We start from the raw sequence: 60948 nt of genomic DNA, 5'->3' as shown, positions 1-60948 counted from the left end.
AGATGGCCCATTATATGGACTTTGATATAAATGGTAGTGCCGGGCAGGGAGTGTGGGTGGCCATGTTCGTACTGAAGCGGTGGGCAGCTCAAGGGTACTGGTGGTTAATGATGATGGCCACACACACACACACACACTGGATCCATGAGTTTCCACACTCAACATGAACAAATATAATGTAATATCTGCAACAATTTACGACTTGCACGCTGACCTTTATCTTATCAAATTTCACAGCACTTGATTTTATTTTCGGGCGGCAGGTGTTTTTTCTCTTTCCTTTTTCAAATGGTAAAGTGTGGTATCTCCACTTGAAACAAAAGTCAGTAAATGTGTGCCAGCAGCCAGTTGTAATGGCTGCATGTGTTCAGCGGAAAGAGCAGAGACCTACATGAAAGCACACACACACACTGCAAAGGCACAAACCACACACAAACCTCGATGACAGCTGCGACAAGCCAGACAATTCACCTACAATGACAAGGAACAAAACTAAAACTAAAATCACAATTACAGCCTCAACAAATCCACCATTGTGTTTGCTCCCCTCTGGCTTTTTTTTCTTCTTCTTCTCTCTTTTTTTTTTTTTTCAAAAAAAGGGGAGCGTCACAAATCCAGAGAGAGATCAGAGCGCTCTCAAACTAAGCCTCCATTTACTCTGATGGCAGGCCTATTAAATGCGTGCGTCCACAGTGGTCTCTTTCTAGTGGTGAGTGGGCGGCTCAGAGTCCTGCAGTTGACAGTTAGCAGCCGATTCTGGGATCAGTTTTTCCGCAGCAAAGGGACTGATGTGGCCCAGAGGAGGATGTGGATTCCTATGATGGATCATTGTTTAGGTTTGGGGAGTGGGTGTGTGTGTGTGTGTGTGAACTTTTGTGTGTCTGCGTGCATGTATTTGTGTGAGCGTTTCCATGCCACTCCATGCAGGAGATCAAGGACCTGCAGTTCATGCATGCATGTTCACTAACAAACATCCACAATGGAAGCAGTAAACATAGGCACTACACATCTGCACACACAGATGCACACACACACACACACAAAAAGGAAGCAGAAAAAGAACAATTTTAAGATCTGCAGTGCAAAAATCACCTGATATAAACTGTCATTTTCTCACTTGGCATTAATCTGTATGTGCTGACCAATTAAAACCACGTTGCCCCATTTTTATTGATATTCATATTACCATATAAAAAGGAGTTAATATCTTCATATTAATGTTCCTTTATGTAGCAAATACCAAAATAAAACAAGAATGGTAATCTGTATTACTTCTGTTTAATAGATTTATACATTGGCACGAGTGGCATAGCCTTGGCTTCTGTTATTTATTTATTCATTTATATATAACGTGGCACATGACCACATGCACCCTTTGAATGATTCCAGAAAATCTGCAGCTATCCTGGATGTTCAGGGTGAGCACGGCCGATGATTGAGAGAGGATGAAGGTCTCATGTCCTCTTCTTTCAATGGGCGAGGTGCATTATTTCCCGATATCCAAATAACGGGTTGACATCCCTGGTGAAGTTACATAAAAGGATGAAAATGTGGGTCAGGCTTAGTAAAAGTTGCATTTGCCTTTCATTAAAACATTGCTGCACAAGAATGCTTGAAAAAAATGCATTTTACATCCCTCTGAAAAAACTTGTATTTGGAGATGTGAAGGATTCTGCAGGACCGGGATCACAAGACTTACAACTTAAAGAAGCCAGAGGAGAAACCCGTCAAAGGATTGATGTCATGCTCCATGGCTGGGAGGTGAAGTGTCTTGTGTTTGTACGGTGGTTTAGAGACTTTAAAAAGAGAAGATAAAACAATAATTTTAATTTCATTTTAAAGATGGGTATAAAGAGGTTAAATATGCATACACATTTTCTTTCTTATAGACATCTTTCTTCTTCTTCTTCTCCTTCTTTTTTTGGTTTTTTGCAAACAGAGTTTTTACTGTTAGAGTTTCATTAGTGAAAGTAAAACTTTTCTTTTTCTTTTTAAAGTCCATCCCAGACTTTCTGCAATGTTGCTAAATTTCCTAAGTACTACAGTGTGCCCAAACAACCTCATCCAAAGCCAAGGTCAAATGAAGGGAGTGTCGTACAAGACAAAGAAAAACATCCTGGCATGTTTTCCCCCTTCAGCAAACTGGCAGCTGCCATGGAAACAAAAAGGAAACACTCAACGAAAAGACTTCTGCCAACTTGTTCGCCTTAAAGACGAGCAGCTTGTAGAGTCGTCTGAGCTTCTTTTAACTTTGTGCTTTTATCCATTTCTATCTCAGAGGAAACTTACTTTAACTTGTGAACAACTTCTTTAAGAGGAGAAGACAAAAGCTGAGCAAGGACTTGTGTCTGTGATGGAAAGAGAGAATCATATTTATTTTATTTTAAAAAAAGAAGTTTTAAAATTCCCAGAATACCCGAGGAGACCTTGAAGGAGTCTGATACTTGGAAATGCTAAAGTTGAAAAAAAAACTTTTCCTTTACTTCTTTATTTTGTTAAGTTGATTCTAAAATCGGTTTTCACAATTTATATTTTAGAATACTGAAAATGCTTTCTTAGGATCAGATTACCCAGAATATGTATGTGTTAATATTTTCTTAACTTCAGCTATGAAAACTCTGAAAATGCAACAAAGGAGTAAAGTTCTGGAAGAAAATACATTATATAGAAATTTTAAATATTTCAGTGAATGAATCACAGAATCAAAAAGTGTTATTATAAATGGGGAACTGTCTAGGGAACATTTTTAGGTGCCAGTTTGTCTAAGTGTGCACAAAGCTGGCCATCAAAGAAAGAGGGTTTATGTCTCCAGTTCGACCGTAACTTTCCTGGTGAAATCTGCAGCACCCAGCATTCCTTGGGGTTATTTAATGACCCTTGCTCACTTGGGGTTCCTCAAGAACCTCTGAGAGCTCAATGTAGAGTAAAAGGTTACTGGAAGAACCTGTAATTCAAGAATGGTTCCTGGAGGACCCTTTTTCAGGCCTGACTGACAGGTTGCACATGTGTTTAAACTTTTCTTTAAAAACGACTTTTGCTATGCACATTACGGTATAAGTGTAGTGGCACACACACACACACACACATATATATGTATATATATATAGCTATATCTATATATATATATATGTATATATATATAGAGAGAGATATATACACACACACACATACATATATATATGTATGTGCGTGTGTATCTATATATATATAAAAACCCATGTGAAAATGATGTGGCAAGTCAGTGGAAACTAAAATCAGCACTATATATAGAGAATATATTTATAAATGACCTGCAGTGACCAATGTTCTCAAAGACAAAGCAGGACATCAGTGTTGCTGCTGAGAACAATCGTTCTGAGAAGAGATCAAAGGAGATGCTGGACCGAGATCAGCGCGAGTACGTATAAGTGCATGTTTCTTCGTTTCACTCGTGGTGGATTGTGTGCTCCTCCTGCTCACCTGCCTGTAAATGCAACCAGACACACGTGTAGTTTGTGTGGACAGCCTGTTAACTTTTAGTATTTCCCGTTGCTCAGGACCAAACTGTGGTATTAAAAGTATCAGGAAATGTAACAATTTTCTAACAAACAAATACCAGCCAGCTCAACAAACCAGCTCCAAGAAATGAACAGTTGTGTGATTAAAAGAATAAAGAGAAACTCCAGTCTCTAATGGGGGAAATACCCAACTGTGAGTTTATCATCAGGATACGAGCTGAGCACAGCCAGTGAAAGCTGGTTTCTTCTACATTTATTTATTTTAGTCTGTTCTCTTTCGAGATAAACTCATATATATATTACAGTTCATCTGCCTCTGCAGTTAATCGAATGGACCAGTTAATATATTATAAAGTAAGAACTGGTACATTAATCCTAAATATCCTTCTTTCTCTCACCTCACTTCAACGTGTACAGTGAGATTTTGATCTGTGTGACTTTCAGGTTTCTCCAGCTTTTAAAAAATTACCTCTGTGCTGATATTCAGTGCTGGTCACGCTGCCAGCTGCTGCTGCTGCTGCTGGCACAGGGAGTTAGGCTGACCTCTTGAGGAACATAATGGAAATTAATGTGAACGAAGACCCACGCAAGGTATGAGAGATCGATCACAGCATTACAGAACAGAGCAAAGGCACATCTTTGCATTTTAACAGCAGTTCTGGTTTTATATTTTCAGTATATAACTGTATACCACTGATAAAAATGAATCATTTCTTTTCAGGGTCCTCAAAAGTATTTAACATTGAAGGAAAACATTGAAACTGGAGAGATCAAAAAATATTTATTCCCCCAAAGATTCTTTTCAGGTGTTTACATCATAATTTCTAACAAGACTGCATTTTTTTTCTTGTTTGAGCAGTTGTTGAAATGGCAAAACTATAACATGCATCCCTCAGCCTGAAGAAAAGCCTCTCATTATTCTAACATTCAAAATCAGAAAGCGTATTATTCACCGTGCCAGACTTTGAAAAATGATTTGGTCCCATCTGGGTTTGATCCCCGAATTTTCACAATGGTTTCAGATTTTTTTCATTTTTATGCTTCATCTGCCCATGAAGGGAGATTCAGTGTATGAAACAGAAAAGCCTCTGGATTTATGGGACATTTTACCATGGCTCAAACACTAATACACTACATACTCTTACACATAATTTTAACAGCGACTGTCACATGAAAAATTATTGACGCCAAAAGAGTTATGATTCTCGGTTTGCTAAAACCTGGTTTATACCCTGAATGAAGTTTTATTGACTGAGTAAGTTTTATTATACAAACTGAAGACCTTTAAATCAGACTGAATGAGTTCAGACTTTGCATTAGAACCACTGAGAAACCTTAGCAGGGGTTTCTTCACTTTTTAGATGTGCTATTTTTACATGACTCCGCGCTGCATGATGGACTGACGCAATACACGCTTGCCTGTCTTCACATGAAATCCTGAAAGAGATAAGTTGACCTCACATATAATGTCACAGCTTTTTGAATTTAAATGTGCAAATAAATAACTACTTAATGTTAAAGCTAGCATTTTGAGACATTTGGGAAAGCAGCTGAAATGTTTTAGACCCCTGTGAGCTGTAAAGTTTCCAAATATAACAATAAAAAATATATAAAATTCACGTATCTGTCAGAGACAAAGCAACAGTTTGTGTGGCCGTGCACAAAGAGACTCTAGGTTGGCTGAACGGACACACAGACACATCACACGTCTTCTTCCCTGCAGTATATCTTTTTTTACTGCACGGCTGTAAAGTGTTTGCTGATGTGTTCGTGAGAACTGTCAGTGGGCGATTTACATGTCAAGCTAAAGCAAAAATATAATTCTACTGATATGAAATCTCCGAGCCACTGTGCTGGGACTGCCGAGCTGCTTGTATGAGAAGCAGAGGACTTGTAATCTTTTCACTGTGACTCGCTTCTTCTGTGTGACACCAGGAAAGGGGGGTGGGGGGGTTAATTACATTAATCCAAAACAAATAAATGTTTGGCAGCCCTTGAAAGGCTGTGGGAAATGGTTGGAGATTGAACTGAGCCTCGAGTCCCCAAACCTCAAGCTTTGATGGTTTTTACTTGACTCACAGACTGAGAACACAGATTTGATATCCAACTGGAGCTGAACCATAGACTGTATGACTGGTCCTCACTGCTTCTCTCTTTCCTCTCACCATTTGTCTTCCCTTTCTTCCTCACCCTCTCGCTCGCTTTCTCCTTTCCTCTTCTTCTTTTTTATCTCCTGCTCTCTGGTATTAATCTTGCCTTCTCAGCCTTTGTCAAATCTTTCTATCAAAGTTCACATTTTTATTTTTCAAAATATTTGGAAGGAACAAATGATTGAAAACAGCACCAATTAAACGAAAATAAAACTTCCTTTTGTTTTTGTTGGGAGGCTTAATAAAATGTACTTAGCATTGCCATTATTAAAATCAGAAGCTTATGATATTAGTCCTTTTTTCTCCCTTGAACAGTGACTCACAGATGCATCGTTGTTCAAAACTACTCAAAATCGGTAATTTGCCTTAAGTGCCACAGATCTGCTTCATATTTGACCGCGCTGTAGCATCAGCCGAATCTATTTCTGCCAAGTTGGGTTTTGTTCATTGGTCCTCTACTTTGACTGAAATGTCTGTCGGGTGGATTACCACGTATCCAACTCTACATAAAGTCACCTACAGTGTTAAACAAAAAATGTGAATAGGTTCATGGTCCACAGACATCCTAATCATCACCTTTTCCGCTGGTGCCAAAAACTGTCCTGTACAGAAATTCATGGTGAATTCTTATAATGACTCATTTTTCCTCCAGTGTCACCATCAGGTTGATATTTGGGACTTTGCATTAACTCAATTAGCCAAATCACAGCAACAGTTGCCTCAAGGCACTTTAGGTAAAGACCCTACAATAATAAAGTGAAACACATAGACTGATTTGTGCCATCAACAGTTAATTAGTGTTAGAACTCGAACGGTGTTTCCCAGTTAAACATTTACAAAACTAGTGGCAGTTATTCATTCACTGGCCAGAGCTGTGATCCATCCACGCATCGTCTTAACTGTCTGTCTAACTATTTGAGTAGGCTGGACCCAGGTGAGGTGAGGCACACCCAGGGCTAAAACAGACAGACCGATGCCCATTCACATCCACGTTTACAGCCATATTTACCCCATATTGCCTCACATCCATGCCTTTGGATAGTGTAAAGAAATCAGAGCACCCACATGTACTGAGCGCATGAAAACTCCCAAACCAGCGATCAGGTTCAAACCCCAAACCTTCTTTCTGTGAGGCTTCAGTGCAAACCACTTGTTTTTTTTCTGTCAACTTCATGTACAGAAACACCCAGTAGTGTTTGTTGTTTACGTGACTTTGATTGCAAGGCCTTTGTTTTGATGTTTTTTTAATGCACTGTCTTTCCATTCATTCTCACAGTGACAGTAAACAATCATACTTTATTGCCTGGTGCTTGTTCACAGCCAGCAAAGCCCGTAATGAAAAAGAATGAGAGCCAAACCCAAACCCTGCCGACCCTGTAACCTATCGTTGGGAAATACTTTCACTGCACCGTACAATAAGCGTGTGAGAAATACATGTGAATGGGACTCTTCTCACAGTATATCACCCAATACTTGTGGACCAATCTTGGGAACAAACATTATTCTCCCAGGCCCTGTTGTTTTATGGCGTACTTATACATGCTCTGGGCCACGACGATGATTTATTGTGATGGCTCACTGGAAGCGCTGCATAACCTAATTTGTTCTGGTTTTCCTGATTGGGAAGATTATAGGGCCTTCATTGGGATGGCGACAAATGTGTCACCACACATATCTGCGCACTGGCTCTGTCTCCTGGTTGTTATAAACACACGGAGAAAACAATCAGAAACATTTCTCGGTGCATGACTTTTCTGGTGAGATGGAGAGATTCATCTGATACGGCACTAATTTGAACGCTGCGGTGATACTGCGAACATTTTGGAGTCAAACAAACCTTTATGTGGGGTTTGCTGCTTGTTTTGTGATTGACAAAATTTATTTGTCTGGGAAGAGTAACTGAGGTTTGAGGTTGCATCATCAGAAATAAAGTCGGATGGATCGTGGAAGCGAAGAGCCGGTCTTTTCTTATCCACCGAACTGCAAGATAATAACGTAGTACATCTCAGCTAACGAAGGCTGACTGAATGGAGATGTGACTTTGACTGTATGAATTACATTTGTCATAACACGCAATTAAAATAGCATTACACTGTGATATATGAAGCAGTCTTCAAAAAAAGATAAAAACAGAAACTGTTCTTTTTGCTCTGGGAAGACATCAAAAAGAATAATGTACTCGTCGACAACTTTGTTTGCATTTTCTAAACTTGTTCTTTAGCATTATTTTTTAAATTGCTTACTTTTTGAAGTTTTATTGTTTTAAGTTTTTTAGAGAGCTACTATGAACAACATATTTTAGACTTTTTTTTGTTAGTTTTATTAAAATTTGCCTTGAGGAGGTCTATATCTGGATGCAGTTAGGATGCTTGAGAGTAAAAATAAACAGAACGGAAAAGTTTAGAGAGACACCAAACCTCTGACTCCTGTGGTATGTAGGTCAGATTACCTGTTAAATAACAAAACACCAAAAAGTTAAGTCCTGGATAGGTTTATAGGTCGTTCACTACAATGAAAAGTGGAAACACAAACAATATATATATATATATGTATGTCAGTTTATATGTACATATATTGTTTATATAGTGCTTACGGTATGTTCTGTGCCTAGTGCACTCTCAAAACAGCTGAAGGTGTAAGAAATAGTTGATTTGATCAAGTAATTCTCAGAAACTTTGGAAAAAGACCAGGTGCTAACTGAAAGATGCAGGAATACTGGCTGTCTTTCTAAAAAATCTCAAAATATGTAATAAATTAAAATGTCTTTTAGTTGAGTCTGCATGTACTTAAGAACTGATTAAAAAGTCTCTAGGACCAGGAAAAGGGAGGATATGAGAATATGTAAGGGTCTTTAGCTGCTCCAGAGTGCAGGCTAACAGTGAAGCCGATAGCGTTGATATTTTCAAAGAAATGCATAAGACCGACCTCCTTAACTGGCTTTGAATGTGATCCTTTTCTTTTTTATTGTTAAGTATTGATGACTTTTATTGTTTTCTTTTCTCAGTTATATCACCTTCACTGCTTCTTTATACTGTTATTAACAGTTTTGCAGCTACTTCTGAATCACTTTGACTTGCACCAAATTGTTGGGAAGGTGATGAATAAATAAAAGCAGACAGATTCTATGTTAAATCTGAGATCTTTTGCTCTTTAATTTTCCTTTTATTTTTATGTTAACTGCATAAATGACATTTGATACAAAAAAACTGACTTTGTGAAACGATACTTAGTGGATTGCGGATTACACTGTGGTTCTTCTGGGCAGCTTCCAAGTGCAAATGGTGTGTAATTGTAATGTGAGTGTGAACAGGATGTTCCTGCAGATGATACTGTATCTGTTCCTGGTGGGCTGTTTCTTAGAAAAAATAAAATAAAATAAAAGGCTTCTGAAAAAAGACAACTTTTAGGAAACAAGGTTACAAGTACGCAAGTACACCTTTACCCAAGTGTATATATTAAAGTTGTGTAATATACTGGGATATTTATAATTAGAGCTATTTTGTTGTATCTTGTAAATTTGTAATTCATTGTGTTATCTTGTCTAGTTTAGTTACTTACTCAGGGATTAATAAAGTATTCTGATTCTGATGCCATAATGTAGCAAATTACACTATACATGTGTCACCCACACAGGTTTCTGACGATGAAACAATACCTTGCTCCACACGTTTCATTATTTTCCACACGTAACTGAAGAAGTTACTTTCTGAAAAGTGTATGCTTAAATTATCTTTCTGGAGAGATATTGAAAGAGGCAGACTACAGTTGGAGAGTGTATACGTGCCTTCACCTCTGTGTGTGTATGTGTGTGTGTGTCTGTGTGGGCTGTTCAAGAGTGGGCGAGTGATTGTATTTCTGTGTGGTTGTCTGTACGTTAGCTTGAGGTGTGCCTGGCATTTAGATTTAACCGTCAGCATCTTAACAAACAGCGTATTTACACGCAGACAACAGTTTGTCTGATTTCTTCACACCTCTTGTAGTTGAAAGAGCTCTTCACATCTACAGTAGATGGGTTGTCAAGGCACTATAGGGCGTGTTTCGTAGGGACATAGAGTATTACACAACCATCGAAAGATCTCAGCGCTGATCAGACACCCCTGTGGAAAGTTCTTTGTACTCCTCCAATATAACAACCTCTAACCTGCTCTTAGATAGCTGTGCTGTGTGAATGGAATTAACTTTGAGGTTCAAAGCAACGTTTTAAAATGTAGAATTACACAAGTGATTTACTGTAATGTAAGTTATTGCCTAAGCATAATCTGTTAAGGCTACAAACTGGTAAAGTGTAATCAACTGACTTCAAACTTTCGGCAACTCTTGCATGACACAAAAGTAAAAGTTCACAAAGCAACATAAAACTAAAGTGCACAAAACTACATTTCAAAATGTCAAATGGGCCTTAAAAAGGAGAAACTTGGGATTCGCTTTGGTCGCTCCAGCTGAAGGATTGTCGACATAATATCGAAAAGATTGCAACTCCTGGAAATTAGATTCTGCGACTGTTGATTTACAAAATGTTTAATGATAAGTCAAATCAAGTCTGTTGTTAATCATAAAATAATTAAAAAATAGTGTAAAACTGGGGATAAAAGTAGCATTAATAGTAGGGTAAGTCTGGCATCTCCTGAGCGAATTGCCAATTACAGAACATTAAAATGTAAAACTAAGGGGCAACCCATGAAACATCTGCTTTTGCTCTTTGCAGCTTTTGCAAAGCTTTCCTGAAAAGAAAAAAAATCATTACAGTAGTCAACTCTGTTGGTGATAAAAGCATTCATCTGCCTTTCAATATCTGGCCGCACTCCTGAGAAGATAAAAGCCAATTTTGTTGATTTTTATGATGTGAAACTCAAGACAGGATCAAAAAGCGCACCAAGGTTACTAGCTCGGGGCTTGAGGTTCAGTGCCAAGGATCTTCAGTTGGTGCACAGTTTCTCTCTCTGGGCCTTTGCTCCAGTAATTAACCACAGTAACTTTAATGTTTGAGCAAACTGCCAAAGAGCAACCAAGACCAAACGACACTGATGAGAAAACAATGCAAATCACCCAAAACCAAAAAGTACATCCTAAACTGAATTATTTCATGTTCATATCAAACTGATAAAGTGTATTTTCGAGTCATTAGAGCTACATCTTGATCTAATTCAGCAGCTGAATGATGTCACATACTTTTTGCGTGAGTGAATGAAACGAGGGCTGAACCGCGTTCTTTTTTTATTGTCACTTGTAAAGATTACATACTTCAGTGAGAAAACCAAATAACATAAAGTTGCAAAACAACCTTCAGAAGAAATACTGCGTTGCAATTAATGAGTTATAAATTTAAGAGCGTCTAAGCTCTCTTATGATGTGCAACGAGTGAAAATTTGCACTTTTTCCCCTCTAAAATTTCACTCAACCATGTCTGACTGGAGGGACCGTTATGCAGTGCAATGCATCTTTACATAAGACCTTCAAAAATGCATATTCCATTAGAAATGTAATCTCAAACTAAATTATTCCATTTGTTTTGTATGTTTGGCCCTCAAAACAGCTTAAATTAAAGTTAAAAATCCATTTTTTTAAATTAAAGGGTCACTCAGCAGTAACTACTTCTACTACAGTTTACCTGTTTTACTTCCTTCTGTAGTTAAATCCCTAAATTATTATTATTTTTCTCTCACTGTCTAACTGAGTGACAGTTTGAGGCTTTTCCCTCCGCTGCCGTGCAGAGAATCACAAAAACCTGGATCTTTGGCACAAGGATTTCCATATCTGATCCTGTGGTTTAAAGAGGCGTTTGGTGTGATCAGCTCATAACCAGGTGCAGGCAAAAGCTACAAAATACACGAACCACAGCCCTACCTGCCAGGTAGCAATGTGGTAGTCGTGAAATTAAATTTCCTCGGCAGCTCCCCGCCTGTGTCTTGGGGCTGAAAGCCGGGCTGTTTTATACATTGGAAGGCACAGGCACACAGAGATACCAAACCATCCTTTACCTCCTTTGATGTTGGCGGGGCACCTGAGGGGGAGAATATGGAGAATGTGTTGATTACAGATTCAAGTATTCAGTACACACACCGATGCTGCACACAGTATATAGCAGGAGGCTCGGCGTAGCAGTTTGATAGTTTGTGGTGAAAGTGCTGGCAGGGGCACAGCTCTCCTCATCCTGCCAAGTCTGTGGTTTCATATTGTGATTATCAGCTGCAGATGTGAATCAGAGTATAAGCTATATAGGCTGTTCTTTCTCACTTTGGTCAAAAATATGGGCTTTATGTGGGCTTTTTTTTGAGTATTGTATGTCAGTTGCTGAATGCCTTTATCCATGGTACCTTAAATAAGCATAGATGGTGCAGAGCCTTTAAGGCTTGGCTCCAAAGACCAAAATACCAGTGTTCAGTTAACACCATGAGCGTCACAATTAGCAGTATATCAGTCCCCCCCCCGAATATTACACATACCACACGTGGTTTTGAACAAAGCCAGAACAGGTGCACAAACTTTTAAAACAAAATCCGGTTGCAGAAGATGACAGAGTGGCATAAATTGCTTGCGTGTATATTAAGTGAGTTCTGCTGACCCTCTGCTGATTTCCTACTGGGCGTCTGTCTTGGCACAGAGCAGCTATGTAACATTTAAAAGTCAACCAATGAAGGAGCAGAGGGCACCACTACAACTATTGGGCAATGCTATAGCATTACCTCAGTTTCCACAAAACAAGACGGCAGGTGGCTGCATGAGCGACAAAGTAGTGATTATCAGCACATCTCTGGCAGGCAGGCAGATACCGAGAAAATGACTGTTAACCAGCTTACGCTACATTTCCTTGGACGCCATGAATGAGAGATAAAGATCGCTGCATCTGCTGCGCACATAGTGCCACATACAAACACTACATCTCTCTCACTCTCTCTCTCCCCTCACGCACACACAAACGTGCATAGACACACTCATGCTGAAAATGAGTCACCGCTCCACTTGCAGCACTCTGACCACAGTTGAGCCTTGACATTTTCTCATGCCTCCAATGTATTTACCAAAGTTCAGACAGGAAGGACACGTCTCTCACTTTTCCTATCATGTAACCCACTTGTAAACAAAGATGCTGATCAAAACAAAAAATAAAACAACAACAAGGCAAAAAAAAAAAGAGAAGACTATTTTCTTTTTTTCACGATGACAAACTGCTCAATTCCAGCTTGGTTTTTTTCTTCCTTTTTCCCGCCTTTGAGCCGCCACTTTTGTTTCCCTTCATGTCCGCGTTGTAAAGACAACTTTACAGTCTGATGGGTTTTCAGAGGAATGAAGTATCCGAAACAAACAGATTTTTCACGAGAGCACAATGTCTCGCTGATACCACACTCAACAATGAGAAGAGGAAGAAAAACTTTTATTGTTTCGGGAAATACGCTCACATTGTTCTCCTTTCTAGACGTTACGTCAGGGGGATTATTCCAGGACAAGCTGCAACTAGTTGAGCAAAAAAGTACATTCCTATCAGCTGATTGGCTAGTTTAATTAATTTAACAGATTAAAATACAATGTATAATCAAGGATGTTGAGAAAATGGAAGTTTAAACTTTAAATCCACTGGGTGGAAATGTGTTATTCATCAAGCTTTTAAAAAAACCATTAAGAATATCAGTTATTTAACATTTCTTTCATCGGCTGTCTCTGCCGCTGATGGCACTGCGGGGTATTTTTGACCTACACAAATATTTTCTCACAATGAAAGACCTCACTTGCTTTGCATCGCTAGTTTTAATGTTGATACTTTTGGATTTTATTCATCCGTTTTGAGCTGTCATCACTTTCACTGCCCCGTGTGATGACAGAAATCCGTCCAGAATCGAAGGAGTGGAAATTCGAACCATTAAATCTTTTACAAGAAGCTTTTAAGCGTGCCCAGTGATGTGCTTGATCCTGCAGAGACAAAGGTAAAAAGGTTACTGCTCTTGGACTGTAAACTGAACGCAGGAACACAGGCAGAGAGATTTATGCTTCTGTATTAACAGACCCGGTTGTGGACTTCCACCCCGGGCTGGAATAAGAAGCTGCGTGCAGTGAAGTCACTGGCTGAAAGTTTGGCATGGATGGGATAGAGGGAATTGAAAGAGACAGAGGAGACAGAGGAGTTTGGATCCTGCGTCAACCACTGAATTAAAAAATAAGAAGAAAGATGACATGCTGCCTTATTTATCCATATGTTGCATATTATGGCATCTGTTTACAATTTATTTTATTTACTTTGGTGATGCTTGGCCCGGGTTGATTAACATTTTCTGCAGTGTTTGTTGTCTTCTGGAGCAGGGTTTGACTGGCACTCGGTGATGGCTGTTTGAAGTGAACACAGCCTCGGCTTTGAAGCTTGGGGGATGAAAGCAGAGCATCCAGATATGACTAGCGGATAATCTAGAAATGAATTTTGGCTGCCTCTGAAGGCGACCGACAGGCGACAAACATGTTTCTAGTTGTTGATTAAATGTTACTTGAGATTCAGTGATGCAAGGACATAAAACAGAAATGGAAACTCCTAAATACACATCAGGAAATAAGTTAAATATGTTTGTTTAATGACAACAAGCTGCGGATGTTGGTGACCGAGCAAAGAACGGCCTATCTCTTCTCTGAGACAGCTCCTTTTATTTATGAGCAATGCTGTTTGCAATTGTGGCTGTAATTAACGTTATTAATCACTGTTTCCCAGCACGATCACAAATGTATCTCTTGAATCACTACATCTAAATGTTAAAAACCGCAGTCCTATTAAAAAACAAACAAAAAAACAAACCCAAAAAAATTTAAAGTTTGCAGAAAGACAAGCAGGCATCATTTGAAGAGCAATCTAAAAAGTTTTTTTTAAAGCTTTTAAAAAACAGATATGTCTGTCTGCCTGTCTGCTGCAGCTCATCACAGATAAGTTACTTAAGTCAATAGTTTCATGACAGGAGAAAAACACTAATCCACACAATATTCCCTAAAAAAAAACCCCCATCTCAAATATAAATCCTTCTGGCAAGCGATAAAGTGTGTTTGGCTTTGAATTTTCTCTCTAAGTTAATAAACTTAATGTTCTGCATGCTAATCCTTGCCCATAAAAAAATCGCATAAATGCAGGCTATTTGACAGAATATTCTAGTCACAGTTGCACCTTTAATCCAGGGGCGCCTTCAGAATTCATAGGGGTGCCCATATAGGGGCCACTAAAACGGTGGGGTGGCACACCAAAAAACAGAATTTTATTATGCTGTTGTCAAATATAGGTTACTTGAAAAATATGGCAAAAAAGAGAGAAAGAAAAGAATTATATGCCTAGTCAATTCCCTGCTATTAAAGTTGATATCACTGAAAATAGATACATATGAAAACCAAATAAGTCCCAGCCATTGTTTCAATGATTCTCAGCAAAGCTGAGCAGAAGCGGCTTAAGATTCACTCTCCCAGAATCGGGTGGGGAGCCACTGAGATGGGCAGCAAATTCTGGGGGGTGACCAGTGCCCCCCCTTAGTGGCGCCCCTGCTTTAATCAAATAAATTCTTAAGATGTAATTATTTAACTGAGGCTAACAATGTTTAAAACAGTGTGTGTGTGTGTCGTGTACAGTATACTATATGTGGAGGAAGAAGATTACACACACAAAAAAAATTAGACAAGCAATACAGTTTATGTTTTTTTGTTTTGTTTTGTTTTTTTAAGGAGAAACAACCAAAATGATTTTAGATTATTACAAGAAAAAACAACCCAAAGGAACCAAATCTGTTGAATCTGTTATTACGTTTATTGTAATTATAAAGAAAAGAATGAAATCCTTGCTTTGCAAATTAAACCCAATCAACTGGCTGATGAAGGTTCAGCAATTAAACTGCATTTCAACACTGCTGATGGACTGCACAGAAGGAAAAAAATGAAAGTGACTCTTAAAGCAGACAGAGGTGAGCAGATGTAGTCTGCTGAAAGCCACTGTGCATGTCTCTAAAATACTCACAACTTACTGAACACAGTAATTTAAAGTTTTGCAGATTGTTACCAACACTGACATCTACTGGCCAAATGTTTAAATGCAGACATGCGCTCAGGAGCTGGTGGAATCTGGTCCTAAACTTGTTTTGCTATCAGGGAATTTCAGTTATTACTTCCGTTCTTATTTTTCTTATTTATTTCTTTAAAATCTCAGTAATTAGAAATAAAAATAATAAAGAGAAATGTGTTGTTATATGCAGTGTAAGAAAAAAAACTTAGGTGAGGTGGGTACAAGATAAGATGTCTACTTGTTAGGGTTTTTTTTGGTTTTTTTTTTTTTTTTGGCAGCTGTACCCGGTGCAAAGGAAGCACCTTAAAGTTTGGGCAACGATCACTAAACCACACGGCTACGTTTCTGCGAAATCATACGCACTTAAACAAAACTACAGAAACGCTCACAGCACCGCTTTGCATTCAGAACCAAGTGGATAAAAGCAATGCAGAGTTTCTCAAGAAATTCTTTATCGTATGCATCATAACTGTAACGTAATTTCCACCTAAATGCAGACAAATCTTTAACAAGAATGTCTTTTTTTGAATGTGAAAAATAATGCGTAATTAACATAAAAATAACTAAACCACATCACTAAAATCCAGTTATAATGACATCGATGTAGATTTTATGGTATTGTTATGCATGCCACACTGTAAAACTGGCGTCATTATAAAAATGTTATTAAAAAGGCACAGGTAAAGAGGTAAAAAAAAAAAAAACAATAGAAAATTATACTCACTGTGTAGCAGAATAACCTCCTTTTGTTTGAATTATTTGGATTTATCTTATACTCGAAATACATTATTATTGCATAAAACACAAAACTCAAATTAAATACATTTTTTAAAAGCTAAGAAAAGCATTTAAAAAATTGTACTTGAGTGCCCCTGCATGCCTGAAGAAATGCACCTACCACTAAAATAATGTAATGTCTGGTTATAGGCGTTATAGTGAGGGATGAGACTATCCTGCAGAGTGAATCCTGCACAGAAAAGCCTTTGCTGTGGTCACAGGTGCTCAGTTTCAACGCACCATGGTAAAGGTGACTACTGTATGAGCCCTGAGAGCTCATTGGTCCTGCTATGAAGAGGATAAGCATGAGGTAACATTCCAGAGGTTGATAAGTCAACCCGAAAAAAAATCTGATCTCCAGTCAGCTGTGAACGGGGAGCTTCTTTTAGGTGATGCTGCCATGATGATGATGATGATAAATTGCGTGCCGCCAGGAGCAAACTGCGCATGCGTAGAGGTAATGTTCCCAGAGAGAATTCAGCAGGGCTAGATGTTCATTCTTTGCTATTTCCGTTTCGTGATTTTTTTCCTCTTTAGTGTCATTAAAAGAATCAAATCGAAAAGCACGAGAAATGAAAGACAATAGAAGCAAGACAGAATACGTGTGTGAATGAAGGGAGGCAGGTGTAACGATGAAGCTGCACCACCCCAAGCAAAGGGAGGTGAAGAAGAGAGTGCAGCAAGGGTAACGCGGTCGGGTGGCTTGGGTGAAGATGAGTCTCAGGGGTGATGTGGATACCACAAAAGTGAAAGGGAGGGTTTAAGAGAAGATAGTGAGACTTGCTATGATGTATGGCACTGATAAAATGAGAGGGTTAGCTGAAGATGTTCAGATTTTCATTAGGAGTGGACATGATGGACAGGATTAGAAACGGGTATTTCAGAGGGACAGCTCAGGTTGAGCAGTTTAGATACAAAGTTAGGGAGGTTAGGACGTGTGCAGAGGAGAGATAGTGGATAAAAGGGATAACAAATGAGGGCAGGATCCTGGAGGAAAAAAACACAGAGGAGGTTCACTGATGTAGTGAGAGGGTTGGCGTGATAGAGGATGCTGGGGATAGGGTGAAATGTTAGCAGTCTAAAGAATATTTCTTTTGCATGACCACTAATATAGTGAGTAAAAAGTGCAATGTTTCCATCAGAAATAAAGCGGCTTAGAATAATAATTTATTGTGGGCTACTTGAATAAATGTACCTAATGAAAAATAAGGCTACGCGTGAACTTTGAGGGAGTCTCCAGCTACACTTTTTCCCACTACTGCAGAACTCTAGTGAGCACCATCTTGCTGTGTGACTGTGTTGTATCTTTGGCTCCGACGGGCTTTTGCTGCTGCTGCTTACGTGTCTCCTACGTACGTGACGCCGCACCACCTCCCTTCTCTCTCTCCTCCCTTCGTGCGGTGGACAGGCTCTTCTCGGCTAGTACTGCAACACACTGAGGTACGTTATGTTTCTTCTTCTGAAACCGAGCACAACTTGCGTTTGAGGTATTTCACAGAAGCGATGATGCTGTCTGTCTGTGGATTCTTATACCCGTGGCCGGGGGACTGTCCGCCTCATCCATCCCTTTAACCGGAGCTGGATGCAGGTCGAAGTTCAGCAGAGATGCTAGGCCTGCTCATTTTAGCTTACTTGCTAATGTCTCGCGGTGCGGTCATTTGGCATTTCGCAGGAGACCCACGGTCAGCAGAGTTAATGAAGTTATTTTTCATTTAGGTAATTAAGCCAATTTGGCAGGCTGTGGGCTTCCTGACTGATAACCTTGCTGTAATATAGCTCACCTTGCCCGCTGCCCACCTTGTTAGCAAGCTAATGCTAATCGATTAGCAGGCGAGGGCAGGGAGATGCTCTCCTCTCTGCTTTTCTTTACAACCTCTTTTTTTTTAGTCCCAAGAGGCCACTGCTGGTGGTGACTCTAGTAGAAGACTAGAGATTTCAAATTGATTTGATTCATGTCTTTACTGATGTCTTCTTTTCTAAGGTAGACAGTGACTTAGGAGGTCCTGAAGGGCACTCATAAAGGAAGTGTGACATTTAATGAATGATCCTCCTCATGCTAATATTATGAAATCTGTGCGCTTTTATTCTGAAACTGTTTGTCTTATATATTAGCCTAAAGTTATTTAGTTTCCCACTTGACGTCTTTGTAAGAGAGCTCAGTAAGCTCTCCTACGTGCGGGTTTGTCCTACCTCCATGTCCTCTACGGCCTCTGCCATTGCTGCTCGTAGACACGCGTGGAAGCCATAAAACTACTCACAGGCTGTGTTTGTGCTGTAAGCATTGGCAGGATCAACTCCATGAGGGAACCTGGGCAAAAGAAAATAAGTGTGTGGGACACAATGATCTTCACTGTACTTGTCAGTTTCATAATTTCCACACTACACACGGAAACTCCCGGGTATACTAGTGCAGGAAATCCAAGCTAATCACTTTAGTAGTTAATAGCAGTCTGAGTCATTGATTCTCTGCTTTAGCATGGTTTTCTGTGAGTAGAGAAATAGATACGTGGGCTGGGCTCTTGTTCAGTTGGTAGTCCAGCCTTCGGGCCAGTGAATAACTTAACTATTCGTAAATGTACAATTGACATTAATATAATATTCCTGCTCCAGGTGCTTCTACTGACTGCCTTTAGAGAGGTATTTTGAATGATTTAATAGTGAGAACATGGTAGGGATACACATGTATGAGCTGATGTTCCAGTCTTTATTAGGGAAATCAGAGCCTTTGAGATAGAGAGGAACATGTTTGGGCTAAACAGATATAGAAAAAGCATGTTGATACAGTGTTTTTCTAACATGTGTTATAACTGGTACGAAGGTGCAGTTGTTGATAAAGGGTGAGGCCGCTCATTAAGTTGATTGAACAAGCCTGAGGGAAACAACGGATCAGAAAGGTTGAAACGAAAGAGTGATGTAGTGTTACAGTTCAGAGTTTATATTCTTATATAATACAGACCAGCTTTATTGCACTGGTACTCACTGTTCCTTTTTTATTGTTATTGTTATTGTTATTATTATTATTATTATTATTATTGTTATTAATATTAAATTTTAACTAAGAAATTGCGTGAGCTATAGTTGCTTTTCACCTGGCCAACATTTCTATCTACTATCAATATTAACATGTGTGTTATCAAGTCCCCGTGCAGCTATTTATGATTGTACGTGAATCTGTTCTAATGATGAAATAGACGCCATGCTTTGCACAACAGGCACTTCATGAAAATGAAGGACAGTCAGTCACTCACATGAATAAGAGTAGGCAGTCTAGACGGCTAACAAAGGGGTCACTTTGCATTTCAGTCTGAGCCCTCTTTGTTCTCACTCTCGCTTTTTAACGTGCCTTATTCCACTTTAAAAACTTAAAATTTCATTTAGAAAATCTGGCAGCGTGTTAGTGTCAGAATATCCCAAATTTGACCTTAAATCTGAAGTAGTTTCAAGCAGAGTGACTGAAAGAATCCACAGAAGCATTCATACAATATAAACTTTAAATATATCCAGTAGAGGAAATGAAAAGGTTATTATTAATGTGGCACCTGCATCCCATCTGACCAGTTTGCTCTGAAGTGTGCACGTTTAAAGGAATGTAGTGCATGTAAGACAACAATGCATCACATCTGATATGATTGTTCTTCTGCTGCAGTGTTGCCATTTCGAGCTCTACCTGTTTTAAAGCTGCAATACTCAAGGGGTTGGGGGCGGAAGGAGAGGTTAAATTAAAAAAGATATTTAAAGAGATAGTTGCACTTTTTTCTGTCTTTGTTGACAATCCTGTTTTCTCATTTCAGATAATGGCTGTACCTCCCACCTATGCTGACCTTGGAAAGTCTGCCAGGGATGTTTTTACCAAAGGATACGGTAAGCACCGCTGAGCATCACTTTATTCATAAGCTTTTAGTGTAGTCTACTTTGAAGGAAAAGGGTTTGAATCATAATAACACTCTGACAAGTGAATGCTGTGACTCAAAAGTCATTTGGAAACCTCCTTTGGGTCATCATGATACTGCATAACTGAAGTGGTCGCATATAGGTACAACAAATATTAAGTACTGGTACTTTGATGGAGGTGAAGAAGCCTGGAAAACCATGTTTTAAAAAATTGAAGTTGAGGATTTTTTAATACATGTTAGCCTCTGATTTTGAGGGGTTTTTTTCTGTGTTTTGCATTATAAAGGTCATTTGGAGTTCATTTTATTTCCACTTTTACTTAATAGTCATTTATTAAACTGTTATTGTGTAAATCTTCTGTCACTGGAAGAATATTTTGATGGGTTTTTACACTGAACAATTTCTTTTGTTCTGTGAATAAATGAGAAGATTTCTTGGAAGCTATGATAAAACACTTCCCCTCAGAGATTGCGCAAAATCCAGCCACTGCACACAATGCAATATCAAATGAAAGTGATTGATTCAAACCAGTCACAGTACTGTGTATAGCTTACCAGTAGAGGAACACATGTTGCGCACTGGGCCTACAGTTACACTGGATGTCCTTGGATTGTGTTTGTGTAAATGCGCCGCTGTTCACGGCTGATTGCCAAACGATGTCAGCTGAGAATCCGGGGAATTCACAGTTCTTGAAGCTACTGATTTGTATGTGGCATCAATACTGAATTAATGCAAATATAACACTGATCGTAAATGGATGGGGGGAAAAAAAAAGCAGGCTCAAGTGTTTGGTTTAAGGAAAAAAAGCCTCCCTTTTTTTCTGGCAAGTGGGACTAACTGGTCAATGATTTTTTTTTAAACCAGCTGTCTGTGTAAATAAAACTTATCTCAGTTATTTTGAGTGTTATAATATTTTATGTGTTACTTTTAAGTGTGTCATAAGTTTTTACTGGTCCCATAAACTTAAGAAAAAAAAGTATAGTCTCGAGGACTTTAACCGCTGTATATATATACTGCAAGTTGCAGTTTGATTAAGGTGGACTGCAAAATCAGTTGAGAATTTAAGTTATGCTATGTTACGTATGGCTGGTGAATCGACTGACAGCTGTAATGCCAAACAGTGCCATGAATTGGGTCAGTGCGGCCCACCTTCTGGCTATTATTCATAACTAACAGCAACTAATGCTTTCAGAGGATTGACATCGAATCAATTCACGTTAAGTCAGTGGCATATAAATCACTTAAAAAGTACTCTGTCGGCTAATAAATGGGTATTTCACAGACCAGAATCAGTATCTTGATTTAATGTGTACTGAATTTTCAGAAAACACTCTTTAAATGATTATTAGTCAAAAGTTTGCTAGAGGATCACTAATAGTATAGTGATTAAAGCAGTTCTTATCCTGAGAGCTTTCCAATTCTTGTAAGTCTTTAAGAAACTTGTTCCATAGGCAAGACTGTTTCAGTGTTGTTTTTTCCCCCGTATGGTGGTATAGTTACATTGTTGTACATACATCATGTTGATCTTTTGAACCATTTTCTGTTTCAGGCTTCGGGCTCATCAAGCTGGACTTGAAAACAAAGTCTGAGAATGGACTGGTAAGTCGTCATTGGTCATTATCAGATTAGCAGGGCTGCCAGTTGATGCCACAGCAGTACTATCATAGCTTAAGACCATCCTGGCTGTTAAGTAGCTCATTATCTGATCTTTAAAGTGTTGCCAGGATTCATTGACTTCTTACCTCAGAGTTGAGGGAAATGGATTTCTTGACCTTGTAAATGCACCTTCAGCATTTTTGGATCTAGTTTCTTATCCAGAGTGCTGTCACTGCAAATATAGTTTGGACCAGGACCACAGAACAGCATTTTATTGATAGATTTTACTAGTATTAGATTTGGTGTTCCACATTAACAGTGTTGTGGGTTTTATCTATCATCTGCAGGAGTTCACCAGCACTGGCTCTGCCAACACCGAGACCAGTAAGGTAGCTGGATCTTTGGAAACCAAATACAAGTGGGCAGAGCACGGACTGACCTTCACAGAGAAGTGGAACACGGACAACACTCTGGGGACTGAGATCACCATCGAGGATCAGGTGATGTGCTGTGATGGCAGAAGAATGAGACATAGATTTCTGCTGGCAAAAGAATCTGTGATTTATAATCAATCTTTAAAATTGAGGCTAAAAGCTTATAGACCAAAATCTCAAGATGTGCAATTTAAAATCCACTAAGATTTAAAATGCTTTTAAACCATAGCACATTTTGTTTATTTTTCTTCCTGTCATTCTTTTAAATGTGATTCTTGCCTTTTTCACAGTTGGCTAAGGGCCTGAAACTTACATTGGATTCCTCCTTCTCGCCAAACACCGGGTAAGAACAGCTGCATTTTTGTTTGTTGGCTTTTTTGCTCTAGTAAAGCTAAAGCAAATGGATGCAAAAACTACATTGCAGGAATGCCAACTGTACAATCAGTGAATTAATATATGTAATGTCTATCATATGAATAAAAACATCTACAGGCTAATGTATGGGTGCCCAACTGATTGGTGCATTTTAATTTGCAACAATAAAAGAGGTTGATGGGAAGTAAAAGGGCACAAAGAAATGTCAATATCATGGGGCACTGCATAAGTAAACTGCAACTGGCATATGGGTAATTTCTGCAGGAGTGCCTGTGACGGTGCAGTCTACTCAGCTACAATAATTTAATAAGGGACATGTTGTAAAAACCACTAGTTCACCTGGTTTGTGATAAACCAGTTTTTTTTCTTTTCACTGTCAGAGCAGTTTTATGTTTCATGCTGTGAGACAACAATGTCAACCTGTATTTTTTTTTTTCCTGCAATCTCCTGGCAGCAAGAAGGGCGGAAAGCTCAAGACAGGCTACAAGTGCGACCACATCAACGTTGGCTGTGACGTTAACTACGACATCAACGGCACAGCCATCCACGGCGCAGCTGTGGTGGGCTACGAGGGCTGGCTGGCTGGCTACCAGATGACCTTTGAGGCCGGCAGGAACAGGATTACCCAGAGCAACTTCGCAGTTGGATACAAGACTGATGAGTTCCAGCTCCACACGAATGTGTAAGAGATGCTGATATGGCCTCCTCTCCTCATCTGTGTGCAGTTTTAGTTATCTTATGAAGCTTGGATTATTGCAGCTACATTGCCTTTGATTTGAATTGGCATCAAGCAGTATACAACCTTACTGTGCAGGCATGCAATGTGTATGTGTGGGATTTTATTTGAGTACTCGTGGATAAAATGCTCGGACGTTAGGTGAATGCTTGTGTCCTGTGGTAGTGGACATTGTAAGTCAAAGGCTAAACGTTTAAGTTATTAGTGACTCCAGACCAGTGTATGGCTAGACAAGAACTTCCAAAGCCCTCTTTTTTGTCCTTGTCTGGATGATTGACTTGTTGCCTGTTTGGCACTTTGCCTGACACCCAGGTGCCTTGTGGTTATTTTTATACACAGGTGATGGGATTTACTACCTTGCAAGTGAGATGGAGTGAGTGTTTGGCAGGCTTCAGTGAAAATGTAGCACGAAGTGGTGTCAGACGGTGAGCAAGAGGGAGGGACAGGGCACGGTGTTAGTCATGTTTCCTGCTGTGCCTCTGACCGAGCCTGTCTGAGTCTGCTTGTAAAGTGGTTAATATGAAGTCAGACAAAGTGTAGTATAGGATTTACACCAGTCACAGTTCACTCAACTGTGAATGTCTTTGACACGCAAGACGTTTATGAAACACAAACTCATAATTTAATGTCACCTCTGTGTAGCAGCATTAAATATATTGCAAACATCCTTTTCCTTAGAAACGATGGTACCGAGTTTGGTGGTTCCATCTACCAGAAGGTGAATGACAAGCTGGAGACGGCCGTCAACCTGGCCTGGACTGCTGGAAACAGCAATACCCGCTTTGGCATCGCTGCCAAGTATCAGATTGATCCCGACGCATCCTTCTCTGTGAGTAGTGTGTAAACTGAAGTGACTTAGATCCTTCTGTGCCAGGGTTACTTTATTGCCGCACTGTTAGACGGGTCTGTTGTCGACCCTTTTATAAGGATCTTGTAATGCAGGTATATATATTAGAAAATACACTGTGTCATGCAGTGCAGGTGCATGGTCTTAAAGAAATGCACTCATGCTAAAGAGGAGAAGTGTCTGCAAGTTAAGGCTTGGACTAATTTAATCCTTAATGCCACAATTCAGGTCTTATGTCTCCCTCTTCTGGCAGTGAAAATTACAAAATCACTGTATGTTTTTGCTATCGATTGTGTTCTGTAGTCACCAACTTTCTTTTACTTTGAGCATCAGATACTCTTTTTGGATGCTTCCTTGTTTTTCTTTTGGTTATGTTTTTTTTCCCCCAACACTATTCCCATTCGCTGTTGCTCACCCTTTCTCTTCCACTAAGACAAACCAACCATTCCTACCTGACCTGAAATGCATCATCAATGCAGGTGCACTGGCATGGGAATGGTGCCACAGACACCATATTTCAAACTAATGTACCTGGCACTGATCATCTTAATCAGTATTGTGTGACCTCTTTTGGGCAACAGCTTGACTGTAACAGATGTTTATTTCCTTATAAAAGCTGGAATTCCCTCTCCAAGCAGAGATACTTAATCTGACTGTTTGTTAGTGTAATTATCTGCATTATTTCAGCTTCTATTTTAATGACAGTGCCAGTCATAAACATTTTAATATTTTAACTGGGAAACTGTTGTGTTTCTAACTACTGCTTATTTCCAACCCATGTGGCTAGTTGGTATTTTACAGACATAATGCGTAAATACAATTTACAGTTTTCATTTTCATGAACACCCCTGTGCATTATAGACCCAAAAACCTGCTGAAGAGAAGCTGTTTTTATTGTACTGTTGTTTTCTTCAGGGTTATTAACTTCTTTGTTTAGTGAGTAAGAAAAACCCACATTGTAATGTGAAATTCTCTGTTCATCTTCTATGTATAATATTGATCTGTGGTTCCCTCACAGGCTAAGGTGAATAACTCCAGCCTTGTGGGCCTGGGCTACACTCAGACTCTGAAGCCAGGTGAGTGAAGTCTCTGCAGAAGTTAGGTGTGCTTAAATAGACCTGACTCTGTTCACAAAGACAGTTCAGTTATTATATTAGGTTTCATCAGGGGAAGTGCATTTTCAAGAATTGAAGCAATGTTTAGGTCTTGCATGAATTTTGGATGGAAAACATCTGAAGTGTTTGTCCACGAGCTGTGAATGAATGAGCTCACTCAGCAACCCTTGTAATGTTTAAAGTGTTAATGTATTTGTGGCTTATGTGTTTTCCTAGGTATCAAGCTGACACTTTCTGCTCTCCTTGATGGCAAAAACATCAACGCTGGCGGTCACAAGCTTGGGCTTGGTCTTGAATTCCAGGCATAGAAGGATGGGGGGAAAAAAATCCTTCCAGTCCTCAAAATACACATGCACCCCCCACCAAAAAAAACCTTTATTGATTAGCTCTCCTTCACAAATCCCTATGTCCCCTAAAGATGTTATATAGCTGGAAGCAAGACAGCGTACAGGTCAAATTGCGCCAATTTACCACTTTTTATGGACCATTTCTGGGAACATTATATTTTGAAATGAAAGAGCCCACTTTAGAACAAAATTATAACTGTTGAACAGAAGGTTTTATCTTGAATTGTGTAGCTTGCAAGGGAAAAATAGCCTTGAGTACATTCAAGTTGGCCTCACTTTTTTTTTGTTCATTTCACAACATTCGTGCATAATGCTTTAATTTGTGTCTCTGCTTTCCAATGCAGTGAAAAGGGAATCAAAATAGATCAGCCCGAAATGCAAAAAGGGCTCAGCACAGTTAGTCTGCAGTTAAGTAGTTTGGCCACCAGATGGTGCTGTTGAGTAGCACCAGCAAGCGCTCCTCACTAAAAGGCGTAGTGATGAATTCATTTTTATTTAAGCACGTTGGCACTGGAGAGCCCTAGTATCTGTCTTGATATATTGTACAATGGGAAGGGTTAGTTGTCCCTGGCGTAAGCAGCTGTGAGTAGCTCAAAGAGACACTACAACCCGACGTGTACATTCTGTGTTTTTGTCTCACTTGTCTTTTTGTGTCTGTGCATTTGGTGTGAATCATGTCTTTTGTTACAAATAGCAAAAATAATGTTATTTTATTGATGGTCTTACATAGTTTAATGCACCTGAAGTCTTAGGAAGGGAAAAGACTTGTCAATTCTTCCTGGTCGAGCAAACAGGATGCAACCCATCACGCACACAGCCGAACTTCTCTGGGTGAGAGCTAGAGTGCTTCTTTTGAAGAAGAATGATGGCCAGGAAATTGTAGTCTTCCACAAATGATTATGGGAATCATGCTTAGTGTACTTGGCAGTATTGTCATTCCCTGAACTAAATAAAGAACATCTTGAACCGGTTTCTGAGTGTATTTGTTCTCCTATCTTTTGTCACATGACCATATCTGGTGTGATGATAATGTCTGCCCACATTATTTAAAATTCTGTGAAAACACTCTTGAACAGACAGGTGGGTAATTTACTTTTACAGCTGAAGATGATTTGGATGGGAGCACATTGGCACATGACTCCTTGTTACTGATAAATGTTTAGTTTATGAAGTGGAGAGTTACAAAGATCTAACATCTTCTACATAAACCTGACCACTCTCACATGAAATTATTTGAACATATGCTCACAGCTCTTCATTAGATAAACCTATTCCATTGGTTAAGTCTAGCCAGAAACACGGCAGCAATCTAACATTTATTAGTCCCACACGTGGGAAATTTCTTGTGTCACAGCAGAAAGTGGACAGTGCAAAATTAGGTAGCAAAAATGAAAAACACTGCAATAGGATAAGCTCATAAGATCAAGATACTATACAGCCTGCCATTGAAGGAGCTGTTCAGTGCTTTCAGGGTCTCCTGGATGGGGTGGGAGATGTTTTTCAACAGGGATGACAGCTTAGCCACCATTCTCCTGTCACTCAGCACCTCCACAGGGTCGAGAGAGCATCCTAGAACAGAGCTGGCCCTCCAGATCAGCCTGTTCAGTCTCTTCCTGTCCCCAGCAGACCACAACGTAACACATGGCTGAGGCCACCACAGAGTCATAGAAGGTCTTCAGGAGTGGGCCTGAAGACCTTCAGTCCAAAAGATCTGAATCTCCGCAGCAGGTACAGCCTGATGCTTAATCAAGATGACCTGTTGAAGTTCCCATCAGGCATCAGAAATGTTAAGGTGATTCAAGTTTGAATGTGTTATGGTTGGTTGTAGCAGTGGGTTGGTTTGACTATTTCAGAAACTGCTGATCTGGGATTTTCCCTTAAAATATCCAGTGACGACAGTTCTCTGGGTGAAAATGCTCTGTTGCTGTTAGAAGAGAATGTCCAGACTGCGTCGAGCTGATAGCAAGGCAACAGTATCTCAAATAACAACTCCTCACAACCAGGTTATGCAGAAGACCATCTTTAAACTCACAACATGCTGATGGAGATGGGCTACAGCAGCAGCGGAAGACCAGCTCAGATGCCACTCCTGTTGGCTAAGAACAGGAACCCGAGGCTACGTTGCACACAGAATCAGAGAAAGGAGGAGGGGAAAAACGAGTGATGAAGAATGAGTTGATTCCTGTTGCAACATTTGAATGGTATAATTGGAATTTTGTGTAAGCAGCAGGACAGCATGGCTCCAGCATGCCTTGTATAAACTTTGACCCCTTAGTATCATCTGGGCATCATTTAAACACATGACCAAAGTCTGCCCATGTTCTGATGGCCACGTCAAGTAGGATATTGCACCATGTCAGTAAGTTCTGAAGAAATAAATAAAGAGGAGACAAAAGGGAATCCAAGCCCAGTACTAGTAAGGCATACCTAATAAAGAGACCCAAAGCTTTTTTTGTTTTGTTTTTTTAAGCATAATTATAACCTTAAGTGTCACATAAGATGAGTAGACTCAGTTAAACAAATGACGCAATTACTACATTCTGACCTATATTTATCGAGGCAAAATGACCCATTATCAGTGAATGGAGAAAGTATGTGAACTCTTACTATTAGCGGCAAATTACATATGTTTGTTATAAGTTACACGGTGACATAACATTAGACGGACTAATATTCATAGACTAAGCTCACTTCACTTCAAACTTCCCCGCTCACAACTGATTCGTACACTCACACCGCCCACAGACTGTGTACGTCCGCACTAAGCCACGCCCGTTCACTCACGCACCAACATGGCGACATGCGGAAATATGTGGCGAAGCAGAAGAATTATTTTTGATCTTTTTCTGACTATTGTTCTCCAGCTCTTGGTGAGCAGCTGCCTGTCGGCTCCTTTGAATGGAAATGAAACACAAGGTATGTCGTACTTGTTTGAAGTATCTGAGACGAAGTTTCCTTTAAACTTAGCCACAGGGTTTACCCCTGCTCTAGCTAGTTGGCTAGCCCGTCATGCTAGTATCCGCCGTGTCAGGGGAAAAAATAGGGCAGGTAACAGGCTTTCTCTGTTTCGGAAAAGTGACTTAATAGTATTTTAAAACTCTCGCCTTTATCCTGGCACTGACTAGTTAAAATATGTTATACGTCGAAGACAGTGCTAATATTTCTTTCAAATAAAATTAAAGCGTTTCAACGTTTAGCTGCAAACATAAATTCATAACATTAGCTTTGCTTAAGTTTCACTCACAGTGCGTCAGAGGTTAAGTCTTTTGACACTTTTGCGGTCATAACAAAGTTATTGAAACCATCAACAGGAAGTCATATTATCTCCAACCTCTACCACATTTCAACTACTGTATGTTTATAATGGATCTGTATTGTTCAGTTTTACCTAGTTAAATATCTGTTTACCTCATAATATAAGACAAGATTGTATTGTTTTTAAAGCCTCTATCAATAGATGCCTTTCTGAGGGTTAATGAGTTATGGCGGCCAGATAAACTGACATGTTCCAGATGTACCACCATATATCTACACTGATTATTAACCCTCTGTCAGTGAGTCATTAAGAAAACCTCCTGACGTAAGTAAAGGCTGTAATATTTCAGTCAGTGGCAGGTATTGTTGTGCCTTGATAGTCTTTGAGCAGTGCTACAGCATATATTCTTTTGGTTCGCTGTAGTAAATTCATGTGTTCTCAGTTTGTTTAAAAACAGTGTGATTGGACTTTGGAGCTGTCAGGATGTAGGTTGTTGTCTACTCCTGCCCTTCCCTTCCTCATACTATTACTGTTAATATGGTAAAAATGATGGTGTGCAACAGACAGCTTATTTCAAGATGTGCTGTTGAGATAAAGGTTTCCTAATTCAACAGAGGTGTTGTTGTCAATTTGAATTGTTTAACATTTCATCCTGTTTTAAATGGGTATGAAGTTGCATATTTAGCTGAAATAATCTAAAAACCTCTATGTGGGTTTTAGTTTTTGTGCTATGTCACTGGAAAACAGGATGTTAAAGAAAAAAAAATGTTTGTATAAAGGGAGGTTGACTTTAATTTAATTATAAATGTGAAGTCATTTGTCAACTACTTAAAAGCTAAAGTTATATCACAGTGTTTATTGCAACTAAGCTTTCCTGTTCAGAGATTATATGGGCCAAGGCCCTTGTATATGAATAGACCCTTTCTTCGCTTGGGGATGGCTTACTCGGTGCCTCAAGTCCCCAGTGTTCTCCTCCTGACGCTTGCTAAGCAACGCCTCCCAGTCCCAGAGGATGAAATAAAGTTGACACTTGTTGGGTGAATGGTGTCACTGAAAAAGGAAGGCTGGCTAAATGCAGCAGATTCTTTACAATTTAAATACTTAAAAAAAGAAAAGAAAAAAAAAAAGCTCCGTTCAAAATATGTCCCTTTTTCTGCAATGCTAAATAAACAAAGGTCTTTCAGTTTAAGAGTGATGATGTTTTTATACTGATTATACTGTTATACATGTTAATCTAATCAGTTTTCATTCTTATTAGTTGGATGGCAACGATCCCGGTATATGTTATTGTGATCAGCCATTTTGATTATTGTTATTATTATTATTCATCATAGTGTGGCTGCCACCCTCTGTGGCACGAGCAGCTTGTTCGTGTGCTGCGTGCTTCTATTCAGATTTTTGAAATTTTGTACAGTTTCTGAAATATTCCACTTTTTCTGTTGGTAGAGTCACATTAACTTTGAATGGAGAGACCAGCCTTTCTTACTTTTTGGCTGTGACTCTCCTTCCTTTGGGCCAATTTTCTCCCAAACTGTTTGCCCTACAGACACCGTTGTCACACCAAATTGACCAGGACAACAGTGCCTACAAAACTAACATATTTATGTCGCTGCACCTTCAATGGTTTTGCAGTTATTTTCAAAAATGTCACAAAAAATCTCTCAAATCCCTCCCCATTCGTGTGTATTAGAGAACTAGAGGAAGACAGGCAGAAAACCTAGACTGAAAAATATCATCATCATCATCATCATTTATTTATATAGCACTTTAAAAACACACCTGGTAGACCAAAGTGCTGTACAATACTAATATGCACATAGTAATAAAAATATCTCTTTAACCTCCAGTTGTAACTTCAATTTTCACCCTACAGCCATCATTTTACCCTCAAAATGTAGCTACGCTTGCCTTTTTTCACAGAAGCCCAGAGATTTGTCATTTTTGAACTGGAGCCATTTGTTTCAGAGAAATGCCATCATGAGCTCCCATTGACTCCCTGTTTAATGTTTGCAACCAGATTTGGAGAGAAAGGAAAGTGTCAGCATTAGTTTGTCTTTTTTTTTTTTTTTTTTTAGGTATGGAAGGTGTATGTCAGAGGCTAGATTTAGAAAAATCAGTACAGGTGTTACAATAAAAATGTAACTTTTTGAAATAAGCTGACTCAAAGTCTTGTTAACATCACGAATCTCAATAGACACATTCATCAGTGCCTCATCAGGCAATTTGTAATAAAATTTTTACCAAACTAATAGGTATTAAAACTAAGGCTGCAACGATTCATCGAGTAACACGAATAGCTCAATGATTTTGCTTCAACAGTTCGTTTAATGCATGGCTTTTGTCACTTAGTTGGCACCATGTAAATGTGAGCATTTCACTCACATTTGTAACTTTAAATAGACCTGCAAAAGAAATGCATTTATGATCACGTGTGTCGATGAAAAGTATTCCAATGTTAACCCACACAGGCCCTAGTTTTAAAACAAAAAAAGACAACAGCAGCAGTTACACTATGATGATCTCATAGTTTAATGTTGAGCCAGAGTCTACAAACACAGCAAAGAGACTGAGCTGTTAACGAGACGGTGAGCTCAGGTGGAGTGAAGGAAAATGTTTTTCTAGCCTTCAAAACAGCACCACCTGTTACTGTGATCACCAGTAAAACCCTTAATTGGGAAAAAGCTGGTGGGAGTCCTTCATCAAACCACCTGATCAACAGATCAATATGAAATAATATGCAATATTTATATTCATGATATTCTATGAATATTTACAAATATGAAAATAAAAGCTTTGTTTTTGCAGGCCAATAAAAATGTACATGGGCCACTAAAATTCTGAGCTTCTGGTCTGTTCAATCAGAACGTCTGTTCAGTAGCACAAAATTTTGCAGTGCACAGGGGAAGCTATAGAATGGTGATAAGCTCGCTTTTCATCATTGCAGCCAGCGCATTCTTCTTTAATAACTTAAGGACGCACAAATTCACTCACTGACTAGCACACTTAAACATGCAGACACATAAAAACACATACACATGAGCACCCACCAACTATGTCATTCAGGAGATACAAACACCCACATACAGCCATCTGCCATGACCGGTTGTGGGTGAGGGGTGGGAGATAGGATAAAAAAGTTCACAAAATCTTTTGAGTTGTTTGTTTGTTTGTTTTTTTTCCGCTGACTAAAACATTTGGTTTTTTTTTCACAACTAGTTTTAATTTCCAGTTTGGAACACAGATAACTAAAACTAAAGTTTTTATACTTTTGAGTTCAAGGAAAAAAGCTGTCTCAAAACGAAACCTTTCATTGATAAGCTAGTTTGCAGTGAAGGTTGTACGTTTCCACACGAACAAGCTGCTGCTCAGTACAAATGTCCCCTTATGAGCTTCTCTGTGGCAGCTCAAGGGTTAACTGGCTTGCTGAAGGGCTTACATACGTGGCAGTCTCACTTGAGGTGTAGTTGTGTGACATGATTGAAATTCCTGTAGGGGCACAAACTGCCACAATATAATGTTCATTTTCAATATTTTTTTCCTATTTGAATATTCTGTGATTGAGACATTTATATGTCATCGTAATAAGAGATAAAAAGTGTAGTTGTGAAACTGGTTGGCAAATGCTAAGAAGTTCTAGTTTTTTAAGTTTTTGATGGGCAATAAATATTTTGGTTAATGAAAATGTTTTATGTTCAAGTGTTTCAAAGAACACTTTGTCAGAAATATGTTGTAATGCAATTGTAATGTATGTAATGTGTTGCGTTGTTATTTCCTATGATCCAACAGTGCCCCCAAACAGCACAGAAACTCAATCTCAAAATCTTACTTTGACCACTGTGAACAAAGAAGCAACGGTGACACAGTCTACACCAACTGATCAGAATCTAGCAGCTGCAGATGTTTCCAAGGGTCCTGTAAAAAGTGATGGCAACAGCTCCACCACAGTAAAGCCGAAAGTTCCTGAAGAAAGCGCCATGAAAACTCCGACAGTTCCAAAACCAAAAAAAGATGACGCTATTGAGTTCGATAGCTCTGATAAGCTAAATGACGGCACCAAGAAAACACCTGCCACTCCTGAAGCAGGAGCAGCAGCTCCTGACGCAAACATTAAGTCTGATCCAGAAAATGCCAACGCCACCATCAAAACTAATGAACCAACAAAATCTGCAACGGAAGAGCCGGACGACTTCCAATCTCAAGACACACCGCAGCAGGGCACTGATGTTAATGAGAATGAGAATGATGATGATGATGATGATGGTGATGATGAATACGACAATTTTGGAAATACTGCATTAAATGAAGAGCAAGATAAGAGCAAGAAGCAGCCCGATGAGATTGATAAGGAACGAGACAGCTACAACACAGAGGATGAAGACTCCCACTTCTTCTTTCATCTGGTCATACTGGCTTTCCTGGTGGCCATTGTCTACATCACATACCACAACAAGAGGAAGGTGAGTGTCAGCCTGACAAAAGCTAGCCGATGGCAGGATGTAGAGGTCAAACAGACGTAGGAGTCTCTGATAGAGGCTGCACAGGAATCACTTCTTCATCCAGATCAAATAGCTGAGGAAAAGCCAAATGTGTTCTGCAGACATCTAACTTGATGCAGAAACTTTTGTGTGTAATTTGTAGTTATTTTCTTCTTATTTATGTAGTAAAATTTGTATTTCTATAAGGAAGTTAGCTTTTATTGAATAATTATGATAACATCTTAGGTCATGCTGCTTTTTTTGTCATATATTGTTGTAAGTTGAATTGATGTATTTTGTCACCCAAAAACTGATGTCTCCGGCTGTTTTTAATGTTTTTAACCTATTATAAGTGAAATAGTTGATTAATTGAGAATCAGTGGAATAATAAAACATAGCCATAGAAATTAAAAGGTAAAATTTAACAAGATCTGTGGTTTGAAGGCCTTATTGTGTCAACAGAGGAAGCATGAATACCTGAGATTGTTAACTTCTACTAATTTATGTTTATATTGTCAGTTAATTAGACTCATTAATTAGAAGTGGCACAGTGTTAAATAAATTAAAATGAACCAACTAAAAGTACTTTGAGATAATAAAACAACAACAACAGCTTAATTTCGTTATTCGTATTGTAGAATAGACCATGATCATACACCGATCAGGCGTAACGGTATCATCACCTGCCTAATATTGTGTTGGTCCCTCCTTTCCTGCCCAAAGAACCCTGACCCATCTATACTAGATCCCTGAATGGATTCACTGAGCTCTAATATCACTCTGGGTTCTTAGCTAGCTTAGCGTTGGCACGTTTGCAAAGAGCCAAAGATATAATAGCAGCATAACATAGTTGTTTCTTTTCCAGACCCAGTTTGTGCTTAACCATCACACTCTCTCCCTTTGTCAAACAAAAATAAAAGTAATGTTCATATTCACATTGCAGACTGTGTCACTATTTTCCTCCTCTGGCATATGAACTGAAATACAAACTGAAATCAGCTGATTGTAGTGCAAGTGCAAATGGAACCCATAAGCAGGACTGATAGGCAAGCAGACTAACAATGAATGAAATGAACTGGGAACTGGTTCTCGATTCCCATCTGTAGACCAGGTCACCTTTGTCCGTTGCTCCCTGGTTCTGACGCTCCCTTTGTTTGTACTTTCTTCCATCACAATTTGCCACTTGTCAAACTGTTTAAATCTTTATGCTTGCCCATTTTTTTTCGCTGCATATAGCACATCATCTATTGGGACAAAATGTTCGCTCGCTCCCTGATAGATCCCACACATTAACAGAAGCAATGGTGAAGAGATAATCAGTGTTATTTACTTCATTTGCCAGAGGTCATGATGTTATGCCTGACTGGTATACGTAGCAGATTTATCTTCTCCCATATAAACTTAGATTTTATTTCTGAAAGGCTTCAATCCAGTCTTTATGCAAACTTTTATGGTGACTGAGGTGCCCTGAGGTAACTATTGTTGTCACGTGGCGCTAAATAAATACAATTGACTTGATTTGCTTTTTCTCCTGCTTTTTCAGATCTACCTCCTGGTACAGAGCCGGCGCTGGAAGGAGGGTCTGTGTTCCCGCAACACTGTGGAGTATCACCGCTTGGACCAGAATGTCAATGAGGCCATGCCGTCCCTCAAGATGACCCGAGACTACATTTTTTAATCTAGAGGAACAATATAGTAGGCTTACGCAGAGCCAGTTCCTGGTCATTTATAGATAAGATGGTGTGCGTTGTTATGGAGCTTGATTGATGCTTTGTCTTGCTTTATAGGCCAATAAGAAATCAGGGGATATTGTAGTTGGGGAATTTTTTTTAATGGCCCTTTTTGGTTGTCTGAAGAGATTATCCAATTAATATATTCTTATTTGTTATAATTTTAATTATCATTGCCATTAAGTTAATAATTCAGGATTTCTTAGGGGCTTTTTTATTTTATTTTAATTTTTAAAATTTTTTTTAGTATTGTTTCAGCCTTACAGTTCCTTTATACCAATTTTTCGTTTTCTCTGTTGCATATTGTCTTAATATTTCTAACACTTTGCTTAAGAGTTGCAAAAATTACATGTTAATTGAACTTTTTAGGCTGTAATGTGATGGTGAACTAATAGAAGAGTTGAGTATGTACTCTGAAATTAGCAATGAACACCTAAGTAATTGCTGTGGAAAGCACGACTACCTTTCATATTTCAAAAGTATGCAAAAAAAGTGCAATGAAGCAGAAACTGTTAATCAAATGTTCCTATATATTAAGTTATTCCCTAAAAAAAACAAAAACAAAAACAGAAAAGCCCTTCTACTCTTTTAAATTGTTTCAGTTTGACATAATGGGGCAGCTGAATTAAAGACAACTTGGGTAATCCATTCCAATATATGTATTGTTTCATATAGAAATAATCAGATAACATGTTTAGTTATTTTTTAGCATATAGATAGAGAAATACAATTTTCATTGGACCCCGAAAATTAGCTTTTTACAATCACTTCATTGCCAATGTTTCTGCTTACACTATAGATGAAAAGTAGTGGCAGTTTTATTACTTTCCATTAATTTTTGGCCATCTTGGCTACACATTAAGCATTAAGTTAAGGAGCAGTGGGCAGGGCTACTCTTCAGGTGAAAGATAATGCCATGTGTTTAAGCCATTTAAATGAGGATGGATGTGTGTATGGTGCAGATGAGAAGGTACTAATATGTAAGAAAGAAATGTCTATTGCCAGACTTATTCTTTTTTCTTGATCACTTTATATTTAACTTGTCTTAATAACATGGGCTGGCCCTCTTTGTTTTATGACTTCGGTGAAGTCTCTGTCAAAAAAACCCATCTTCACTGTGGCAAGTTGTAAAGACAATGTTTCCTCATGTCCATGCAGAACTTTTCACTTTTCCTTGCCTCCTGTCAGGGTATTTTGGTGGAATTAAGTTAATCAGAAATTCTGCACCCTCTCTATGACCTGATCACAAAAGCAAAAACACAACTTTTTATTTTTTCTCTTTCCTATGCGTCACAGCCACATGTTTTTCTGTCTGTCGTTGTCTCATGCCTTCAAATGAAATGCCACGACTGCCACTTGAGTCTGCAAATGTATCAATCTCGCGACGCCTTCTGTCAGTTGTTTTCAGCTGGTTTGTGAATATACAAGCGAGACGGTGAATATATATAGATTTGCACTGTGCCGTTCAGGTATGCTAGCTAGAATATGAAGGGACGAAGGATCAACACTGGTCTCGCAATCAACAGTAGAAACTGTACAATCTTTCTCGCTTTTTTTGGTCAATAAAGCACAAATTGTGTAAATCCTTCCTTTGTAATTTTTCTGGCTGATGTTTCATTTAATCCTCTGTCCATCCTCTGACATATTTTTGATAAGGAAAAGGTTTAATTTAGTATTTTGTAATATGTGTGACCTGGCTTTTTATGTGGCAAATGCCCTGTTTAACTATGTTGGCGTCACTAAGAGGAGAGGATACTTTGATCTCTTTTGATCCTAATAGGCTTACGTGTTGTATCTTTTTATAATCAAAAGTCATAGACTGAGCTGATGTGGTTGTAGTTAAAAAGTTATTATGCTAAACAGGGAAGTGTTAATAAAAGAAATAACCAAAAAGAAAAAATAAACACTGTAAAAACCACTGCACTGGTGTACAAAAGAAGACTCTAGCTCAGCTGCTAATTTGACCACAAGGAGGCAGTATGCACACAAATAATTGAAGCAGACTAATGCTGGAAATGTGTTCTTCACTTGTCAGATTTTCTACTCTTTCCCTCACCAAGTTAAATTTTGGTGGCTGAGCAAATAAAAGTGTAATTTCATAACTTGATTTCCCTGTCATTGTGACACAGGTAACCTGTTCATATCACTAAAGAGAACATGAGCAGTAAAGTTCCCAGATTCTTGCAGAAAGGAGATAAAGTGAGCATCTGCATCACTAATGTGCAGAAAATACTACTAAGAGGGGGAAAAATGAAGAATTTATTGTGGCATGTCTATTTTTTAAAGTCGGTAAACGGTGCACAGTGACAGGACAGATGGAAAGGAAAGTTAGATGTCCATATCTTTGACTGAATGTCTTTGATTAATGTCTGCCACAGTCTGTTCCCACAGTCGTAATGCTCCTCAAGTGTTACAGACATGCACTGAAACATATTTCTTGGTCAGAAACAACAAATTTAACATCCAGCTGTAGTTTGTAAGGCAGAACTACACAAAGGAAACAACACTCTTAAGAAAATAAAGTACCATGACCAAAAGGCTTGTCACTAGGGTGGTACTGTCTAAGGTGCTGCCATACCTTTGTGGTTTGTGTGCACCTTAAATACACGCGTCTTAAACCTCCAGCCTGGAATCATCAGTTAATCTATTTAGCTAACTATCCATCGTTATGAGCTGGATTAATAAAATCCATGTCAGGTGTTAGGAAACCAAGATGAGAAGTGGGCCACTTGAACAAGAAGGAATAATTGAACAAGGGACGAGAACACAAGCAATTCCGGCAGAAGGTGTTACTACAAGAGGATGTGGGACCTATGGAACCAACATCAAGACTAACTGCAAAACAACTAGTAGCTTTAGTGTTCCAGCATCCAGAAGAGGCAGCAGTGATCACTGAGATGCGTGTCCAGTCCAGTCTTGGTCAGCTGCTTGAAGACGTGTATCAGAGAAATAGAAGCCAGTAGAATAAATCAGCTGTTCTTAACTGAATCATCCAAGATGTGCTCTCAGTGGCAGGGGAACAATGTGAGGACAGCCCCACCAAGGCTGGAGACAGAGCAATACTGAAAGAGCATATGGGAGAAGGATGCAATCCATAACAGCAATGCGCAGTAGTGATAGATGTAGCTATACCAAGTAATAGCAACATCAGGAAGAAGTAACACGAGAAACTCAAGAAATATAAAGGACTGAGAAAAGGGAGAAGAAGAGAAGGCAACAGTGGTCCTCCTGGTAATGGGAGCAGTCAGGGCAGTGACCCCCACACTGGGTGAGTAGCTTCAGCAGATTGCAGGAGAAGCTTCCTATCAGCCCAGAAAAAGAAACAAAAACATTGCCAGACACACTTAAATTGAAATTTTAAGTTATCTCAAAATGTTGCCATCGATAAGACTTTGGATTAGTATCTTCAAATTTGTGTCCCATATTTTCCACTTAGGGACGAAGAAGCTAAAAAGTTACTTCTCGGTAAGTGGACATTTTGAGATATGTAACTGAAAATTTCAAGATCTGAGCCCAACATTTTCACTCACAAATTTCCAAGATTTCCTGATGTTGCACCTTAAAATCTAAATAAATAAATAATAAATAAACAAAGATGAACATTTTAGCAACTTGCCTTATCATGCTGAGGTCCAATAATTGACCTGAGGAAGATACATTTATGTAGATCATACCTTGACAGACAGAAACATGGACATATTTCTGACTAGGGTGTGCTAATCAGTTTGTCAGCGCACATTTTCAAAAAGTGACTAATTTTATATAAAAATGAGACTCTTCAAAAGCCATAAAGATACATTTGATTCTTTATAAGCATGATTCTGCAGTAATATTTAGCATTTAATCTTTAAGTCCTTATTCTTTTGAATATAAAACACAAGTTGTATGAAAAGTGAAGAGAAATTAAGTTAATCTTTAAAAAGTTAGCATGACGATAGGGTTGAATAGTTACATCATACTATTAGTTAATTAGTTAATGTTTGAGCCCTTTGTTCCCTTTTTAAAGACACTGAACTCATGCGTGTATCATAGCAACCTTTACTGCGTAAAAGCATCATTCAGGTGCCTGAAATGTAAAACCTGAAGATGGAAAAAAAGAAAAGCAGGAAGTGATGGTTGCTGGTTGCGTGTCATCAGCAGATAAGATAACCAGGCTTTGTGGATATTTGTTTGATGTTATGCTGGGTGTATTTATCTGAGAGACAGCAGCGAATGAAATTCACCAGCCAGAAAATCTCACAACTACTTTTGATCACTGAAGAGTGAACATCTTGACAAAGGTTATGCAGTGGCTTTCAAAAAAGTTTTTAAGAAATGTTATAAGAAATAATATAAAAAAGAGTTCCTTAAGCTATTAAGTGATATTACTCAATCTGATTTATTTTATTAAACATTGAGTGGCTCCAGTCTCTAAAGATACAGTACTGTGCAAAGTATTGAATTACCCCGATTTCTTCATATTTTGCTTCCAAGGTCAAGGTTTTTCTCTGGACATTGACTGCTTATTGGCTCATTTCAGTTCAGTCCTTGTACCTCACCACTTTCACAAGACCGTTTTTTGTTTTGTTTTGTCACTTATTATCACTGACTGTGACTCATTCAAGCACAGGTATGTAATTCCAGGGATGAAGCAATGTTTTATCTACATGTAACTTAGCAAAGAAACTATTTTAACTTGTATCTGTAGACAGTTTTTATACCAGCAGTCTGTCACATAAACATGTCATTTTTCCCATTTCCTTTATCTGAATCTATGAAAAATGCCTAAGACAGCACAAACATAAAATTTTTACACCATCCAGATGATTCCCAAAGAGGTGGTTGCTGAAGACTTGTCATGGTGTGCAGTGCGTCCTTAAAAAATGTGAGTAAACTAGACAAGTCCAGGACAGAAGAAGAAGTGGCAGGCCTACAAACTGTCCTCATCAGATAAAGAGCATTTGAAAGTAATGTCCTTACGAGATAGGGAAAAGCATATCCGTTGTCTAAAAGTGCTCACTAGCTTCTTTCCATGTTTTCCCTTTAAAAAATAAACCTGTGAAGGCAATCAAAGCAACCCAGGATGTCGCTAGCTTTATGGCAATAATTCACACAGCTAGAATACATCTTTGCCCAATTGGATTGCCTATGTGAAGCTATCCATCAAGGACAGTTCTGAGAGATATTGACCGATCGGGCTTCTCTGTAATAATTTTTGTATTTTCAGCATTGGTTGGATTAGGTCGGTCCTGCTTTTAATAACTTCGTTCTAGAAGGTATCCGTTTTTCACAGAGACGTCAATATATTGAGCGCCAGGAGACCTGGAGGTGTAGCAGATAAAACGGTCGGGTTAAGGCCAGAACTTATCAAAGCACACGCTGCTGCGATCAGATCATGTGGTCCGGCCTATTAGCTGCCTCCTCAGTGGGGAAGGTCAAGGGAAACACTGACACCGAAGAGGAAACACCCGGGAAAGGATTTCCATACCTTTGCATTTCAGCATCAGCACCGTGCTCAGCTTATACTCTGTGTGTGGGTTGTCTGGGATGGGATTTAATAGAGGGAAAACTGAAAAGGTAACCGCCAAAGAGCAGAAGTCAGTTTAATAACTGGACACCCGTGAAAGGGTTTATTGTGTCTGGTCTTGTATGAGATATTGGAGCGCCTAATGTTATTTTTGGAAGAACGTTCAGGATACAACAGGAAGATTTTTTTTTTTTTATAGGGACTCTGGGAAATTATATTTAGGATGAGGAAGTAAATTAGTAACTCCCCTCATCAGCTCACACTGAGATGCCCTTGACCCCCCGCTGATCTCATTTACCCAGTAATAGACAGGTTTCAGTGCACAGCTGCCAGGTGTGAGTGTGTGTTTGTTTGTGTGTGGTCCAGGTGTGGGGCTCATGCTGTTGGGGCCTAAATCTTACATTCAGATGAATTAGATTTTGTCAGGTAGTACTCATATTTCTTATCCTTCTCATTAGTTGACATTTTAAAAACTTAAGGAAAACCTGTAATCCCCTTACCACTCTTACTGTTATGTTGCTAAAATATGTGCATGGCGACTGAGCTCTACCTCACCTACTTGCAAGCTGCCTGAAAAGTGGAAGCGATCTTGAAACTTGGCTTTCAGTAATTAACACCGACTCTTTCAGCCCCACCTGTTTAGTAAGTTCTTCTCTACTACTGAAAGTGTTGTTGGAGTTTTAAATCCTGTAATATCCTGTGTTATAACACCCGGTGCGACGTGTGGTATGAGCCCAGGGCTAACAGGTGTTTTTGTGGGCGAGCCTGAATTCTCTCAGAACAAAGTGGAAGCTTCCAGCTCGACAGAGGGTGTAGAATCAGCACACCTCCGCACTCATTGTCAAGCCTCATTTATTGTTGACACTGACTGAAATAATCACACATCACTCACACAAAAAAAACACCATTAACCCTTCAGGACAAAGAGTACTCCAAATGACAGGTTTATAAATCCAGGCAAGCTCAGACGGGTTCTGACTTCATCCACGTTTTCAGATGTTTTTGCAGTTGTAGCCCTTCGTTGTTTACCTTTGTGAACCTAAGAAAAGGTTGGCTCACTTTCCCAGCTACGTTTTTTTAATTCCTTTCTTTCTCCTCTAAGGTTTATGTCCAGGCTTTATGTTTGCTCCATTCCATTTTATCTCCCAGTGACTTGTGTCTCCGTGTTGACAAAGCTTAACCATCCTTGTTCTTTATCTTCTGCTTCGCTGGCTTTAAGAGTGGAGCCTCTCGATTTTTTATTTTTTCCCCTCGCTGCTCATAAGAAAAACACAGAAGGCATCGTCTTTATGTTTTAAGAAAGGGGGAGGCTCCGCGGCATGTGAGGGGGCGAAGAAGGGCAGAGAGGATGGAGATGGTCAGGAAAGCGCTATCAGAGGTACTAATTAGAATAAAACACACACACACACACACACACACACACACACACACACACACACACACACACACACACACACACACACACACACACACACACCCTCCCACCGTCTCAGAGACTGTCCTGACTAACCTTAGCAGGTAATTGGCTGACATATGAGGGTCACCAGCTGATGTAGTTCACATGGGCCTCCAGGCTGTAAAAGCTCACCGGCTCACTCTGCCTCTCCCATCCATCAACCCTGTTATCAATCTTCTTTTGCTTTTGCACCTTAATACCTCAATGGCACACCACCATACCCACCCAGCTATGCACTGCTTGCACTGCCTGATGCTGCTGACTTCACCGTTCTATTGTTGTCTGGCATGTGTTTTTGTTTTACAAATTACAATTGCTTTAAATAAATTTCTCAAGGTGCACAGGGACTCTCGCTCTTTTGGCTGGGAAGAGAGTGAGAAAAAAGTCTGACAGTGTGCAGCATTTATCACACAATATGCATGAGCGTGTCATTCTTTTTCAATATTTTCTGCTTAGGAGTGGTTTGTATGGTGGCCCTGCGAGGTCAAATGTACTGCAAGCTAAGACAGTAGAGAAAATACTGTAAAAGCACATGCAACACAATGAAAGTGTTTCTGGGGATACAACTGTGGGAGTGACAGAAACAAAAACAGGTGAAGGATTGTACTGAGGCACGCTTAAAAGAAGCAGAGGTTACATCTGTGTTTGACGGGGAAAAAGATGCAAGGTAATGATTGTTTTAATGACATTGTTCATATAATACTGTAGATACATGTTTGCTGTTGAGGCAGTACGGTTGTGTGGTGGTTACCACCGTTACCTCACAGTAAGAAGGTCCTTGAAACCCACCATCCGACCTTTCTGTGTGGAGTTTGCATGTTCTCCCCTTTCTGCGGGGCTTCTCTCCAGGTAGTCCTATAGTCAAAAGACAGGTGTGAATGTGAAGGTGACTGGTTGCTAGCCTAGTGACAGACTGGGGACCTGTCCAGGGTGTACTCTCCCTCTTGCCCTATTGAAGCTGGGCCCAGCCAACCATCAACCCTGAATTGGATAAGTGGGCGAAGATGGATGGACATTTCCATTGTTCTTTATTCAACTTTCATTGTGGCTTTTGTGCTTTTGCAGCATTTTTCTATTTGCTGGTGTTTTCTTATATTGTAGTGCGTTTGAGCTCTCAGGGCCACCGTGCAGTTCAAACTGGAACGGTAAATCTTGCAATTTAGTAGCTCCAAGTTGCAAATGCACAAAAAACCGTTACATTGATGAATTGTTTTTCCTAAAATGTATGAAAGCTATCTATTTTTACTATTAGATGTTGTTGTAAGAGACAGGGACAGTCAGCATGTTTCATTAGGAGGCTGCATGCTGCAGATGAGTTATTGCTTTGAAAAGCTGAGGCGCTTATTTTTGACTGATAAGATGCTCCGGGATGTCGCAGCAACCTGATGCAACCTTGGTTAAAAGGCATAATATAATGTCCGCGTCTCCCATTACATGCAAGGTGTCCTTTGACTTCGAAGTAGGGCTGAGTTTGTTAAGTAAGTGGCCTAAGTGCATTTTCCTCCAAGCGCTTCCTGGTGGTTGAATCCTGTCATGATTTTCCCAGCAGACTGATTGTTGAGCAACTGGTGAATGAGCCAATACATCAGCACCATTTCTGACTTGCCATTCAGATTGTTCTAAATATCTTCAAACCAAATGTTTGATGCGCGCCTGTCCCTTCCAGCGGTAAACTCAAACCTACGGTTTAAAGCGTTGATGTCTCAATATTTTCCTCCATATTAAATCCTTCATTTTGCTCGCTCTTTTAAGTCCCCTTCAAACTTCTTGTCACAGTCTAACTTGCCTAGCTTACCCCCATTTTCTCCCCTCTGCACTCCAAGCATTTTATCAGCCCTTGTCATTTGTATTTTTTTCATCTTTTTTTCTCCACCCAGGGGATTTTTTCTATCCATCAAACCAGGATCCAAAAACTCTTGCTTTTAAATATTTGACTACGATTGCCTTCCTTTCAGGACTGTTTGGATCTGAGCATTTGTTTTAGTCTCATATTTTACCTCTCTCTCTCTCTCCCTCCTCCTCCTTTCTCTATCAATCTTGTTATTTTGTCTCTCCTCGATACTTTATCCTTTTTTTGTCTCTCTCCTTTGCATCATGCGTCTTACTCCTCAGCTCTGTCTGAATCTTACAAACTCCCTCTCGATGCTTTTCCGTCGCTACTTTGATCTTCCTCTCCCAGCCTCTGATAAGCAGCCCTTTTTGGTGGTTGTAAGTGCATGTGTGTGTATTTTTAGGTACGTCTCCTTTGCATTAATTGGCCCTCCTGTATTTGGCTTGCTCTCTCTACAGTATTTCAACTTTGGAGGAGACATTCTGATCCTGTTATCCTCTGACTCAAATGCATTTCTGCCTGGGGGCATCTATAACAGTGATCCCGGTCCTTTTGACAGACAGAAGAGGAGTCGGCGGCTGAGTCATAGCTGAGGGAAGATAAAGTTGTTCTGTGGGAAATTTGACATATTGTTATGAGATAATTAGCAGAATGGTGCCGTAATTCAGTGTAATTTATGCACATTAACCAAGTTTTTGTCCAACAAGGCTTTAATTAGGATGGATATTAAGGTGGATTTCTTTTTTTCCCCCCACAATAAACCTGGTTAGTTGTGATCTTTTTGACACATTTAGCTGAATGCGTGGAGGCAAAATGCCCTAATCTGTGCTCCCTGGAAGCAACAGTCAAACCTTTTCTCTTTATTGTGGCATGAATATAATGTCACAGCTGTCAGTAATCAGCTGACATTTCAAGAATGTAAACAAACCATGACGAGGACATTAAAAAGAGATCTTAAAGATGGTAGATGGTAAATCTTTCAGTTCAGGGTTTGACTTTGTTTTGCAGTTATATTGTTTTAATTAACTGCATACAATATTGTCGACTGTTAAGTTTGTGAAAATGTTCCTTAAAGCAGGAATTTATTTTGTATCTGTTCAGCTGGCATGGCACTGATCAACAGATGTTACTGTTGATCGGTGCCATGCAAAGAACCGAAAACTGAGGCTATGAATCTCAGGACTAACCAAAGCTGCACAGTAAAAGACTGGAAAAACATTGCCTGGTCTAATGAGTCTTGATTCCCCTGTAACATTCAGATGGATCCATCCTGCCTTGTACTAATAGGACTGTTGGTGGTGGTGCAACGGTAGGGCTGCCACGATTAGTCGACTAGTCACGATTACGTCGACTATCAAAATCGTCGACGACTGATTTAATAGTCGACGCGTCGTTTGAAGCTTTGTAAGATCACAAAAGACGCAGGAATAAGTAGTAGGATTTAAGAGTGTAATAACGGACTGAAACAGAAGATGGCAGCACTGCATGTACAAGGATGCCAGCTGCCGTTACACTCCGAAGAAGAAGAAGCAGCAGTGTCCCAGAATTCATAGCGCGGCCCTGCTCAGTTTTCAACAATGGCGGCAGCTAGTTAGTTTTAATATTACTCTTATTAATCTTTCTGGGTCACAAAATAAACGTTTAACATATTTTCAGGCGAGAATGTAGCTGTGTAAACCTCAAATATCTGCTCAGTTTATCAAGACACTGCATATTTTCAAAAGTGCTCCGGCGTTTTCGGAGACGTCTGTTACCCACTAGCTCGATAGCTAGCCGGGGCAAGGCTCACTAGAGCCCGTGAGAACACCGGACTCCCGGCAAATCGTTTTCAAACCCACCACTGTCTTTCGCTACTCAGGTTAAACATATATAAGTCAGTTAGATAACTTAAAAATGTTATTGTTTGGCCTTTTTTTTTTTTTAGTATTTTATTTGTTCCTGAGTAAATCGGTTTGGCTGAGATTAAAGTTATAGTTTATACACTACTGAATAAACGTCAAGCAGACAACTGATTATCAGAAGTGTGAGATGTTCGAGAATATACTCCGGTGTCCCGTTATATTTTAGATAGCAAGGAGTTTATTAAACTTTACCGAAACAATCTGTAAATCTCATTAAATTGAATAAACTATCATCTTGTCTTTATTTTTAGTTAGCACATACCCTAAACACTTAAAACTGTAAGCTAATGTTATATAAGAGCAGATGCTGCTGGTGCAATAAGCTGTACGTTTTACGTCCAATGGATGCATGATCCGATTAGTCGACTAATCGCAAAAATAATCGGTGACTAGTCGACTATCAAAATAATCGTTTGTGGCAGCCCTATGCAACGGTGTGGGAGATATCTTCTTGGCACAACCCGAGCATTAGTCAGGCCACCTGAGTATTGTTGCTAATCCTCCCTTTATGATCACAGCGTATCCATCTTCTGATGTCACAAAGCCCAAATCACAAGCTGACTGTACTCAAATGACCACCACAGTCACCTGATCTCAATCCAATAGAACACCTTTGGGACATGGTTGAACAAGAGAATTATATCATGGATGTGGAGATGACAAATCTGTAACAGCTGAGTGACGCTGTCACTTCAACATACATTATGTAACTAATGAAGTGGCCGCCGACTGTCTTATATCACAATAGAGATATTCTGAATTAAAAATGAACTGCAAGAGTCAGGAGGCAATGCTTCATCTCCTTTTTGGGAGACTTGTGCTTTATATTTTATGACATTTTGTTTTTGCTAAGTGGCTTGTTTTTCATTCAAGTCTTACTTGCTGGTTAAGCCAAGACACCAAAACAGCTTGGTTATTCTTGGTGTCCTGGATGAAAATACACTACTCTACAAATTAACCCTGCATGTTGGAAAGTAACCAGGATAACTTTCATCTGGTTTTCTGCATATCCTACATATTTGATGGCCTAAAATACTTGGAGGCTAAGTCAGCACATTAGCCAGTGGGTTTCCATATTGCTTCCATAGCAGCTTCACATTTAGGACCATGTAAATTTTTAATCTACAGTCTGTGACACAACTGACTGACAAATGACAATAATACACTGAGCCATGAGGCTGCAATGGGGAGGGTAAGAAGGTGACTATTAGCATTGTTCTAAATGCAAAGGTTCTAAAATATATTTAAAACATGTTTCTGTTACAGCATGCTGACGTCAGCCTGTTATGGCAGCATTGTGACATTGTAGGGTGTAAAAAATAAATTACTGAAAAATATGTGTTGCACAGCTCTCTCCGTGCCCTTTTATATGATATATTATTTGATGTGGTTTCTTTCATTTTCAACTTTGACCTTCGTTGCTAACAATAAAGATCAAGGTCAAAGGCTTAGCCAACCTAGGTACTCATGTTCACACAGGGCCTAGTATATGTTGGGAAGTCTAAAAGCAATCTATAAAAATGGGGGGTAATATGAAGTTTTTCCTGATTTTAACATTTGATTTGAACTTCACAATGACCTTAATCTCACCAAAATTAATTCAGCACGACCTGTTATTGGTATCTACCGTCAAACAAAGTTTGAAACTGTTGACACTAGGCTGCCAACAAACAGACACATGTACATACTCCCTCCCTTTGGGGGGTGAAAAATCAGAAAGGAAACGCCGGCCCTTGGTAAATAGACTGTGATCGACTCAAGGTGGTAAAACGAGAAGAAGAAAAGTGAGCAGATATTGATGACTGCGTTCTTTTAGCCCCGTGGCCTCTTTTATTCTAGATAATAAAGCAAACCTGCAAAGACCTGAAAAAAAGCCCCTCACTTGCGGCTTCATCCTTCACAATCTGGCCTTTTTCCATCCATCCAAACCCGTCCCACACAGGAGAGCCTGACCTTTCTGTTTATCAGTCAATGACGATACATTAAAATTCCTATTCATCATTCACGGAGACGGTGCTTTATTATAGTGAGAGTTTTTTTCCCCTCTTTTTTTAATTCCCACTGTTTACTTTTACTGAAGTTAATTGCTTCTGAAAGGCGAGATTACCTTGTCACTTAGGTGCTAAGTTTCCACTATGAGGCTTGCAGTCATTCAGCCTGGCCATGCTGTTTATTTACACCTTTCACTGAATGTGAAAAGGGGAGATAAGTTCGAGGGTAATTAATTAGAAGAAGGCGGCACAAAGGTTATAGCTTATTAAAAATGAAACCGTAAGCTGCAGCAATGTGACCTACTGACATATCAGGAACTCGCTTCATTTTTAAATTAACACAACTGCAAATAACAAACGTCTTTTAATTTCCACAACTCTCAAAGAGCGTGGCTCACAATGGCGCCCTACATATAACGCTTGCATCTAATCCTTCACTTATTTATTAGTTGCCTTAATGGATTTTAATGTCTGTAAATTATTGGCACATCAATTCTAGCAATGTAATTACCAGAAGCAAAGACAAACATTACACACTGATCCAGTTCTGCATATTTTTATGTTGTCGTTTTGTTTTTATTGTGTTTGTTTTTGCTCTGCTTCTATTGATTGTGTTGCGGGGTTTCCTTCCATGTGAAACACTTTTGAACTTTTCCGAGCACAGCGCCGTGTGGATAAAGCTTATTGTGATTATAAATGAGGCCAACTGCATGAAGGAAAACAAAGGGAGTCTCATTCAGGCATCCTCGTTGGTGTCAAAGACGCACGCATGCACACACACACACACACACACACACACACACACACACACACACACACACACACACACACACACACACACACACACACACACACACACACATTGTTGCAGCGTCTGTTCTCTGTAGTGCACGCTGAACCTTCTCCACGCCCTTTTACTTCACTTTGATGAGGGTACCGTCACTGCACAATACAACAGAAGGTACAGAGGATAAAGCTTCTCTGGAGCAAAAGAAGACAGGAAAAGTGAGGGAAGAAGAAGAGAGAAGTTCTCCCTGCAAGTGCTATTTTCCCTGCCTTTAAAATTGTTTTAAAAAATGGGCTGTATTACTTCTTGTAAATACATTGCAAGGAAGTTCAAAGTACAGTCCAGTCTTTGTTTTTGATCCTTAGTAGTGGTGACGTCTACTTAAAACGGTGTTGGAGTGTTAGGCTGAGAGCAATAAAAGAAAAGTGGGGCAGTATTGCAATGTTTGTGGTGTTAAAATAATAGAGGGTCAATGTATTGATCCAAAGGTTGGATTTTGAAGTTTCCATGTTCTCCCTGTGTCTGTGGATTCTCTCTGGGTACTTTGGCTTCCCTCTTCAGTCCACAGACATGCAGATAGTGGGGTTAAGTTAGATCATGATTCCAAATTGGCTGTTGGTGTGAATAGTTGTCTCTCTCTTTGTAAGCTGTGTGATAGACTAGTGAGCTGTCCAGGAAGATGGATGGATGGATGTTAGAGTTTGCTCTAGCATTTAGAATAAAAAAAAAAAATTACGAGGAGGACTATGAAGAATCTTATTACTGGTGCCTTCTCACTGCTAAAAGCTTCTCTATGTATAAACTGCAAACTGTATCATAGTAGCAGTAAATTCCGTTTTTTCCCTCTTAGTTGAAAAAGGCTGAGGTGACTTGAAGCAAAGTTTAAGACATCGATTATCTTCTGTTGCGGTTGTACGTTCCTGTTATATTTCCTTGAAGTCTACCGCCCGGGGTGCATGCGCAGTTGGTGCATTGTAATATTAAAACCCCATGGATGAGTCCACATGGTCCATGCGGTCAAAAGAAACAGACTGATACATGTGCGTAGATCTTCTGGTTTAAAGGCCTGATGACAATATTTCATCACACAGACCCTTGTGGACGTGCACAAATGTAAACCCTGCTCTAGTTGAACTTGAGCTTGTTATCAGTGTGGTTGAAACAAGCAGCGCCCTGGCCAAACAGGCCTGAAAAGGGAAGCCAATGCAGATGCTCCTAAACCCGCAGTTCCTCTAGGTTCCACTTGAGGCTGGCTCCTTAAGTGAGCCAGTTCCCCTAGATTGCCACGTTAAAACGCTCAGCTTTACAGCATTAAAAATTTGTTCACAGTCAAGTAATAATTAGCTAATAATTGTCTGATATCTGTGCTTGTGTGATAAAGCTTGCTGATAACTTAATCATCAATCCACCATCTCATCCAAACATGGCAACTTCACAACACGGCACCTGCAAAAACCAGTGATGTCATGGTGGCTACATCCATCTTTTATACAGTCCAAGGGTGGAAACTACAATCGGGAAAAGTTGGATAATACTGCACACAGGTGCAGGCGAGCAGGGTGGGAAAGGTGATTAGCTGATCACGGGCAGGTGGACAAGCTTACCAGCGCCAGGAGTTGGAGGAATGGAGACCACACCCAAGTTAGCAGTGGAAACAAGCCTCTGTTCTCCTTTCTGTTATTTTCCTCCCAACCTCTCCTTGTGCATCCCCTCTATATAAAACTGGGCAGACTGCAAATAGAGGGGATGAGGAAGAGGTAAAAGAAAAGAGGAGCTGAGATAAAAGGCATTTCACAAAATTCCTTTAAAACTGTGATTTTAAAGCACTGTCAATTAACATTTGATGTGTGGCACAGCTGCATCATCCGATTATTGTTTTGTTGCAGCCTACTGTTGATATATATGCAGGATGAGCATAGCAGCGTTCATGACAGTTGAAGTATTAAATGAAATTCAGAGCATGTATCTCTCCTTTTCTTTTTAAGATCACAGCCAAAAGCACTTCTGCAGCAGATACACCTTTGTATGCCCAATCATAGCTCCTCAAACAAGCCTGCTCTCTCCATGTTCCTCTTCTTCTGATGCATTTTAGGCACTGAGACAAGATGGTGCGCTGAAATTGATTTCCGGGTCACAGACAGGAGGACACGGGAGATAAGAAGGCACAAAGCAGAGAGAAAAGGAAAGAGAAAATACAAGGAAACACTAGTACAGAGTGTATTTCAGGGAAGGGGTCTTTCCAAGGCCAAGACAAAAGTACAGTGAAGTAGACAACCTTTCTACTGTCCATCTCTGCACGCACATTCAAATGATGTAACCTTATATAACTCAAGTTTAATAATAATAACTTTCTTTAAACTGCACCTTTCAATGCAAAGTTACAAAGTTACAAAACAAATAAAACATTTAAAAATAAAATAAAAAGTGAAACAACATAAGGTACAGCCTGCTTATGCCTCTGTAATCACTCATCCGGCTGCCTTCCCGGGTGTTTGGCTGCTAGTCTATTCATTGCATCGCTTCCACTTTCCCACATGGTCAAACTCAGTGCCGACATCATTGCTCTAGTCCAATCACCTTCTTGCCCACCTTCTCTGAGCCACTTTAAATCTCAGTGCAATTCTGTCATCTGCTCTTTCGGACTCTCATTCTTGCAACCCACCTACTCCCCATCTCCACCTCACCCTGGTCAATGGAGCCATCCAAGCCTCCATTTTTATCTTAACCACCACCAGTGTCCTGTCCTACTACCTGTCACCATTGGCTTCTGTTCTGCTATGACAGCTCATCGGAGCCTAATCGCCCAATAGCTTAATTAAATTCTGTATCTCAATAAATCATGTTCAGCCCTTCCAAATGATCTATCCTTATTGAACTGGACTGATGTGCTTATTTCAGCTGAAATTCTTTTTACAAATCTGCCCAGTTTTATGTATTAGAAGCTCAGGTGTGTAGTAGTCAGTGGGCTACATGCATCAGGGCCAATTCCTCATTTAGCTCATTTAAGTTCTGTGCTATCCAGCATTTATTTTCATGGGTACAGTCACTGAGTGCTTTGAGTTTAGGATTTGCTGTCAATTAACAGTCAGTCCAAGAAAGTGCCGTCATGGTTGTTTAATGTAGCGAAAACTTCTTGATGTGCATTGTATATTTGTGCATCATAACTAAATAAGGAGTCAGGGTATCAAAAAAGCATCATATGAAGACAGTCAGTGAGTTCACCACTTTTCATGAGATAACAGTGCCTATTGAGATATTTCACTCCACAAAAAGGTGATGGACCAGCTGATAGTCATAATGAATCCAGATTAATCACAGTGATGCAATGAAAGGCAACAAAACCAGCTTAAACTTTGCTGTGGATATCAGTTTCATTATCTTTACTCTACAGGGAACCATATCATGGATGTGTGCCTGCGTGCATGCATGCATTAATACCAACTCATGCTGCCCTTTCACTCCTCAGGAACCCTTAATTGAAATGCAGCAAGCAATTTGGCAGAGGAGCGGCAGGCCTATTAGAAATAGCTCTCTGTCAGCTGGGGTTATCCAGCAATGCTTTATTGCTCTGCTAAAGCCCAAACACTAAAACAACTGCCAGGCCCTGCTCTGGTCAAGGAAACCATTTCATCACTTGACGGCAGCCATATAGCAAAGGAATTATGAGCGAAGGGCCAGTAGTGGGGGAGAAATGTGGGGTTGTAGGGGGGTAGCGGTGGCATAATTTTCATAATGGAGTGAACCCACAGAAGGAGGGTCGAGTCTACTTGGTGCAATAAAAATGCAAGGAGAAAAAACCTCAGAAAGATCAAGTAAAAAAAAATAAAAAAAATCAGCTTTTCCTCCTTACACAGTTTATACTAGATTTTGATTTTGGAATTCAATTTAAAGTTACTTTTGACTTAATATAAAACATTTACTAACCAACCACTATATTAACTACACATGCTCGTTAATGCAAATACCTAAAATGCATGAATGTAAGCACGTAGAAATGGTCAAGACGACCTGCTGGAGCTGAAACTGAGAATCCGAATGAAGAAGTTGTTGGTGCTGGTGTGAGTGTTTCAGAAACTACTCATCTACTGGTATTTCCCCACACAACTATTTCTAGGATTTACAGAGAATGGTCTGAAAGACAGAAGTAAATGAAAATGCCCTGTTGATTCTAGAGATCAGAATGGCTACACTTTTTCAAGCTGATAAAAAGGCAACAGTAACCCAATTAACTACTTGTTACAGCAAAGGTATGCAGAAGAGCTTCTTGCAACACACTGAACCTTAAAGCAGATGGGCGGCAGAAGACCAAAGCGGGTGCCAGTCCGGCTAAGAACAGGAACTGAGACTACAAATCAAGACTTACTAACTTCAAGTTAGACAACAGAAAATTTCAGCTGCAACATTTGAATGGTACGGTCAGAATTTGGCATAATGAAGATGAAGGCATGGATCCATCCTGCCTTGGATCAATACTTCATGCTGGTGCTGGTGGTGTAATGTAATTCCTGACACACATTTGACTCACTGATATGTGAGCAAAGATTAAACACCACAGCCTGCCTCAGTAATGTTGCTGACTGTGGTCATCCCTTTATGATCATACCATGTCACAAAGCAGTTATTATCTCAAACTGGTTTCTTGAACATGATGATGAGTTCGCTGTACTCAAATGGCCTCCCACAGTTACCAGATCTTAATCCAATGGAGCACCTTTGGGATGTTCTGGATTGGGAAATTTGCATAATGGAAGAGCAGCCGACAAATCTGCAACAACTGTGTGATGCTATTGTGTCAGTATCGATCAGTATCTCTGAGCAATGTTTCCAGGATCTTATCGAATCTATGCCATGAAGAATTAAGGCAGCTCTGAAAGTAAAACAGCCTAACCTGGTATTAGCAAGCCTATTGCACAGTCGGCAGTAAGTCTAGTCTCATATTTAGTTATTATTGGCTTGATAAGCTTATATCAGTTCTGATTTTCAAGAGCACATATTTTTAAAGTGCAGCTGTTTAAGATAACAAAAAAGGACTTAGACTTGTTGTCTCCTTTTTACATTTGAACATTGTTTATTGAAACAATATGTATATTCACACAAACACACACGTTATTACAGCACTTCAAATAACTCTTGAATTGTCATAATCTTGGTTGCAGGCCGGACTCAAACTCGGCACTCGGAAAGTAATTTCAGTGCAAAACTATTTCCAAAGTCTTTCAAAAGGGATAAATCCACAGTCTCTTATATCCAGTACTCCAGGTCAGGGGACAGAAAAGATGACGGATGAGAGTAGGGCTGCCACAAACGATTATTTTGATAGTCGACTAGTCACCGATTATTTTTGCGATTAGTCGACTAATCGGATCATGCATCCATTGGACGTAAAACGTACAGCTTATTGCACCAGCAGCATCTGCTCTTATATAACATTAGCTTACAGTTTTAAGTGTTTAGGGTATGTGCTAACTAAAAATAAAGACAAGATGATAGTTTATTCAATTTAATGAGATTTACAGATTGTTTCGGTAAAGTTTAATAAACTCCTTGCTATCTAAAATATAACGGGACACCGGAGTATATTCTCGAACATCTCACACTTCTGATAATCAGTTGTCTGCTTGACGTTTATTCAGTAGTGTATAAACTATAACTTTAATCTCAGCCAAACCGATTTACTCAGGAACAAATAAAATAAAAAAAAAAAAAAAAAAGGCCAAACAATAACATTTTTAAGTTATCTAACTGACTTATATATGTTTAACCTGAGTAGCGAAAGACAGTGGTGGGTTTGAAAACGATTTGCCGGGAGTCCGGTGTTCTCACGGGCTCTAGTGAGCCTTGCCCCCGGCTAGCTATCGAGCTAGTGGGTAACAGACGTCTCCGAAAACGTCGGAGCACTTTTGAAAATATGCAGTGTCTTGATAAACTGAGCAGATATTTGAGGTTTACACAGCTACATTCTCGCCTGAAAATATGTTAAACGTTTATTTTGTGACCCAGAAAGATTAATAAGAGTAATATTAAAACTAACTAGCTGCCGCCATTGTTGAAAACTGAGCAGGGCCGCGCTATGAATTCTGGGACACTGCTGCTTCTTCTTCTTCGGAGTGTAACGGCAGCTGGCATCCTTGTACATGCAGTGCTGCCATCTTCTGTTTCAGTCCGTTATTACACTCTTAAATCCTACTACTTATTCCTGCGTCTTTTGTGATCTTACAAAGCTTCAAACGACGCGTCGACTATTAAATCAGTCGTCGACGATTTTGATAGTCGACGTAATCGTGACTAGTCGACTAATCGTGGCAGCCCTAGATGAGAGGTTGGCAAACACAGAAATAGGTAAACAGATCTACATAACTAAAGTTACATAACTAAAACAACAAGTTCAACACTCAGACAACAACTGAAGGAAAATCCACAACTTTTAAAGCACCCAGCTGATTGTCAGTTGATCAAGAGGTGGGTGATTATTCCAGGTGTGTGGCAGGAGGGTGGAGATCCACGAGGGCCTGCCCCTATAAGGTAAGGTTAGGTTATGCTTTCTCTCTCTCCGTGTGTGTGTGTGTGTGTGTGTGTGTGTGTGTGTGTGTGCTGGAGGACCATGACATTAACATGCAGACTGAATCCCTCATTATTTAGCCAACTTAATAGTGAAGAAAGTTATAAAGACAGCATTAGAATATAGATATATAATAAGTTGTTAAGTATTATTTTGGAGTCATATTTCAAGTCACCTAATGGAAGTATACCTACTGTTTAACTCTATTTTTAATCTGTGGAGCAACATTTCCACTGCTCAGCTCATATTGATCTGTCTACACCATTCAATCTGTAATTTTCTGTGTCTGCTACTAGGTCTGGGCAGGCAGCATACTTTGGGTCTATCGGGGATTTAAAAAAGGACATCTGCATGCTGTTATTATAAATGAGATGAGCTAAAACTAAAACGATTATTAAAAGATACCAAAATTCTATTTGTGACAGGAAAATAACTTCATTAAATTCACATAGAGTTTGTAACATTTCACAACACACATTTCTTAATATAAAGAGTAGCTTTGAACTCTCATGTCTTCTTCTTCTTTTCCTGCCTTTAAGCTACTGCTTATTTGCCATTTTGTTCAGTGTTTATGTTTTTGGCAGCAGCTTTTATGGTTGTGCCAAACTCTGCTATACCTCGGGTTCATGGGTATTTAATGTCTTGGGCTTAACTAGTTTACACTGTGCATACAAATGTAGGCATTGACTATAACAATATTGATATAAATATAATGGAAAGAAAACCACTGGGCATGGTCCAGTGACTCTGGGTGGCCTGATGTTCATAGAGATCAGTTAATAGCCTCCTGTGCATGAGCATAATTTATCAACTTCCTCCAATTTGCTCCCAAAGGGAAACATTTAGCAAGGGTCTGTGATGTGTGAAGAGGAAGCAGAGATAGATAAATCTATAATCACCCAAAGCAGTGGTTAGCCAACTCTATTGGAAAAACGATCGTGTGGCCAGTTGGTTGTCTGTACCTTAATGAACCTCTGTCTCCTGCTTTCTTTTTATTCCTGGCCTTTGTTTCACTGGGACATACAACAAAACAAACTTCCCCAAAAGACACTTAACCTTAGAGGATATTCAGATACATGCACTATATGACTACCTTTATTCTCCAACACAGCCTGAAGTCTCTTAAGCAAAGGTCTTTTTTGGGTTTTGGCTGCCTTTTGTTGTGTTCTCTGTCAAGATGATCCCACACTGTTTAAATAATGTTGAAGTCCAGGCTCTGGGAAGATCAATCCATGTCCAATAGCCATCAAAGCTTCCCAGATGGTATTCCATTATGGATCAAAATCTGATAATAGCTTTCTGCATTTGTAATTCCATTTATTTTGAGATTCCCAATATTGGCTGAATTGCAGCTTCAAACCATGATGTGGCCTCCAGTGTGTTTTACACATGGCTGTAGAGACCCACTGTTGTGCCCCTCTTCCGACCTTCTCCATACATGTTGACAAAGATTTGTACCAAACATTATAAATTTAGGTTCATAATTTGGCACGCCTTATTTCCCTTTCTTTACTGCTGTCCTTCCACTGAGACAATTTCTGATGAGGCTTCAGTGAACAGTTGAGCTGCAATGCTAGGTGGGATTTTTTACTTAAGGACATGACTTTCAGATGCTGTTCATCTGTTGTAGATAGTTTATTAGCTCATCCACTTGCCCACTTTACTCAAATTTTAAAGACACTCTGCACACCATGCCAAGATACACCTGGTTTTCAGGAATTAGCTCTTTGGGAATCAACTTTTTGGTGCAAAAATACTATTTTATGCCTGTCAAACTGTGTTATTCTCCATTTTCATAGATTCAACTAAAGAAATGGGAAGAAATAATGTCCTTTAGCGACAACAAAGTGCTCAAAGATACAGTTTAAAATTGGTTCTTTGTTAAGTTGTCTGTTATGTGTAGACACAACACTTGAGTTGGGTATATTTTCTATGCTTGAATGATTCATAGATCAGTGATAAGTGGCTTAATAAGCAAAGAAACCTTTTTCTTTTGAAAAAGGTCACATACAGGAATTGGACTGAAAATGAGTAAAAAATAAAGTAGTCAATGTCCAAAGAAAAGCTGAAGAACTATTGATCAAGATCACTTTACAAAAGAACATCTGGCTCCCTGGAACCAAAATATAAATAAATAACTGAGGGGTGATGGAGGACTTTTTCACATGAATGTAGCAAAAATGGACATAGAACATCATAGAACAGGCACACATGAAAAAGGACAACAGCTTAAAATATTAAGAGACATGAGGAAAAATCACTGATATTACCAGGAAATAACTCCGGCTGCGGATGTGGAGCTCTGTATTTCCTTTTTTGAATGCGCTAAGATAAACTCGGACTGTAAAATTAGAAAAGGAAAAAAAAATTGTAGCTCTAAGTGAATAACTACAGGGCTGTTACCATCCACAGAAAAGCTTCTGCAAACTACACACCTGAATCTTTGCTCTGAGCTCCTTTGGGATTGTTCTCTTGTTCCCAGACAAATTTAAGAAATTGGAACATCCTTGATGATAACAGAGGAAGATCGGTTTCCCTGCTAGGCCTGGAAGATTGAGGAGTGAGGATAGAAGGAAGCATAAATTATCATGATGGAAAGCATCATTAGGATTCATGCTCTGTGGACTTCTATACCACAATTTCTGACAATCCATCCAACAGTTGAGATATGTCAGTATGGACAAAAGTGGTGGACTTACCTAAGTGACATTATCATCCCTAGAGCAATTCTACTAATGTGGTTAAAAAGCAAAGACATTTCCATCGCAGTCTTTGTGTTTTTGGTAGGGAAACATTGCATCAGCATGTGTTTAACATTAAGACAACTTATCAGCTAGTGTTACTTGTATATTGTGCTTTGCTGGGCTTGAGGAAGGATCTATTGAGGACTGCTTTAGCAACTGATAGCGGATGTTTGTGACCATTATTACAGTGGTATAATATTTGCAAAAGATGTGAACAAGTGTAAGGTCAGTTGCAAAATGGACCCAAATGGTGGGTTTGAAAAAAAAGGGTACAAGCCTGAGAACAATCACAGCTAAACCGACACATGGCTTGTGGTCTAATAGTTTTTATTTGGCAGGGATGTTCTCAGTCTGCAGTGGTAAGTGGCAGAGGCAGTTTGATGCTATGGGCAAAGTTCTGCTGGAAAATCTTGGGTCCTGCGGTTCATCTGGAAGTAACTTTGACATATACTACCTGCCTACATATTACCTTTCATGGAAATGGTACTTCCTGATGGCTGTAGTCTCTTTCAACAAGATAATGCACCCTGCCACAAAGCAAAAATGGTTCAGGAATGGTTTGAGGAGCACAAAAACAAGTTTGAGACGTTGATCTTGCCTCCAAATTCCCCACATCTCAATCCAGTTGAGCATCTGTGTGACATGCTGCGCAAACAAATCCAATTTATGCAGGCCCCATCTCCAACTTAAGCCCCAGTGCACCGACTTAAACCTCATCTCACAATTGTTTGTATTTATACCGGCCGTCAAGGCGCAGGAAGCCGCTGCAGTATTCTCCTGAAGCCAAGACTTGGTACGATTGTACAATCAGCCGATTCATCAAAAACAGTACTGAAGCACGTCAACATTCAAGGAACCGCCCCACAAGCTCTACTGTTGAGCCGTCACAATTTGGCCCTTGTCAAACCTGCTCAAATCCTAATGCTTGCCCATTTATCCTGCTTCTAACACATCAACTTTGAGGACAAAATGTTCACTTCTCTCTCCGATATATATATACCTAACAGGTGCCACGGTGGTGAGATAATCAGTATTATTCACTTCACCTATCAGTAGTCATAATATTGTGCTTGATCGCTGTATAACATTGAAATATGCTGATAACCCATCATATGCTAATGTGTATTATGTATGCTAAGTGGCACACAATGGATGGATGGATTGTGGGTGTCCTTTTGCACCATCACCTTTTTAAACAGTTTTTAAAAAGTGTCACGAATAAGCATAAAATAGAGCTAAATAGCTAAATGTTTCCTCATGATGTTGTTAAGTAAAATCACAAAGATGTGCCCTACCTCATGTGACCCACTTACGGTCAGAAATGTTGTCCAATCTAAAAAGTAGAAACCTTACAACCCAGCCCCCCAAACCTTGGAACAACCCACAGGTACAGGTAAAGTACACTAAACGACTCTGCTGCTGTTTTCTGCTCTATGCTTTGCCTTGTGTTTTGTCTCCCACACTCACAGATGCATGCAATGAATAGTGAAGAGAGCAACGACCCAGCAGTATAGACTCTCACACTGAGCTTAAATAAAACCGCACATAAATTAAATGCTTCCTTCGGTTTGTCGGGGCTTGCTCCGGACTTTGCTCTGCTAACTCTCATTTACATTTACTCTCATTCTTGCCTCTTTATAAATATGGGAAGGACCCACAGTTGTAAGTGAAGGACTCACATGTATTAACATGCACATGCAACAAAACACAGAACAGAGAAAGTGTAACTTTAATTACAACGCTTTATCTGCTACTTTTTCAGAATCTAACTTAGACTTCTGTGTATTAGCTGGATGCATTCAAAGAGCAAGGTTAAAAGTTCTCTATGTTTTGCTTCTTTAAGTCTATATTTCTGATTCTCTTTACATCCACAAGGTGACACAACGAGGAGGTCAACACAGCGTGTCGACGTCCTGAGACGGTAGCAGGTTGGAGGAATTCAGGATCTCTCTCAAGAAAACGTGGTCACTAAGAGTTCACGCTGAATTAGACTTGAGGAGTCGCTGTGTGACCTGCTGTGGCTGATAAAAGACAGATACACCACATATTCAGCAAAACAGCACAGTGTCATGACACAGAGCTGCACACGATGATGCTGCAAGGAAGAGAGCCATCTTTTCTGTTTCTACCACGGTGCACATTTATTGTGGCTCTGAACATCCTATCTGTCTCTGTATCCTTAATTAGCCCATATCGGAATATATATCAGAATGGAGTTGAGGCAATTTACTTCTGTGCCATCCCAGACTGCACTGATTGTATATGTGACTGCAGACTTAATCACAATGTGTTCGTAACTTGTGCTGCAAGATAAATTGCCTCTGGAAAGAAGTTAATGTTTCTATAATCTGTTCCCAGTCTCAGACAGCGCTTCCAGGCATTAAAGAGACTGTAATTTTGAATTATTATTGTCATTATATCACTGTCACTAATCTTACATTCTGATCTCTTTCCTTTTAACCTTTTGCAGCATTTAACAAGTAATTATCTATTTTTTTTAAAGACCTGACTGAGGATTTGCAGTGACTAGGATTTTTTAAATAATGAGATTATTCTCTCACCATGTAATTACTTACTCCCTGACCTGGCTCTAACATCACTGGTATTATTCTGTCCAGCTTTCTCAATTTAGCCACAGCCCACAGGGTAAAGGCTTGCCTGTCATCATTTTACATATTAGGAGTTATCAATTTAAAAAAGTAGTCATTTTGATGATACTTTAAAGATAAGAGACCGACTTGTTTTCTAGCAGAAGTGACTGCCCAGTTTTTATGACTGGATGGTCTTGATAAGTCAAAAGGATAAACTGGATAAACATGAATGCTTCTCTACAGACGTTAGAATAAAAAAGATGAATGGTGTCCACTTATAGTGCTTTTAACCTTATTTAGGTTCAGCAAAGTGCTCTGCAATACATTTCTCATACAAACCAAGA

At 39.5% G+C, this 60948-nt stretch overlaps 2 protein-coding genes and 1 long non-coding RNA gene across 5 annotated transcripts; 2 read left to right on the top strand and 1 right to left on the bottom strand.

The window, feature by feature from the left end:
* Positions 1-1228: 1228 nt before the first annotated feature.
* LOC120442341 lies at positions 1229-18703 on the bottom strand. Of its 3 annotated transcripts, none has more exons than XR_005614675.1 (4): positions 12331-12489; positions 11492-11648; positions 1700-1796; positions 1229-1521 (listed from the first exon to the last, which is right to left on the bottom strand). It is a non-coding gene; the product is annotated as an uncharacterized LOC120442341 (long non-coding RNA). The 3 variants fall into 3 exon arrangements; XR_005614674.1 differs by lacking the exon at positions 12331-12489 and adding an exon at positions 18627-18703 and having other exon boundaries at positions 1230-1521; XR_005614673.1 differs by lacking the exon at positions 12331-12489 and adding an exon at positions 12667-12802 and having other exon boundaries at positions 1230-1521.
* On the top strand, positions 17754-26748 carry vdac1 (voltage-dependent anion channel 1). Its single transcript, XM_031734207.2, has 9 exons — positions 17754-17876; positions 20228-20297; positions 21877-21926; positions 22271-22423; positions 22648-22700; positions 23187-23414; positions 24147-24297; positions 25334-25391; positions 25647-26748. Exons 2-9 carry the CDS (start codon positions 20231-20233, stop codon positions 25736-25738), a joined length of 852 nt encoding a protein of 283 aa, XP_031590067.1. The 5' UTR covers positions 17754-17876; positions 20228-20230; the 3' UTR covers positions 25739-26748.
* Positions 26749-28537: 1789 nt separating this feature from the next.
* c10h5orf15 (chromosome 10 C5orf15 homolog) lies at positions 28538-36827 on the top strand. Its single transcript, XM_039618621.1, has 3 exons — positions 28538-28693; positions 32820-33490; positions 35052-36827. Exons 1-3 carry the CDS (start codon positions 28570-28572, stop codon positions 35184-35186), a joined length of 930 nt encoding a protein of 309 aa, XP_039474555.1. The 5' UTR covers positions 28538-28569; the 3' UTR covers positions 35187-36827.
* Positions 36828-60948: the final 24121 nt, after the last annotated feature.

Source organism: Oreochromis aureus, linkage group 10 (assembly GCF_013358895.1).
Source record: "Oreochromis aureus strain Israel breed Guangdong linkage group 10, ZZ_aureus, whole genome shotgun sequence".
Classification (NCBI taxonomy): Eukaryota; Metazoa; Chordata; class Actinopteri; order Cichliformes; family Cichlidae; genus Oreochromis; species Oreochromis aureus.
This window is presented reverse-complemented; position numbering and strand designations above follow the sequence as displayed.

Excerpts from the sequence above, each read along its gene's own strand:
- vdac1 (XM_031734207.2), top strand. The coding sequence starts at position 20,231 with ATGGCTGTACCTCCCACCTATGCTGACCTTGGAAAGTCTGCCAGGGAT. Across the intron at positions 20,298-21,876 it reads TGTTTTTACCAAAGGATACG|GCTTCGGGCTCATCAAGCTG; the intron begins GTAAGCACCGCT and ends TTTCTGTTTCAG. Across the intron at positions 22,701-23,186 it reads TCCTTCTCGCCAAACACCGG|CAAGAAGGGCGGAAAGCTCA; the intron begins GTAAGAACAGCT and ends ATCTCCTGGCAG.
- c10h5orf15 (XM_039618621.1), top strand. The coding sequence starts at position 28,570 with ATGGCGACATGCGGAAATATGTGGCGAAGCAGAAGAATTATTTTTGAT. Across the intron at positions 28,694-32,819 it reads GAATGGAAATGAAACACAAG|TGCCCCCAAACAGCACAGAA; the intron begins GTATGTCGTACT and ends ATGATCCAACAG. Across the intron at positions 33,491-35,051 it reads CATACCACAACAAGAGGAAG|ATCTACCTCCTGGTACAGAG; the intron begins GTGAGTGTCAGC and ends CTGCTTTTTCAG.